The following is a 67,976-nucleotide window of genomic DNA, read 5'->3' as shown; positions in this document are numbered from 1 at the left end:
CATGCAAAACCTTAAATTAAAGTGAATAAATGAAGACTCGGCACACCACTTCTAAAAGGTTGCCAACCCCTGGGCTAGACAATAGGAGCTGATCACTCTTGGCTATAGGTAGTGTTTTCTTCCAGGGAGCTCACAATGCAACTAGGCTGCTTCAGTATTTTGGATATCAATCAAGGATTTATTACTAGAATTGGTCTGATAATTGCTGAGCTGGGTGTGTGCAGGCATAGGTTCATTACCATCTGGAGCAGAGATTCCCATGATGCAGTGCATCCCTGCTTTTCTGATCCCAGAGTTCAGTGCGGTTCTCTGTTCTCCATTCTTTATGCTAATGGAGATGTCTTAATCTTGTCACCCTTGTCAGGAGGGGTCTAGGTGTGTCTCCCAACACCCTTCACTGCTTTCTGCAAGCCTTTTCTCTGATCGGTTTTGGTTCAAGAAGAGACTGGTGGTGGTGGGGTGTCTTTCATGAGTCAGACAGGCTAGATACTGCACCCTGGTTCCCCAAAAACTGGTGTCAGTATCCTGACTGGTATCAGTATCCTGTTTACAGACAGTGGCCAATGCCAGGTGCCCCAGAGGGAGTGAACCTAATAGGTAATGATCAAGTGATCTCTCTCCTGCCATCCATCTCCACCCTCTGACAAACAGAGGCTAGGGACACCATTCCTTACCCATCTTGGCTAATAACCATTAATGGACTTAACCTCCATGAATTTATCCAGTTCTCTTTTAAACCCTGTTACAGTCCTAGCCTTCACAACCTCCTCAGGCAGGGAATTCCACAGGTTGACTGTGAGCTGTGTGAAGAAGTACTTCCTTTTATTTGTTTTAAACCTGCTGCCCATTAATTTCATTTGGTGGCCCCTAGTTCTTATATCATGAGAACAAGTAAATAACTTTTCCTTATTCACTTTCTCCACATCACTCATGATTTTATATACCTCTATCATATCCCCTCTTAGTCTCCTCTTTTGCAAGCTGAAAAGACCTAGCCTCTTTAATCTCTCCTCATATGGGACCCGTTCCAAACCCCTAATCATTTTAGTTTCCCTTCTCTGAACCTTTTCTAATGCCAGTATATCTTTTTTGAGATGAGGAGACCACATCTGTACGCAGTATTCAAGATTTGGGTGTACCATGGATTTACATAAGGGCAACAAGATATTCTCTGTCTTATTCTCTATCCCTTTTTAAATGATTCCTAACATCCTGTTTGCTTTTTTGACTTCTGCTGCACACTGCGTGGACGTCTTCAGAGAACTCTCCACGATGACTCCGAGATCTCTTTCCTGATTAGTTGTAGCTAAATTAGCCCCCATTATATTGTATGTATAGTTGGGGTTATTTTTTCCAATGTGCATTACTTTACATTTATCCACATTAAATTTCATTTGCCATTTTGTTGCCCAGTCACTTAGTTTTGTGAGATCTTTTTGAAGTTCTTCACAGTCTGCTTTGGTCTTTACTATCTTGAGCAGTTTAGTATCATCTGCAAACTTTGCCACCTCACTGTCTACCCCTTTTCCACCCCTGTTTACCACTCTGTCTAGTCTCACATTTCTGACTCTGTTTCTCAAATCTTCTCCTGGGGTATCTTGCTTTTCACATGATCTCTTTATCAATTTATCCTCCATGTATGTGTTGATCATCAGTGCAATACCATTACCAATCCCTGAGCCTCTTAGTTCCCTAGGTAATCCTTTTTACTGGACTAACTAAAAACACAGGGCCAGATCCCCAGCTAGTGTAAATAGGCATAGCTCCATTGACTTCAGTGAAACCACACCAGTTTACACCAGCTGAAGATTTAGCCCACAGTTTTAAAACTTAGCTTTCAGAAATCAGTCTCCTGTCAGTCAGTCAGTGTCATTCTAGAAAGCTTGCCCTTTTGTTTTATTTATAGCTAGGCCAGTAAATGGGATCGTCTACAACTTTGTTATTTATTTTTGTTGTGTTCATTGTTTATCTACTGCACTAACATGATCATCGCTTCCATCTTCTGCTTTGAAGACATATATGGTAAAAAGACAAACACAGGATACATTCTGGCAGGATAAGTCATTGAAGTTTAATGAAAGTATGTAATGGTTGTCCCCAGAAGAATAATTTGATCCTGCTCTCTACAGATGTTCCAACTATTTAATCAAGGTTTAAGTACCTCTGAATGAAGATATCACCTATTATGGATAGCACAGGCATTTAGGACCTGTGGTAATTTATATCAGCAATAGTCTCATTTTATACTTCTGTTAGTCTGCTAATACATAAATATATCCTGCAACCTTGTGCACCCCTTCTGTTGGAGGCACTCCACATTTGTGGCGATATTATTAATTTTAACATTTGCCCTCTCCCCTAGGTATCCACTTTACTTCTGTTGTGCCTTCTTGTCTCTGGTATCTAGTTTGAGGCTGTTTTTTGTCCATTTATATTCCTGCTGTGCCTCTTCAATTTTCTCAGGTTCAATGCTGGTTCCACTATTATCTGTCAACTCCTCTAGTTCACATGCATGGTCTGTCAGCAAGACAATATGAACTGAGATCAGAAGCAGTTTAGCGGCTATTCATTTATTTTGAATCCTTTCATGCCCAATCAGTCATGTCCATGAAAGACACTTCTTAGACAAATACTGGAGAGTTTTGAAGTGATGGTGTTTCCTTTTTACTCCTCTGTGATTTTGGACTTTTAATATATTATACTCATTTGGATACTGGATACTGGCCGTACCCTTAGAATCAGATACACCAAAACTGATAGCAGGGAGCCTGTCACTCTAGTGACTCTATGTCCCTTCTGCTGAGCCCATGCAAAATGGAGGAGGAAGCCATCTGATTCGAATACAGAGGGGACAATAGCCCAACATGGGGCGGGGGAGAGAGGGAAAGGAGTAGACTGGGGCAAGGAGTCAGATAAGACTGGGATTGGAGGTGGATAGAAACACTGTGACTGGGAGGCATGGGGAAAGGTAGGATGGGAGTTGGGTTAATGTGTCAAGCATGGCTGGAAAGGGCGCAAAGAGGCCTGGACTATGAACCAGTGTGGGGGAACAGGGCCAGAGGGAAGGGAGGCAGCTCTGACAAGGAGCTGGGATGTGTCTGGAGAACTGGGATGGGATGGGAAAAGACAAGACAACAACAAGGGTGGGAGGTAAGGTGAAGAGTGAGCCAGATTGGATAAGGAGCCCAAGGAGGGAGACTGGGGACCAGCAGGATTGGGGTAGTGAGGAAGTAGAGACATATTGGATGAGGAGCTGAGAGGGGGAAACTGAGACTGGCTAGGCAAGGAGATTATGACTGGGTGTGGGAAAAGGGAGAGATTGTATGTGGAAAAAAAAGAATGTGGTCATGTAATTAAAAACTGTATCATAACATAGTGCCAAGGGCCCAAAATTAAATATGTACAGGCAGCCTTGCTTCTGGCATTTCCTCACTTCTGAATGTTTGAGTTTGCAGCCTTAGGAAAGTTATTTTAATGTAGTCTTTTTGTGTGTAATATTTTATATATAAGAGCACTTAGAATAAATTTTTCAAAAGCACCGAAGTGACTTAGGAGCCCAAGTCCCATTTTCAAAAGAGACTTAGACACTTAGGACCCTAAGTCCCATTTGAAAATGGGATTTGGGCTCCTGAGTGACTGGTGCCTTTGAAACTTTTACCCATATTCTCTGACAAGTACTCTGACACTTCAAATAGCTGCATTTATCTAAACACAGCAACACAAACAGATTCCAAAATACAAGAGACAAGGTGATTCAAGAGTTCTTCCAGAGCAGTGGATTTGAACTCAAGTTCTATTAGACATAATGGTCCCAATTTCAAAGTCCCAACAATTCTGATTATGGAAGGTCCTGAGTCAAGTCCACGAGAGTCTTACCCCTGGGAGCTTTTCTTCCAAAGTACATTTGCCACTACTTTATCTCCCCAAATGTATGCATTTTCTCAGTGTATATGAAATCTTTTAAAATCCCTTTATTTTGCTTTGTGAATCAAGCTCACACCTAAAAACCAATTAGGATCTTAGCACCTTTTGAAAACACCTTTCTATTTTTTGACCACCTAGAAAGACTACCTCTCTTGTAGGAATCAGAAAATGTTAGAATCCAGGTTTGCTGTCAGCAGGCATGACCTTGAATGGCTTTTCATTATATTTTTCTGCATAAACTGGATCCTCTTTAGAATCTAGTGACAAAAGTTAAGATGATTTTTTTTAAGTGGGTTTTTGTGTTTGTGAAAGGTGCCAGATTAACAGGTTGGGAAAGTGAAATTCCCCTTTTAGCTGTAAAAAAAGGTATAGTACGACAAGCAGCAGCAGTATCAGCTACGTGGAGAGGATAGTTCATCCATTATATCGAGGCAGTTTCTAGGCCTCTTCATTGAGACTGCTAGCAAGGAAGGCAGTGCCAAATGTGATGGTGATACCTTTCCACTAGAACCTGGACTGAGACAATCAGTCCATTTCACATGGGCCATTAAGCAGCTTTCATTCACTTCCAAATTGGGTGGGATTTGAACCATTGGATACATTACTGGAATGTGTCCTGAGTCAGCCACTCCCTTCCTGTTGGACTGGAGCCTCCCTTAACTGTAGGTCTGATTGCTTCTGCTGCACTCTGGTTTTCAAACAGAAAGGAAGTGATACTATAATGATTACTAGGTCTTTGTGGATGGATATAGTTATCCTCAATACACTGCACTGTATTGAATATAGTTATCCTCAATACACTGCATTTCAAATGCCTCTGAGCTCCCCACCAGTACATCCCTTCTCTCTCTTATATCGTTTCCTCCCTCTTCTTCCTCAGTAAGAGTCCTTACCTTAGCCCTTCACTCTGGCCTCTTGAACTATGTTACTCATTAGTACCAGGTGGCCATCTTTACTTTCCTCATTCACTTGGTCAGCAGCTGCCCGTTTCTTCAGCAGTTACACTGGGCTCGATATCTGAAAATTCCCTGGGCAGAGGGAAACAGCTCTCACTGAGTGGACTGGTTAAGGGAGAGAATGTGCTTCCCCCTGGTGGAGGCTGAACAGGTGAATACTAACTGCAAGGAGAAATCCTGAGCCCCCCTCCCTCTGCCCTATAGCAGCAATTCAGTGGTCCTTTGGGTATATCCACCTGGGAAGTGGCTAACTCCCTAAGGATTAAGATTGAGCTATTGTATGTACAACTGATCCCACCGACTCTTTCTCTTGTGACCCTACGAATAAAGATGATGTAATAAGAATCAGAACATTTCAGTACAGAATAGAGCACAGGCTCAATAGTTTGCCTTTGCTTGTTTTAAGAAAATGCCATTATAATTTAATTTAGAGTTCTGAAAAAATGAATGCTGTTTTCCCAGAAGCATCAGACTCCTCTTGTCAAGACAGTTTGCCAGTTTCTCACTGTCCTCCTGCCGCATTATTTTCCCCCAATAATATTTTTGATGCAGTTAAAAAATGCAATTACTTATTAGAGAAAGTATTTTGTCTAGCGGCTCAGACAGGCACAATTGAAAGGGGTACTAAGGAAAGGTGTACTACATTTAGACTCTAATCAGTACTATAAAAACCCTAAATACACAGGCAATAGTTTTGTCAGGAGAAAAATTGGGGCATTCAGTCTACTTTATGATACAGTGTAATTTGTCAAGGTTAACTAGGTATTGTCAGCAGATATGATGTATGAATATCTTTTCTGAGGCTACATTCATTTTTCATTGATGGGGTACTCCGGATTCTGAAAGCTGTTTGCTCATCTCTGAGACATATTAGGTTTTCCATTCAGCTGCTATGACTATACTAGGGACTAAGCTCTTTGGGGTGGGGACCGTGACATCTTGTATGTGGAAACAATGCCTAGCACCTTGTAAGCTCTAATAGAATATAAAGAAGAACAGGAGAAAAACAAACTAGAGAACACAATGGACAGCAGTCTAGGGGTCAGTTCCTAGTAGAATAAGTTAATTTATAGGGGTTGAGAGAAGCAGCTCTCACAGACAGCATAGAGTCAGCAGCTGGGAACAAGAAACTTACTATGTGACCTCTATATTTGAGGCCCACACAGCAATGGAGGCTGGGGCAGAGAAGAGGAGGTGTTACTTGGCTATGAGTTTGACATGGTTGGACCCCCAACCCACACTCAGGATCGCCTGCACATGGTCAGGACAGACCAATACATGCATCTTTCCCCGCCCCCCCCACCCCCCACACACGCATTGTTTGTGGGGAGGTAAGGGAGCGGGGTTCTAGCAGCAGATGGAGATGAAGCTCCATAATTATTCTCTGCAGAGTAGGAGAAAGAACTTCATTTTGTTTCTGAACAAGAGGAACCCAGCAGACCAGAAGCTCCCAGCTTCACAGGAGCTTTCATCCCACAGCTAGCTCTCTCCAAAACTACGTTGGGAAGGGGGAGAAGCTAGTCTCTTCACACAACCACCAGCCACAGGAGAGAGAGAGAGAAGAGCCAGCCTGGCCAGCTTACCTCTCTCCCGAGGCTTCAGAGCCCAAGCTCCATCCCAAGCCACAAGATCTGCACAACTATTTTTAGCACCCCATAATGGAAGCCCACGCTAGTGAACCCAGGCTCTGAGACTTGCTGTGTAGCTGTACCCATTGGGTAATACAAACGGATATGTTATTAATCTGCTTGTGAGTTTTGTTCCAAGCTTTTTCAGCACCAGTTAATTTCAAGTAACTTTGCTTTACAGAGCTATACAAATTCATGGCTGGAGAGAGGCTAGATAATAGGGCTGTCAATTAATTGCAGTTAACTCACGCAATTAACTAAAAAAATTAATTGTGATTAAAAAAACGAATAGTGATTAATCACAGTTTTAATCGCTCTGTTAAACAATACAATACCAATTGAAATTAATTAAATATTTTGGATGTTTTTCTACATTTTCATATATACTGTATTCTATGTTGTAATTGAAATCAAAGTATATATTATCTACACTGTAAAAATGATAAACAGAAGAAATAGTAAAAAGTAAAGGAGTACTAGTGGCACCTTAGAGACTAACCAATTTATTTGAGCATAAGCTTTCGTGAGCTACAGCTAGCTCACGAAAGCTTATGATCAAATAAATTGGTTAGTCTCTAAGGTGCCACTATTACTCCTTTTCTTTTTGCGAATACAGACTAACACGGCTGCTACTCTGAAACCTGTCATTATAGAAGAAATAGTATTTTTGAATTCACCTCATACAAGCACTACATACACAAACACCTTATAGTGCAATTTCTTTGTAGTGAAAGTGCAACTTACAAATCTAGATTTTTTTTGTTACATAACTGCTCTCAAAAACAAAACAGTGTAAAACTTCAGAGCCTGCAAGTCCACTCAGTCCTACTTCTTGTTCAGCCAATCACTAAGACAAACAAGTTTGTTTACATTTACAGGAGGTAATGCTGCCCTCTTCTTATTTACAATGTGAGCAGAAAGTAAGAACAGGCATTTGCATGGCACATTTGTAGCTGGCATTGCAAGGTATTTACTTGCCAGAAAAGCTAAACATTCGTATGCCCCTTCATGCTTCATGCCCCTTCATTCCAGAGGACAAGCTTCCATGCTGATGACGCTCATTAAAAAAATAATGCATTAATTAAATTTGTGACTGAACTCCTTGGGGGAGAATACTATGTCCCCTGCTCTGTTTTACCCACATTCTGCCATATATTTCATGTGATAGCAGTCTTGTATGATAACCCAGCACGTGTTCATTTTCACTGCAGATTTTACAAAACACAGAGAAGATACCAATGTGAGATTTCCAAAGATAGCTACAGCACTCGACCCGAGGTTTAAGAAACTTAAGTGCCTTCCAAAATCTGATCAGGACTGGGTGTGGAGCATGCTTTCAGAAGTCTTAAAAGAGCAACACTCCAAAGTGGAACAACAGAACCCAAACCAACAACAAAGAAAATCAATCTTCTGCTGGTGGCATCTGATTCAGATGATAAGAATGAACATGCGTTGATCTGCACTGCTTTGGATTGTTATCGAGCAGAACCCGTTATCAGCATGGATGCATGTCAACTTTCATGATAAAGAGACTGCACTACAGTATTATTGTTTAACAGTGCAATTAATCGCGCAATTAATCACGGTCGATTTTTTTAATCACTTGACAGTGCTACTAGATAGTATTAAATCAATGGAGCTATTTGGTTTACACCACTGGAGGATGTGGCCCTTAAGGTCAACCTTTCAAAGGTCTTTGCATGCCTGAAGATTCAGATAGGTGCCTAGTGGGATTTTCAAAAGCCCCTAACATAGGTCCCTAACTGCCATTGGAATTTCTAATACCTTTAGTAATCTAACTCTTAGCATTTATCCTTTGACCTATGGCAAACTTAATACACATACGATTCAGTTAGTGGTCTTAATAATCTTCCTAACAAGGCCCATAATGTTCTCAAGGTTGGGCAAGATAGCCCATGGCATGTAGCTGTGTGTGCAGAATACCCAAAGCCTGTGACTTTGGGTGAAGAAATTCCACCTTCGAGAATCCTTCCATTATCCTGTTGCTCTCAGCTTCCAAGCAGAAAGAAAAGAAACATGGAGAGGAGAAAAGCCAAAAGAGCTGGTTGAGGTGCTTCCTCGTGTAACCATGGGATGGCTCTCCTACGCCCTCTGACCCCCAGATTCCTCACAGCTGATGGATCCATTAATGATAAAGTGTAAGTTTTTCCAACTTCAATGGATGGGATGATTCTGACACACAATTAAAATGTATTTATTTCAATTTGTTATTTAACAGGGTGCACAGATGGTGTTAAAAGGCAGATAGAAGTGGTTAATCACCTGTGAATTTTAGGCTTTTTTCTATACCATGGAGAAATTTAATCATACTTTTACTGCATGGACTTCTCTACAATGATTTGCATTTCAATGGTAGTTTTCAATCAGTCACCCTAAAGAGCTTTGCATATCATTTCATTCCAAAGTCATGAAGTTCTGCCCATTTCCACATTCCTCGTGGAACAAATACTTTTGGACCTGAATTGTGGTATTCAGCATTCGTATTCATGCATGTCTCAACCTTTCTGCACCCTGAATTGTTTCATTTTACTGGACACCATCTGTTTCTTGTGCCCAAACCAATTTGTATTCCATTTCAAAAGTTGTCCACTGTACTCTGCTTCCTGACCTTGCAAACCAATCGCCTGTGCAGTCAGTAACAAATACTTTCCTGTAATCTGGATGAATTATGTCAACAATTTCATCGTTCTCAATTCAGTAATGCATTGAAATAACCCTAGTATGTTTTGTCATACACGATTTTCCTTTCCTACAGATCCATGCAGGCTGCCCCTTACTAAATCACATCTCTAACTGAATTGTAATCTTGTCTTTTATAAATGTTTCCATTATCTTTCTGACTATTAAAGTCAGACTTACAAGTCTGTATTTCCTTGGATCCTCCCAATGTCTCTTTCTGACAGCTATAGACGTCACTCACCAGTCAAGTGTGATTCATATGAATATTACTGATGTGCTACCCAAAGAAAAAAAAATAATTAGAAACCTTGGAGAGTGGATTCCAGATGTTCAATAATAGTTGAAAAAATTCATTGTGATGAGTGGGATGGAGGATTCCTTTATTGCTGGCAGCTAGTGGCATTGATGGATCAGGGCTTAGCCATCCTCAGTATGGTCAAATAATTTCACTATATGGGATTTTATATAGCTGCCGCTAAAATTCAATGAACTGATTCAGCGGACTCAGTATAAACTATAGCAATAACTTAAGATACCAAATCAATTTGGGGGCTTAAAAGCATAGGGAGAAGCAAGGTGCTTGCTCATGTCATCTTCCTTCATAGATGTGACTTTAACTGAGACTGTAAATCCAAAGCAATCAGAATGCCGGAGGATAAGGCTTTATAATGTGTGATTTAAGACTATTCTCAAAATCAGTGAGGATTTGAGTACGCCAACTCTAAAACATAATTGTAGTGTGATAAGAGTCCCTCTAAAAAGTTAGGAGGATATTTGTGAGAAGAATAAAAAGACATTTGATTTCTTAAAGGCTATTTTTGAAGAGTACTAGGCGAGAAAGCAACTGTAAAAAGAAGAAGCAGACCAAGAGACATACGTGGAGTGAGTAGCAGAGTTTGTGTTTGTCCATGACTTGAGGATGATCTCCTTCAACTATTTCTGAATATAGCTGTATTCAGCTTCCATTATGTTATCAATCTACTTAGGGTGTAAGACATTCAGAGCAGAGATCTGGTTTGTCTTTGTACTTGTTTGTGAAGTGCTGTACACACCAACAGAGGAGGAGGAGACAATGCTCTGGCTGGAGGAGAGAACCTCCTGACTGGAAGTCTTGTTTGAAGATTCCTGTTTTGTGGTAATCTCGGTGAAACCTTCATTCCCATGAATAATACAGAACACTGCTTTTTCACAGAATTAAACAAATTTTACACAAATCATGGGCAGTCTTCCCAGTAACTCTGGGGGAGTCACTCCCACACCTACTTACATTAGTGAATGTGGAAGATAAACTGTCTGCCAACTTTTTAGATATGACTCATGGTTTTCAAATCATAAAGTTGTTCATACTGAATAAGTTCCATATTTAAGTTCTGTTTTTTAATATATACTTAAGGTGAAATCCTGGCTCTGTTGAAGTTGATGGGAACTTTGCTATTGATTTCAATGGAGCTAGGATTTCACCCTCTATTATACAGCTTTTATGAGGATACTGTCATGTTGTGGTGTAGGCAGGAACACGCGTGGTTACTACAGAGGTCAGAGTTTTTTAGTGATAACCCAGAGGAGACTCAAGAAACATTACCCAGGTGTCGTTCGTGAGACCTACAATAAGCATCCTTTTAGTGCCTTTCAGTACATCTCCCTCTTTTAACTTCATGAGCATTGTTAATATTGAAAAGGCCAAACAAAGTCAAAACATAAACCTGAATTGAGGACAAGGTACAGTGGTTGACTTGAACATCTGAGCCTGCTGGAAGGACTATTCTGCCTTATATTCAACTGGCTCTGCATTAATCTATTGTGCTTAACTCTCTTAACTTTTGGTTTACCCTTTCTTTCTTTGAACTGGCCCATTTCCTTTACTCTCTCTCTCTGCCTCTGTGTTTTTTTTTGAAGATTTATTCTTGGCTTCTGTCTTCCCTTTGGCTTCACACTGACTCTTTTACTATTTGACTTTATTTTGTTTGTCTGTCTTTGAGCTGCTTTCCAGCTCTGGGCTCCCCAGTGGGACTACTTCACAATTAAAGATCTCTATACCAGACAGACTTCCCTCTTTTGTATTTTCAGATTTGTCAATGGCACGTCTGTAGCCTTCATTACAACCTCGTACTACGCCAGTGTGGGGACCAATATTTGTGATGGATAATGCCAGTTTACATTCAGCCAGTTAATCAACTTTGTTTTCCTTTACCACAAGTTCAAAGCTGGAGATTAGCAGGGGAGGGGAACAACTAGGGATAGCAAAAGTGATCCTCTAGGCAATAGGTTAGGAGATGGTAAGTGGAGTCCCATTCTGACCAACTGAGGAGAAGCCTGCTTTTCTGTGGGTGCATTTTAAGGTTGAATTTTCAACCTAAAATTATGCGCACACACAAAATGGAGGTCCAAGGCTCCACCCATCTTTTAAAGTTTTAAAAATCAGAAGGCAGGGAAAAAACAAAAAACCCAACAACAACAAAAACAAACAAACAGACAAACAAAAACCACAAGTAATCTTATGTCTATATAAAATGGCAGGAGTTTTAAACAAATATGATTTTTGAGAGATCTCAGGGTTGGTGATAATATGTAGATTCCATATTTAAATTCTTATCTTAAGAGTCAACTTTTATACACTGTATTTTTTACTGAACTTTACAATAATTATACGGTATTCAAGGCAGTCCATCTAACAAGTCCTGTAGTCTATCCCGGATCTGGTACTGTTTAATATTTTCACTGAAGACTTGGATAATGGAGTGGGGACTATGCTTATAAAATATGCAGATGACATCAAGCTGGAAGGAGTTGCCAGCACTTTGGAGGACAGGATTAGAATTCAAATGGACTGATAAACTGGAGAATTGATCTTAAATCAACAAGATGAAATTCAGTAAAGACACATACAAAGTACAACATATATGAAGGAAAAATCAAACGCACAAACACAAAATGGGGAATAACTGGGTAAGCAGCAGTATTGCAGAAAAAGATCTGGGGGTTATAGCGGATCATAAATTGAATATGAGCCAACAACGTGACACAGTTGCAAAAAAGGCTAATATTCTGGGGTATATTAACAGGAATATCATATCTAAGACTCGGGAGGTAATTGTTATACTGCTCGGCACCGGTAAAGCCTCAGATGGAGTGTTGTGTCCAGTTCTAAATATAGTAATAAAGATGTGGACAAATACAATCCAGAAGAGCGCTTTTAAAACGATAAAAGGTTTAGAAAACATGACTTATGAAGAAAGGTTAAAAAAATTGGACATGTTTAGTCTTTAGAAACGAAGAGTGACTGAGGACCTGATCAGTCTTCAAATATATTAAGGGATGTTATAAAGAGGTTGTTTATCAGTTATTCTCCATGTCCACTGACAGTAGAGCAAGAAGTAATTGGCTTAATCTTCAGCAAGAGAGATTTAGGTTAGATATTAGGAAAAGTTTTATAACTATAAGGATAATTAAGTACTGGAATAAGCTTATAAGACAAGTTGTGGAATCCCTCTCACTGGAGGTTTTTAAGAACAAGTTAGGCAAATACCTGACAGGGACGGTCTAGGTTTACTTTGTCCTGCCTCAGCACGGGGGTTGGATTTGATGACTTCTCAAGGTCCTGTCCAGCCCTATATTTTTATGATTCGATATCGGCAAACGATGTAGGACAAGTGATTGGTAACACATATAAGAAAAACCAGAAGATATAGCAATCCATAGGAAAGCATTTGACCAACGGTAAACAATTCCCTCTCATAGACAATAACCTTTTTACATTCCTATTACAACTGAAGCGTTTCTCTCCTGTCAGGACAAGCTTTTAGAGAAGGAGCTAAATTCATCTTTAGAGTAACTTCTTTTAAGATAGTGGAGTTTCATCAAGGATGAATTCTCCAGGGAGAAGGAGGCACTAAATAGAAACTAACCATAAATAAAAATTAAAGTGGTTCCACCTCTATAATAAACCATGGATTTCAACCCTCAGGGCTTACTCATAAATGAATCCAATACATACTGTGTCAAATAATAGTAAATAAATAGGGAATAAAAATAGACTCCCTTAAAACCAGAAATGGGCTCAAGCAACAAAATTTGGACTCAGATGTAGATGTCATACTCAGTGATATGTGGGTGTTCAGACTAGGGTTTTTAGTAAGACCATTTTAAAGATAGAGTCCATTTGCAAAATGGGGATCTGGATCTGGATTTGGGTGAAAATTTCAAACAATCCTGGCCCTCAAAGTCTGGGGATGTTTGGATCAAGGTTTTTGATTCAGGTGCATCTCCATTTAAAATATAAGCTTCCCCAAGTACAATTCTTACAGGGAAGAAACAACATGACTGATTCTAGGTCATTCATTGGTATATCGTCCTGCCAATCAGGCCCTTTTGTGAGGGGGCAGAAGTCCAGTGATTAGCACTTCTAATAAAATGCTGGAATCATTCCCAGATAAATTTTATATTATTTAATTATGAACCTGAAAAACATTTCTAAGTGAACTGGTAGAGAAAATGCACAAAAATAAATTAAACACTGTACAGAGAAAAATACTCTGAAACACTGAAAACATAAAAAATACTGTACAGTGATATGTCAAAGTGTCAGGAATATCAGAAATAATGATAATAAAGCTACTCTATATAAAAGCAGTATTACCAACCCCAAACATTCTAAAATCATGAGATTTTAAAGAATAGCTTGGGCTCTTTTGATTTGCCTTCTGGTTTCTGAGAATTTAGCTTTCACTCATGGCAAAGGTTTCTCTGCTGCCATGAAGGCTAGAAATTATTATTTTTTTCTTTTAAAGCTGAGATTTTAATAAAATTGCTTGACTCCAGGAGCTGGGGCTTTAAGAAAAAATACCACCTATCCTAAGACTCATGATAGAAATCATGAGACTTAGCAACACTGTAAAAGAAGTTCTAGTTCAGGACAAGCGTACAAGGGGCACTCTTTGTGACATGGGTTCCCTACAGATACAACCCACCCACATCTGCGTTACCCAGATACCTCACTCTGCTTGCTGTCTACAAAGGCATCTGTTTGCTAGAACAAAAGGCATTTTATTTGTTTGTAGATTGTAAATGGTTTGCAAACCTACCCAGACTGTCACTGAAAATATTTGTTTTCTAAGGAGATACACAACATGCTGTTATACTTTACAGCAAGATAACTCATGCTAAGAGATATCGTGCATGCACTGATTTGTTTACTGTGATTCTTTCACAGCAAGTTGAACATGTGCTATTTTTTTACATATTTTAAAGTCAAAATAGATCATTTGGCAAAAAAACCCAAAACAAATATGTGGAAAGAATGCTGAAGGAAAAAACTTCAATATGGGACCAACTGTTTAAATTAAATCAGTTTTTATGCGCTACAATTTTAACAGTGCCTTCTTAAAGCAACTTACTTCATTTTACGAAGTATATTTGGAATTGTAGGACTTTCCCCAGAATGGCCCAAACAACAAGGTTGAGAAGGGCATACAGCACACATAACTGATTTAAAATTTATCCTGTTACTCACCCCACTCAACATGTATACAATAATTTGAGCCCACACCCTTATTAACACTGACTGGTGCCTAACTCTGCAAGTAGTCCCGGTTAAGAAGTAAGTTGGGATCACTTTTAGAGTAACATAATATTAAATGAGCAGAAGTGTGGTAGAATCTGTCCTCTTATTTGTTTTTTTGAAACCCATTATATGATAATAAACTAGTGACCCTGCACAGGCATGAAATAGAGAGTCCCAGAAATTTCAGAAGACCACTGGAGAACAGTTCTGTATATACTACATGACTTCTCAGCTGGTTATAGATATGCCCAACTGCAGTATTTAATTACCTACAGAGTGTATTACAGCCAATTAATATCCAAAAATGCATGGCCAATTTATCAAAATCCCCTAATTGTCTCACACCTAGGCTCACCTTTTATCACTGTTGTGGGACTACCCTCCCACAAACTGATTCCCAAAATTGATTGTGATACTGATTTTGATTCACAGTACTGGGGAATCAGATTGATTCACAATATCTGGGACCAAATGCAGAAATTTCATTTGGATATGACCAGAAATTCCATTTTTGAAAACGTGGATGATTAACAATAGGAAAGGTTTAGAAACAATTACTGTCTCTTTATTAATTGCCAAGATGCAATATTGAATTTGTGAATACTAAATGTAAAACAGGTATTGTAAAATTGGAAGCAAAGGTTTATTAGCTACTTGAAAGTAGATGATATATCAATAAATGTACGTAAACAACTAAGTGTTATGATACTTGGCTTCTGTATATGGAATACTGAGATTTGGAATAAAACGTAATTTTTAATTGGAGAAACTATTTACAATAAGGAACCTCAAATTTGTACAACATATTTGTTGTTAACTATATGGACACCATATACTCCATAGGGCCCAATCCTTCTCCCATACAGGTTAATTGGAAATTTGCCATTGGTTTTCATGGGCACAGGATGGGACTCCAAATGAAATGTTCTGCAGTTAATAACTGGACATCTTTCAATAACAAGCACCACTGGATCTCAGATGGACAAGGACTACAATGATCCTGTTGTGCAAACTGCAAGGATTTTCACAAGTCAAAGAAACCCAAATATATCCACTGCCTCACGTATGTTGTGTTGATCCACTGTGCCTCACTCAGGTCCACACTTTATCGTTCTGACCTGTCAATCTGTGTCAGTCCCCATTATGAGTCCCTCCATCACATCATTTACAAGTCTCCTAACCTCACCTTCAAGGTCCTTCTCAACTTAACCCCTCCCTACCTCTCCATGCTCATACTTTGTCATGTCACCTCTGCCTCTTTCACTCTGCTAATGTTGTCAGCTTCTCTTCCCCCATTTATCCCAAAAACACCTTCATTCTTACTTTGATGCCACCCATCATGCATGGGACACCGTCCCCAAACCAGTCTGTAAAGCTACTGCCCTGGCCTCTTTCAAATCTCCCCTCAAGGTTATTTTTACCATGAGGCCTGTGGGAAGCTTCCAACTGATAACAAATGGATGCCAATAGCAGTTTTGATATCTGTTTTTAAAATATTTTGAAACTTATAGTTGAAAATATTGACTTGGCTCCAACTAGGAGTGCACGTAGCTAGTCTAGATAACCACATGATTCACTGTTACAAGAGAGGTTTCAGAGTAACAGCCGTGTTAGTCTGTATTCGCAAAAAGAAAAGGAGTACTTGTGGCACCTTAGAGACTAACCAATTTATTTGAGCATAAGCTTTCGTGAGCTACAGCTCACTTCATCGGATGCATACTGTGGAAAATACAGAAGATGTTTTTATACACACAGACCATGAAAAAATGGGTGTTTATCACTACAAAAGGTTTTCTCTTCCCCCACCCCACTCTCCTGCTGGTAATAGCTTATCTAAAATGATCACTCTCCTTACAATGTGTATGATAATCAAGGTGGGCCATTTCCAGCACAAATCCAGGTTTTCTTCCCCCCCCCCCCCCCGCCCAAACCCACTCTCCTGTTGGTAATAGCTTATCTAAAGTGATCACTCTCCTTGCAATGTGTATGATAATCAAGGTGGGCCATTTCCAGCACAAATCCAGGGTTTAACAAGAACGTCTGAGGAATTGGGGGGGAAGGAATAAACAAGGGGAAATAGGTTACTTTTTATAATGAATCAACCATTCCCAGTCTCTATTCAAGCCTAAGTTAATTGTATCCAATTTGCAAATTAATTCCAATTCAGCAGTCTCTCGTTGGAGTCTGTTTTCGAAGTTTTTTTGTTGAAGGATAGTCACTTTGAGATCAGAAATCGAGTGACCAGAGAGATGGAAGTGTTCTCCGACTGGTTTATGAATGTTATAATTCTTGACATCTGATTTGTGTCCATTTATTCTTTTATGTAGAGACTGTCCAGTTTGCCCAATGTACATGGCAGAGGGGCATTGCTGGCACATGATAGCATATATCACATTGGTAGATGTGCAGGTGAACGAGCCTCTGATAGTGTGGCTGATGTTATTAGGCCCTGTGATGGTGTCCCCTGAATAGATATGTGGGCATATTTGGCAACGGGCTTTGTTGCAAGGCAACAGAACCACTAACCCAGGAACCTGTCCTTGCAACAAAGCCCGTTGCCAACTGCCAATCAAATTGCTTGCCAATCAAAACTGTAGGCTTTTAGGGCTTGAGTTTGCTTCCATTCAACTCCGTGGCAAAATTTACATTGGCTTGAAGCTAGGGTTAGGAACTTAGATTGTAAAACCCTGAGCCTCAGAGGTATTTGAGGATCTGGGCCTAATTTCTTTGGTGCAGGAACTGTCTTCATCCTGCAGCTTGGGCAGCACCAAACACGTTGTCAGCACTTACACACAATAATAATGTATTCTACTGTTTCTACAGTCTGATTAACACTGATGAAGGTGCCCTGAGGAAACATACATTTCAGAACATGCACTTCTTTCTTCATACCATTAGCATTGTTTAGTTCACTCTAAAAACAAACAAGGAGGTTATGCCTGCACTTGGAGCTGCGGTGTGTTTCCCAGCTCTAGGAAACAGACTCATGCCAGCTGTCATGGAGCTAGTGTACTAATAATAGAGTGTAGTTGCAGCAGCATGAGCAGCAGGTATTGTAGCCACCCTGAGAATACCCATCCAAAACCACAGGCACGTACCCGGGGCAGCTAGCCCATCTCACCATTCTCACTGCCGCAGCTACCATCTATTTTTAGCATGGTAGCTCGATTAGAGCTAGTGCAAGTATGTCTCTGTGAGCCAATCGCAACTCCAGTGCCAAGTGTAGACAGACCCTCAGCTTACTTGTTCTGCTCTTCATGGCATACAGAACTTAATGTTTTTTCACTGATACTGTTCATTGGCTTTCAGATCTGCAAGCGGCCACTGTTCCTGTTTGCTTTGTGCCCTTCATGTAAACTGGGGTGTGAAAAGGCATCATAAATATTTTTTTATGATGTGGACAACCTGGATTTCTCATTATGTTTGGCTCTATGAGGCAAAAGCTTAGGCATCTAGGGAATTTTTACTTTGAAAAACTTAGGTGCCAAGGGAGTTTAGGTGTCTACACTGCTTGGTGGGAGTTTTGTAGATCACAGTCGGGCACTTAGACACTTAAAGCTGAGTTTAGGCACCTAAGGAACTTTGTGGATATCCTTGCTCCTGCCCATGGGACTTGCCCAAGGTCACACAAGAAGTATGGGAAGGATTAAGGAATTGAAATCAGGTCTCTGGCATCCCCATCGAGTACCTTAACTACTGGACTCTGTGGGCACTTTTACTGAGCTCACATCCACACCACCATTGAAATCCTGTTTTCTATGCCAAAGTTAACTAGCTATTTACCTGGGTTTCACAGTTTTGGTGCAGAAGAATATTCAATTATTCATGTAACCACCAGAGGGAGCTCAGAGGGTCCTATGAGTGTAAAAGAGACACTGACACTGGCAGAAAGAACCAGATTTAAAGACAGTAATTAACAGAATTGTACTTTTTGCAACTTACCAAAGGCCACCCCTAATGTTAGTCACTATTACTTATTTCTGTCCCTTTCTACATTTGGGAGTCTATTCTATAGTTTTTGCAGGTAGTAAGTGTGACTTTTGTAGCCGTTTATCTTAGGAATATCTTAAATTTCACAAATTCAAGACTCTGCAAGACTGAAGACAAACTGAGTGTATGAAGCAGTTTGTTATGAAGCCCGTGGGCCTGGTCAATTTATATTGGCATTTTCATTCCATTTGGCCCAAAACAGTCACACAATGTACTGATCCTCATTTAACAAGCATTTCCCAGGACCAGACCAACCAAAACAGGCCCTTCGGATGAAGATATATGATTGAGCCCCTGCATGACACAAGAGTCAGGGCCTGATTCTCATTTACAGTAAGACCCTTTTCACCACTCTTCCAGACTGGTGTAAAGGGCCCTCAGTTTAAATGAGACTCAGTACTTCAAATGTATCACCTCCTCTACCGTGCCTGCCCAAGAGGCCTAGGTCATGCCAGTTAGGGGTGAAGGGTTCACTCCCATGGGTCTGAAGGAGAGCAGGAAACATGCCCAGAACTGCTGCAAGTGTTCTGGAAGGGAGTTGGGGAACTGCGGAGGGAGGTTTCCTGTTGAACGGAAGGGCATAAGGAACTTGCTGTGTGCTCCAGCCAGGGCCCTAATCAAGGAAAGATGTCTCGATTCCCAGGGGGCTGGTGAATATCCTCACTGAACTCTCAGAAGCAGCTTGTACTCTGCACCACATGGCAAGACAGCATGAGCAATAGCCATCTACCCATCACTGGTGGTCAGGATCTCCATGAACATAGTGCTCCCTGTGGTTGCAGGTTGGTCAGCACCAGGTGAATCTGCCCTGAGGTTTTCTAAGGGGTACCGTTAAGCACTGCATTTCACTGGGCACTTGTTACTCATTCGTTTCCTGTCTGAATCGGCTCATTTAATTTTGCTGACAACTTTGTGTTAAGATAAGGCCCTGTGTGTAATGGCAAACTAAAATTAAGCTTCAAACAAATTATCTTTTAGGATTTAGAAGAATCTTATCTCGTTAGGGATTAAGCCACACTGCTTGTTTTAGGGCTTTAGTAGGCAGTAGGGGATTTGCAAAAGGAAACTTCTTCAGGATGGTGCACAGCTATAATGCACAGTAACTGGGGCTATGTGCATAATTCTCTGACTGCTAAAAAAAAACAACCCAAAAGGCACTTAAACATCTAAAGTATAGCTTGAACTGATTACAGACCCAGTGCAGCTGCTGCATGTCATCAGCAGCTGCTGTTAAAGCCGCAATCTCATTGTGATTAACATATTTCTTCTCTGCTTGCTGCATCTTTGCTTATCAGTACAATGCTTAAACTACCTGGTGAGCCTAGTGCTCCCCCTTATGCTAGTGAGAAACTAGCCACTGCACCCATGTGGAGCTTGGGGGTGATGCTTTGTTAAATGTTACTCCACTGCAAAGAGGACTCTACTAGATATTCCTCTTGAGCAAGGTTGTGAGAGAAAAGCAGCAGCAGCATTCCCGTGGGAGTCCCCTTGCTAAATAATGGGAACCTAGCCCAGAGCTGTTAGCATGGGAAGAAACCTCTGAAGAAATGTGTTGACCTAAAAGGGGCTGGCAGCTAATGGGCTAAAGTGTGGCTAGTCTGAAGCACTGACTAAATCCTATGGGCCTGCTTCACTTCTTCCTTTGAATGGTACTTACTCAGGTAAGGCTTCTCGCTGCAGTTAATGGGACTACTTATGTAAGTATTACTTAGTGCCAGGAATGGTGGCAAAATAGAGCTCCAAAGCAATACTTTGCATTGGCCGGCAACTAGTGCCTCTATCTGAACATAAGGACAAGCAAGGAATAAGGAGGGTCCCCCAAACTGTCTTGTTCCCACCCACCTGAACTTTTAGCAGTGGTACCTGAGAGTCCACTAACACTACCTGCAAACAGAGATGTTTCGGCAGCATATGTTGGCGTAACCACACTAGCTTTGATCTCTCCAGCATGGCTAACGAAAGCTATGAAGCGATGGCAACACGGGCTTCAGTGTAAACTGTACAGGCACTCTGGAGACCCTGGGTACGTCCATGCAGTGCGAGTCTCTGCTGAAGGTGGTGCTGCCACATCTTTACTGCTGTTTAGATGAAAGCTAGGGCAGGTATGCCTACCCATACTGCAGTCACACCTCTGACTGCAGTGTAGACACAGCCTAAACGAGTTTACGGATGGACCTCCTCTTTATCTTTCCCTCCTGTCCATTTCCCTCCTCCCCACTTAACTAGCTGTTCATGCTGGCGGATGAAACGAGTGGGAAGAAAGAACAAGCAGAAGCAGCCAGAGAAGCTATAACTCGTAGCAAGGGACAAATATGTGAGTGCCCACCAGTAGTGTAAATTAAACTGGTAGCCAAGAGCTCAAGGCCAGAGAGTCACAGGGAAGCACCTCCCAGATTTACTTGATTTTATGACTTTTAAAAATGTTTTTCCTTGCAATTCTTGTTGTGCAGCTAATGCAGAGATCTGTGTAAAAATCTTCTTCACGGTCCTCACCAGACCTATGGAACAAATGAAGCACATAAAGCCTGTAAACACTCCATCTTAGATTTTCCATAAACCCCAGTGTTTGGTGGGATAGGGCACTAGTCTTAGTAGGTTATTGACTACCTATGCCAGGGCCACATATTTATCAATAAGCCTGATCATTATGTACTCCAATACTGTCTTGGGAACATATGATCACGTAACCCTTCTGTCAGGTGTTAGCAGCAACAAAAAGGGCCAGATTTAATATTTCTAGGGTCCCTTAACCAGCTTGAGCTCCCACCCAGAAACCTTGGAAAATTAAACATACCCTCTGTGGGCAGCTGGCACTAGGCAGAACCAGCCTACTCTCAAGCACTCCGAAATAGTGTAAAAACAAGGCAATCTGTATTAGGAGAAAGGGAATGCAGTCATAAGCTTGGGGAAGCACAGCAACAGAATATAGAAGCAAATAAAGAGTAAAGGACCCACCCCATCTCCTTTCAATAGCTTTGGCAACAGCCCATCTAACTCCCTTTCCACCCACTAGTGAGACTGTCCCACAGGTAATGGCCTCTTGGCTACATGCCTCACCCATCCACCAAACTCTACTCACAGTATGGATCAGCAAGCAGCAATAGTCCGAGTGTCTCTTTGCAGAACTGTCTCTAGTCCCAAGAGAACAACATGCCTGCTCCCTGGGAGGTGCCACAGGCTGGGCCCAGCGTTATTAAAGTTGCAGTTAGGCAAGGACTCACCAAAGCCCACTTTGCTCTGCTGATATCTTCTGCATCATCTCTCTCACTGGAAAGGATCCTTGAGCAGAGTTCTAGCTGCTTGAAAATGAGCTCTTTCCTCTCTCTGAGAGCCCACTACTCCCCAAAATCCAAGCTCATTGATAGCTATGTGACTCCCAAAGTGTTACTAGAGGAATCATGAGTAAATAGACTATGTAAATGAATCTCTTAGGGCAACACTTTTCCCTTTTCATCAATAGAAGGAGTAAAGAGCTCTTTTCCCTCTGGAGCTTCTGGCAAGGGGGCTAACAACCATGTAAATTAGAACTGGGAAAGTAACCCTAGATTCATATACCTGCAAGCGGAGGGTATAAGTCTCTGGTAGGTTAAAGGCTTCCAATAATTTGGAACACAAATACTTCATAATGCTGGTTTCACTTTCTGATAAGGTCAGTGTTACAGGCTGCTATAGATGCAAGGAAATTGAGAATGCAAGGAAATTGAGAATAAAATCAAGTAAATGCTCGTTGACCCTATACAGCTGATGTTCCCTACGCTGAATCTAGATTAAGCTCAGAAGACATCTGAAAGTCTATGGAAGATCAACATATATATAATGCCTTATATTTTGTATGAGCCCTTCCATGAGAGGGGGTATAGAGCATTTTGTATACTAGACTTTTGTATGATAGACTTTCCAAAAACTGTACTTCAAACTAAGAACAACAAGAGGGAGTGAATGACTCTGGTGAATCACAGTGAAATACAGAAACTTTCACCAATAATAATAATTCTTTGCACTTCTCTAGCACCTTTCATCTAATAGGATCTAATGCCACTTGATAATGACTCAGGCTGGTAATGACTGAATCACACCAACACGTATGGAGACTGATCTAGCTTCTCAGTTCTACAGCTGGTTTCTTTAGGTCAGGTCAGGGCTGAAGCACAGTGCTGGGAAATTTACACTGTTGCTGCTCACAGTGGACCTGTTCTGTGGGTAATCTGAGGGCTTCTTTCTTCAGATCTGCTAATTGACCACCTTTTACAAGCACTAAATTCACACAAAAAGATCTAAGAACGATAAATCTTGCTTTAAATTAGCTAACGATCAGGACTAAAGCCTTGTACTGACCCCGGAAGCAGACTGTGAGCCAGTGGAAGGAACAGAGGATGGGGCAATATGATCACAGTGGCCTGTCCCTTTGAGGCGTTAGGTGGCTGTATGCGGCACAGGCTGGGAGTCCCTGGACTGTTTTACGTTCATCTTCAAGTGCACTGCACTCAAATGGGCTGCACAGCCTCCTTCTAAAGGGAAGAAAAAGTGGGTTACTTGAAGAGTGTCAACTCTACGTAGTCCCACATGTGGGATCAAGGCATCTGCACCTGGAATCTTCTAGAAAGTGGAGCAGCTCACTCGCTCCCACTCACTCCCCTCCCTTGTGCGGGTTTCTGAGGGCATTAATGGGGGGACAGCCCCAACTCTCTATCAGTTCCTTCTAACCACCAAAAGCGGAGCGAGTTTGGACTGATTACACACAGGGTCCTTGATGCTTCCTCTATCATTTTCTCTTTTCTTCTGCCTTTTGGGGGGTATTACTGTTTGCAGTTAGATTGTCAGTTTCTGAGTAGCTTTTATGTATTGAAGAATAAAGCGTGTCCGTATGGCGTGGGCATCATCTGGGCCTCCAGGAATTGAAGGCCACCTCAGACCCTGGCTGACAGGGAGGCTGTTTGGGTCCCGTCAAACTTAGTTTGACAATGTGTATAGGCAGCAGTGACTCTGGACGAGACTGTCCCTAGCAGGCGCGGACCCCAGGACAAATCAGCCTTCCCACTAATCTCCTCGCCTGATGCGCACACTCACCCAACCGCCTCTCGCCTCCTTGGTGTCTGCCCGCCAGCCACTCGCCTCCTCACCCACCTGCTCACCACTTGCCTCCCTGCTAGTTTCCTCGCCGTCTGTCTGGGGCACCTGCCTGCCTCCTCACCCACTCCCACCTGCCACTCGCATCCGCGTTCGCCTCCTCTCCCCACCCGCCTCCTCACCTGAATATTGGAACAAATGGCATCTCCATCGTACATCGGTCAGGACAAAGGGCTAAATAACAGGACAGTCCCGATTTTATCGAAGTGCAGGCCTTCCCAAAGCGTGGGGCCCAGGGTGGTCGCCCCAATTCACCCTATCCAAAGGTCATTCTGGAGACTGACCTGTAGCTAGGTAGCCTCTGCAGTGAGAGCAGAACAGCAAGACAGAGTATCCTGCACCAGTTGAAACATAATTTCCTGACAGGGCACGTCATTGATCCATTGGTAACCACCAGCCCACTGTCTCTTTCAGTGTTCAGCCAAGCAGGAGTGGAAAGGCCTCCCTCTGCAGACAGTCAATGTCTTCTTCAAGCAGAGAGCTCACTGTTGAGCAATATAAGACCTATTCTACCCCTACCCAGCCCAAGGTGAATATGTTATTTCAGCTATACTGCAAAGGTTTTCTGACCTGAAGTGTGAAAGACCAGGAACACCTGAACAGTTGTTTGGTGTGCGCAGCAGAGCACATATTGTGTGAATTCTCCTTTTTACCTCTCTTGAATTTCCATCTCTTTTCCTGTACTGTTATAACAATAATTTCTTACATTTGATTGCAATGAATATTACTGGAGAAAATCCAAATGTATTTACACAGGGATTTGAATTCATTGTCATGGGAGGAAATGCAAATATTTTGGTGGTAAATGTCAAAAGACAAAATAGATCTCTCTTGTAAAAGATGTAAATACAATCAAATGCTTTGTAGTCAGTTTATGAACTTGAGTGTTATTTTGCTATTTCTGTAAGTTGTAAATGCCAGTATGTTCCGCATAACCTTGCATGTTATTGAAAAGAGCTTCAGTTTGCTTTGCTTCTGTCTTTTGCCATGACCCTCAATACTGTATTTCACTGCACCTGCAGAAATGGATCTCATTTTATGTGCGTGCTTGATAAAACTTTAACATCTTTGTATGCGTATGTGTGAAAGTGTGTGTGGGTGTTAGGAAAGAGAAGGAGAAGCAGTAACAAAGGTAGGGAGAGAAAAATCTTTACAAAACCTTTTATCCCCCTGATTTTTGCAGTGTTTTAGTAGGGATACAGCATCCAACATTGAATGTTTTAAACAATTTTAAAAAGAGTGTTTTTAGTTTGGGGTTTGATTTGTTTGATGCCAGAGAACAAGCTTAAGCAGCAAAATATGTTGTCTAAAAGAAGAAAGCAACACAGCCCACAACCAAAACTATGCACTCCACTTGAGGAGTGGGAAATGCACTAACTGGTCAGCAATGGGAGGGTACGTAGCCTTTTGCAGAGGCTAGTATATGATAGTATGTACATAAGTGTGTCTATGTAATACCCTTGATCATGGGGGGTATCAGCAAAGACAAAAGCACAGAAGGTACATTTAGACCATTTGCTCCTTCCTAGTACCCAAATTCAGCTCACAGAGAGAAGTGAATGCCTTTAGCAGAACTGTGTGGTTGTTAGGTCTGCTACCTATTTGGCCTTTATACCTAACGTGGTTTTCAAATTTGTGCTTATTAAACAATTGATTTTAAAACATTTTGGCACCATGAAAAATATGAGAGTGTAACGTTACCTGCATATTTAGGTGAGGAAATGAGAAGCACTGGACTCAGTGATCAGGGAATGACTGGCTTTCTACTTGTACTACATTACCTTTTCATATTGCAAATATTATTTACTTTTGGCATGTGTTCTGGGACTTGTTTTGACACCACCTTTGATCCATGGATTTCTAGCATCTGTCTATCCCCCACAACATGGGTGCTGAATCTAATATGGACTGAATAGAACAGGAGTTAGTAGATGCAATGAATACTTAGGCACAGTCAGGGAACTTGGAGAATGAGTCTAGAGGAGAACAATAGACAAAGAGAGCAGAGGAATTAATCCCTAGTGAAGGCTTGCTTCCTGCATGAATATGCAATATTTCTCATTATGAGGATTTCTTGGGTTTTTGGATATCTCACTTTGCAATCCTCATATGGAAAGTTGATTAAGATCAGCTCCTTCCTTTTTCCCATCTTAGCCCAGAACAGGATCTCAAACCCCCAAAGGCCAAAAGTCATGGGACTGGCTCAAATAATTTTTTTAAACATTATCTTTTGGTTTTTGTCTGTGCTTTGGTTTATTTGAACTCCCTGGCCACTCCTAGAGTTTCTATCCGAGAGAGACAGTTACTGCTGTGGAATCCTATGGGGAGAATGGCAGTTGCTCCAGGCCCTGTGGCCCAAATCATTTCAGGGTTCATAGCTTAACACAGTAATCTTCACTTTAAAAAAATCAACTAGTATCCAATACTGATTATGGATCACACATTTAGTACGTTCTTGGTGAGAAATACTGTGCAATAGTAGCCCACTGCATTAGGTACAAGCTCCAATTTCCGAACGCGATCAAGATGAAATGTTCTATATGGTAATCAAAGTCTCAGCCACTTACCCTCGTTCTATTAGATGGAATATATGGGCCAAAAGAATCAAAGGTGTTCACATGATCCTTTCACTGTCCATCATTAAACAGCATTAAACCAGGTCAGGGTTTGGTTTACAGAGATCTCAGCCTGCTTAGTACCATAGCAAACACCATTAAAAGTATTTTTAACTTTTTATTAAAGATACAGAAAAGAAGGGAGGGGAAAGGTTAAAGCATTTGAAATATAGAGTATTAAGAAAGGCTTTCAATTTTAACAACATTCCTTGCTTCCTTCCCTTTAGCTGGAGAGAGTTTTTAAAAGGACCCCCTCCACACACACACACACACTTAACCACTTATTCGGTGGTAATAATTGTTCTTTTTGGGGAGGAGAGAAGAAGTGGGTTGAGATGGGCTGGAGCTGTTATTGCAGAACTCCAATCCCATTTCCTAAAAGACAAAACCAGACAAACACACACAAGAGGGGAGAGAAAAGACCAGCAAAGAGAGAACATGAAGCTTCTGTCTCTCGTGTTTACTCCAATGTTTAATTTGTGCCAGGGCTTACCTCTAGGCTTGGCAATTCATAGCCCTAGCACCTCTGGGCTTGCTGCCTGAGTTATGTAAAAGAAAAAAAATTGCTTGCACCCCAGCACCTCTTTTATTACAAATTAAGCACTGGTTGCCTCTCATTTGCAGCCTCACTGTTGGAGTATAGTCTTGGCTGACTAAACAAAAGGCAAAAGGAGAGCGATAGGGAAAGAAAGAAAGAAAGAAAGAAAGCTGGGGTGGGGGGAAAGGACATACGAAGTGGGGTGTGTGTGTGTGACAAAATCTCACATCCCAGATGGTGTTTGGGATTTAGCTGAGGCTAGTCGGATGGAGGTGGCAATATCATCCAGGTTCCTCTCTCTGTTCTGCTCAGAACATCTCTTGGGATCAGGACAATGAAGGCCCAGTGGTTTTATGGTAGATCCTGGGGTCCCAGGAGATGGTGGGGGTGGCAGATATGATGGTAAAGCTCACTGCAGTGGTTGTTGGCAGGCAGCTTCTTTCTTCTACTTGATTTTTTTCCTTCAAAGTCTTTTCTTTTCAAAGAATCGTAGAAATGTAGGGCTGGAAAGGACCTCAAAAGGTCAACAAGTCTAGCCCCTTGCATTGAGGCAGGACCAAGTAAATCTAGACCATCCCTGACGGGTGTTTGTCCAAGCTGTTCTTAAAAACCTCCAACAACAGGGATTCCACAATCTGCCTTGGAAGCCTGTTCCAGAACTTAACTACCCTTAACTATTAGGCCATGTCTACACTATGAAAGTACTCTGATTTTACAGAAGTCGATTTTTGGGAACAGATTGTATAAAGTTGAGTGCATGCATCCACACTAAGCACATTAATTCAGTGGTGTGCGTCCACAGTACCGTGGCAAGCATCGACATTCCAAGCGGTGCACTGTGGGTAGCTATCCCACAGTTCCCACAGTCCCTGCTGCCCATTGAAATTCTGGGCTGAGCTCCCAATGCCTGATGGAGCCAAAAATTTGTTGCGGGTGGTTATGGGTAAATGTCGTCAGTCAACCCTCCCTCCCTCCATGAAAGCAACAGCAGACAATCATTTCGCGCCCTTTTCCCTGGATTGCCCGAGCAGACGCCATAGCACGGCAAGTATGGAGCCTGTTCAGCTCACCGCAGCAGTTATGACCATAGTAAACACCTCGCACATTATCGTGCAGTTTATGCAGAACCAGCACCTGAAAAAACAGGCGAGGAGGTGTGATAAGGACATGAACACAGATTTCTCTAAAACCGCGGTCCCCAGCAATTTGGAGATCATGGTGTTACTGGGGCAGGCTCATGCTGTGGAACACCAATTCTGGGCCTGGGAAACAAGCACAGACTGGTGGGACCGCATAGTGTTGCGGGTCTGGGATGATTCCCAGTGGCTCCGAAACTTTCGCATGCATAAGGGCACTTTCATGGAACTTTGTGACTTGCTTTCCCCTGCCCTGAAGTGCAAGAATACCAAGATGAGAGCAGGCCTCACAGTTCACAAGCGAGTGGCAATAGTCCTGTGGACGCTTCAACTCCAGACAGTTACCGGTCAGTCAGTAATCAATTTGGAGTGGGCAAATCTACTGGGGGGGTTGCTGTGATGCAAGTAGCCAACGCAATCATTGAGCTGCTGCTATCAAAGGTAGTGACTCTGGGAAATGTGCAGGTCATACTAGATGGGATTCCCAAACAGTGGTGGGACTATAGACAGAACGCATATCTAAATCTTGGGACCGGACCACCAAGGCAGCCAGTACATAAACCGCGAGGGATACTTTTCAATGGTGCTACAAGCACTGGTGGATCACAAGGGACGTTTCACCAACATCAACATGGGATGGCCAGGAAAGGTTCATAACGCTTGCGTCTTCAGGAACTCTTAAACAGCTGCAGAAAGGGATTTACTTCCTAGACCAGAAAATAACTGTTGGGGATGTTGAAATGCCTCTAGTTATCCTTGGGGACCCAGCCTACCTCTTAATGCCCTGGGTCATGAAGCCATACACAGGTACCCTGGACAGTAGTCAGGAGCTGTTCAACTATAGGCTGAGCAAGTGCAGAATGGTGGTAGAGTGTGCATTTAAAGGGTCACGGGCGCAGTTTACTGACTCGCTCAGACCTCAGCGAAACCAGCATTCCCAGTGTTATTGCTGCTTGCTGTGTGCTCTACAATCTCTGTGAGAGTAAGGGGGAGACGTTTATGGTGGGGTGGGAGGTTGAGGCAAATTGCCTGGCCGCTGAATACACGCAGCCAGACACTAGGGCGGTTAGAAGAGCACAGCAGGAAGCGGTGCACATCAGAGCAGCTTTGAAAACCAGTTTCATGACTGGCCAGGGTACTGTGTGACACTTCTGTTTGTTTCTTCTTGATGAAAACCCGCCCCCTTGGTTGGCTCTAAATTCCCTGTAAACCACCCGCCCTCTCCCCTTCGATCACAGCTTGCTTGCAAAGGAAATAAAGTCACTATTGTTTAAAAAACATTTATTCTTTATTAATTGATTATAAACATAGGGAGATAACTCACAAGGTAGCCCGAGTGGGGTGTGGGAGAAGGGTAGGAGGGAAGGAAAAGGCCATTTTAAAACTTGTTGAATGACAGCCTTCTGTTGCTTGGGCTGTCCATGGGGCGGAGTGGTTGGGTGCCCGGAGCCTCCCCCGACCCATGTTCTTGGGCGTCTGGGTGGGGAGGCTATGGAACTTGGGGAGGACGGAGGGCGGTTAAGGAGGGGCTGCAGCGGCAGTCTGTGATCCTGCTGCCGTTCATGAACCTCCACCAGATGCCGGAGCATGTCCGTTTGATCCCACAGTAGCCCCAGCGTTGCCTCATGCCTCCTCTGATCTTCCTGCCGCCACCTCTCCTCATGTTCGTCGGCCACTTTCCTGTACTCTGCTATTGTGTCCCTCCACACATTCTGCTGAGCTCTGTCAGTGCCAGACGACTGCATGAGCTCAGAGAACATTTCATCGCGCGTGCGTTTTTTTTGCCGCCTTATCTGAGATAGCCTTTGGGACGGAGGAGGGAGGCTTCTGGGATGATCGCTTTACCCCTCACCCCACCGCGTGGCTGGTATCAGGGAAGATCCCTGCTAGCCCCAAACGCGAACAGCTCAGCGCCAATGCCCTCCCCCCAACCACCGTGTGGCTAACTGCGGGGAGGATTTCTTTTCAGCCACAGGCAAACAGCCCAGTAGAAACGGCCACCTCTGAAAGTCCCCTTAATTAAATTCCCCTATTTCAACCAGGTTACCATGAACGATATCACTCTCCTGAGGATAACAGAGAGAGATAAAGAACGGATGTTGCTTGAATGCCAGCAAACACCGGGACCATACGCTGTCAGGCTTTGTCATGCAATGATACCAGATTACTTGCTCCTAGCATGGCGTGGTAAAGTGTCCTACCATGGAGGACGGAATAAGGTTGCTCTCCCCAGAAACCTTCTGCAAAGGCTTTTAGAGTACCTCCTGGAGGATTTCTACTCCAGACACGTTAACAGACTTTTTCAGTAGCTGTACTGGCCACGAATGCATCCCAAGTCCTCAAGGCTACTTAATCATTAAAAAAATGCTTGCTTTTATAACATGTATTACATTTAAAAAGGTACACTCACCAGAGGTCCCTTTTCTGGCTTCGTTGGGATGGGAGGGTATTTCAGTCAGGGTGATAAAAAGATCCTGGCTGTCAGGAAGAATGGTGTGCTGTATGCTCCCCTCAAGCTCATCTTCCTCCTCCTCCTCATCTTCCCCGTCCGCAAAATCCTCAGGCATGGCGGAGAGTACCCCATCATTGGAGTTCACAGACAAGGGTGGGGTAGTGGTGGCGGCCCCCCCCCCTAGAATTGCATGCAGCTCAGCATAGAAGCGGCATGTCTGGGGCTCTGTCCCGGAGCGTCCGTTTGATTCTTTGGTTTTCTGGTACGCTTGTCTGAGCTCGTTAAGTTTCACACAGCACTGTGTTGCGTCCCTGCTGTAGCCTCTGTCCTTCATGGCCTCGGAGATTTTTTTAAAATGTTTTGGCATTTCATCTTTTGGAACGTAGTTCTGATATCACAGATTCCTCTCCCCATACTGCGATCAGATCCAGTACCTCCCGTTCGGTCCATGCTGGAGCTCTTTTTCAATTCTGGGACTGCATGGTCACATGTGCTGATGAGCTCACCTGGCCAAACAGGAAATGAGATTCAAAAGTTCCCGGGGCTTTTCCTGTACACCTGGCCAGTGCATCCGAGTTGAGAGCGCTGTCCAGAGCGGTCACAATGGTGCACTGTGGGATAGCTCCCAGAGGCCAATACCTTCGAATTGAGTCCACACTAACCCTAATTTGAAACGACGATGTCGATTTCAGCGCTAATCCCCTCATTGGGGAGGAGTACAGAAATAGGTTTTAAGAGCCCTTTATGTTGAAAAAAATGGCTTCGTTGTGTGGACAGGTGCAGGGTTAATTCAATTTAACGCTGCTAAATTTGACATAAACTCGTAGTGTAGACTGGGCCTTAGAAAGCTTTCCTAATCACTAACCTAAACTCTCCCTTGCTGCAAATTAAACCCATTGCTTCTTGCCCTACCTTCAGTGGACTTGGAAAACAGTTAATCACAGTCCTTTGTAACAGCCCTTAACATATCTGAAGCGTGTTATCAGGTCCCCCTTCGGTCTTCTTTTCCGAAGACTAAACATACCTAGTTTTTTAACTTTTCCTCATAGGTCATGTTTTCTAAACCTATCATTTTTGTTGCTCTTCTCTGGACTCGCTTCTGTTTGTCCACATCTTTCCTAAAACACCCAGAACAGGACACCATGCTCCAACTGAGGCCTCCCCAGTGAGGAGTAAGAAGCCCAAAAAGGAGCTATGGGTGGAATTGCGCATTCCATCATTATTTTGTCCTCTAAGTAGGCCTAACTTCCAAAGCACCAAGTTTGGGCCATTAATTTTCAGTCCCACATCTCTTGTGTTCTTGGTGCAATTTTAACAATCCTTGAATTTTATCAGTAGGCCTTTTTATTTGAACTAATGCAATTTTTCTCTTTTGTACCTTTTCCCATCAACATTTGTTGTAATAAGTTCCTGTGATATCTTATGAACTTCCACTCACTTCTTACATTTGAGCTCACCATGAGGCTAAATTTGTAGGCTCAATTATTACAACAGCCCTCATTTACGTCCCACTATCCATCAACCTTTGGGCACACCACTTCACCATCCTGGCAGGAACAGAAGGGATGTATATGTAGGGCTTGCTGTCATTAGCATACAGCTGCCACTGCAGCCCATGCTTCCTCCAGGCTGTTTTCCATTAAACATGTGAAGTCTGGAACCATATACTTAACCAATAATGAATGGTAAATACTTTATTAACCACTGACCTTGCATTTACCAGAATGAATTAGAGAAATAATTGCAAGAGAACTCCTGCAGCTGGAGCATGATTCAACCCTTGATAGGACTGCTGAGTTAGTTAAAAGAATTGAAAAAGCCATTAAAGTTAGAAAATCATCACTTCTCACACAATCCAGCACTAATGTGCCAGCAGGAAATAGAAATGATATTCAGAGGGGAGAAAAAAGGCCACAATTGCAAATGAACAAAAATGCAGGCTTCATTACCAAAAGCAAAGCACAATTATTTTAGCATGGTGATGACAGTCTGCCCAAAATGCCCTTCAAAAATGCAAATTGCAAACAATGGACTGAAAAGGGCATTTTGCTAAAGTGTGGAGATCCTGCACAGATTAATTAAGTATCACTTCGGGTGACTCTGAAGAGTAAAGTGACGTAGATTTTGTTCTCTCTGTGACCTCAGGAATAAGCAGAGGCCCAACATGCACTGTAATTAGCAGCAAAAATATTTAATAGACTCAACCTGCATATTCTCTCATTCCTGAACTTTCAGCTTTATTTAAAAGCAAATAATGTAGGCTCCTGTCACAGGGTCGTTCACTGCTAGGGTGCCTCCTCCTGGCTGCTCTGGGAATCAGCTCCTTCCAGGTTTGACACTCCCTTTTGTCACTCATTTGTATGCCCCACAGCCTCTCTGTGCAACTCAGAGTGTTCACTCTTTGTGGCTTGGCCCCTCCAGACAGATTACTATGTGTTTTCCCCTTTCAAAGGGGGGTAATCAAAGTCTCTCCATACAAACAGTCTCAGGTAGCTTTCCTATTCAATGCCCTGACTGTGCCACTTCCCCCAGGGGATGGTAGAAGAACCAAGGTGGGCCCACCTGCCCACTACTCTAGATTCTAGCTCAGGGACCCTACAATCTGCAGTCAAGGTCTGCACTGTCCCAAACCTCACTGCTTTTCCCAGGTCTGCTTTGTATTTTGTCTCTATCAGGTTCCTTCTTCACCCTCCTCTGGGTATACCCTTCCATCAGGGCCAGGATCCCAGGGCTTCTATTAGCTTCCTGGTTTCTGCCTTTCCCTCTCTAAGCACAGAAAGTGACTACAGGCCTTCTGTTCTCAGCTTCGTACCAGCCCAGTCTACATCTGCCCAGCTGAGCTTTATCTTCCATTAGGGTTTGTATAGCCATCCTAATTCTCCCCCAGGTGTGGCCTACTAGGTTAATTTGCCCCTTCCAAGCAACCTTAACCCTTCAGGTGAGATGTGGAGTGGGCACCACATCACAGCTCCCCACACATCTAGCCTGTTACTAATTCTTGTTACTTTTTTCTCCACATTTCGAAAATCTGACCCTTCCTTTCCCTCCTATTGGCTGAAGCACTTCTCTACTGCCTGGTTATCTCTAGTCTTGTCTACTGTAGCCTCCTCCTCTCCAGTCTCCCTTCGGCCCTTATTGCTTCCTCTCAATCCATCGAAAACATTACAGAAAACTTATCTTTCTTGTCTACCAGTCAGACCACAGCACTCCCCCATCTTTGGATTATTCTGACAATATCAAGTCCATAAACATCCTTGTCTTCAAGGCCCTGCATAACATCTTGGCTCTCCTCTCCTATGATGTTGCCTCTGGTCGTTTTTCACTCTGAACAAGGATACCAACCTCAACAAGCCCTTTGGCTTCTTTTTACACTGCTGTCTTTGTACATTTTTCTGTGGAATGACCTCTAATTCCCCTGTGCACCAGGCCACCACTTTTCCTCATTTAGAGCCCTCTTGAAGACCCATTTCTTCAGTGGGGGAGGAGGGATTGAAAATATTAGATTTAAAAAAATTATCTAGGGCAGGAATTCTCCAAATATGTTAATAGTGTAGACCTCAACTTAAAAGAGAGGTGGTCTTCTGGACACCTCTCCTCCCTTTTGTTTTCTCATAGAACACCTCCTCCCATATTTATGATTCTTGATGATTTATATACCGTATGGTAATGACAGCAATTGGTTACATGGAAAAGTAATACTAGGAAAGTGTCTCAGGTATTCTTAGCTGTCTATTCATGTGCTGAAGCAGCTGGAAACAAGAAGGAGGAGCCAGCACCATGTGAGCAGTCAGTATTTTCATAGCTTTCAAGGACAGAAGAGAGCATTAAATAATCTAGCAAGACCTTTAACCTTTGCAGACCACAGGTGATCCATGGATTTGAGAGGCATTGATTAGTGACAATTCCTTCTTGTAGGTTTCTCAAGAGTGGGGCTTTACACATCAGGTAGATGAAAAGGCCCTAAAGCTATCTGCAGTGAGAAATAGGACTAGAAGCCTTAGAGAAAGACTTTAGGAAACACTAGGCAGCAGGATCTGATTTTTGGGAAAGAAATAGTGAGTCCACCAAAAGAATGTATAAACTGTGGGGAAAGACATGTTTTGATTTAAGCATATGTTCAAACTGTGATGTTATTTTAGTAAACAAGGCCCCAAGGAGTGGTGTTATTTGACTCGCAAGCCTCTGACAGCTTTTGAGAAGCCAAGAAGGGGAAACTGAGGCAACAGCACGGTCTGATAGTAGCTCAAGTAAAATCTTGTTTGATGCAAAAGACATTTGTGGTACTCTAAGTCTGATCATACATTATAAGGGACTAGGGCATAGACAGTCTGGCCTAGGAGTCACAGCTGGGCTGGAGTCCACAGTAGTCAGTGAGCAGGGGTCAGAGAAGTCTTTGGAGGCAGGTTTAATAAGCCAGAGTCAGTGTCAAAGTCAGGCCAGCATCAGAGACCAGAGGTTGTACCAAGCTGTAATCAGGAGGCAGGAATAAGGGTCAGAGTCAGAGACCAGTGGTAATACCTGGCTAGAATCAAACATCAGGCGTTTAGGTGTGGAATCACAGCAGACCCAAAGTCTGTATCATTGCCTAGACAACTTTCTGGGCCACCCTCAGAGTTAGATAGGGTGATTGGCCAATCAGTGGGCCGCAGAGTACTATCACACTAACTTTCTTGGGTGGTACTTCCTGTGGTTCCTGTTCTCCAAAGTGCTATCTGTTTATAGCACTATATGAGCTCCTGGGGGCACTGTGCAAATGTTAGCTGTCCCAGCCTCTACAGTGCTAGGTTCTAGTCCCCACATCCTTACCTACATAATCCTAAAGCGAATTGAGCTATGTTCGAAAAACAGAAGGGGGTGGTGGGAGACAGAGTGGCTCTAGAGTTGCCTCAGAAAAAGGGTCAGGTTTTTGGATATGATGTATTTAATGATGACATTTCAACATTTATTCTTGTTTTATCCAAATAATGTAAAAGAATTCAGCAAGTCATAAGGAAGAGTAAATTTCAGATACAAACACCCATAAGGTTATTTTAGAGTTTGGTTGCTACTATACCTCTTAATTATAAATGTAGGAAGTCTACTTAACTATTTTACAGTTTGAAAGTTCAGATTTTTTTTACTTTTATTTTTTTAAAGACAGAAGATGAGTTACATTTAATGCTAACTGAATTGATCAGGAAATAGTAGCTGCAGTATACATGTCATAACACTAGGGTGGGGTGAGGAAAGTGTGAAGAACTGAGATACCCGCAAGATGTTGGAGATCTGAGTTACTTAGAGAAAAGAAAGCACCTTAAGTCTACTCATTTTTCATTACTGCAGCCAAAATACAACACTGGGTCTTTCTGCACAGAGTGAATAATAGAAATCAGAGATGGAAAAGATTTGTTAGGTCAGCTAGCGAGTTCCCTTGATGGTACAAGATATATTGCTTTCTCCATTCTTGTTTTAAATATTTTAAGTGGTAGAGTTTCCACCATTACTTGTGGGAGCCATAGCTCACTACCTATCATCTGGTCAACATGCCTCCCTTAATAAGACTGTAATGCAGGGTCTGTCACATGCTTCTTAGCACCGTGCTTTCATGCAGACAAAAAGCAAGAAACAAATCTTTATTTAAAGAGCTACCGGCTTCTGGGTCCGTGTCAGTTTTTCAGCCCTTTCCCATGGTTCCTTTAGCCCACACTCAGTTTAGTCATTAGTACATTGTCATTGTGGGCCAGCTGCACATATGGACACAAGGGCTGGCTTGTCCTTAATGTTTGGTAGTAGTAGAGAAGAGACAAAAGATTCTTTGCTCCGCAGCTGACCTGAAGAGAGTTAAAGGTTACTGAATCACACATGAAGGATGTCACTCCCATGCTGTCCTTTGGAGCTCTGGTGTTTCTGCACTGGCGTAGATTGTGGATTCAGCAGACTTTGATGTTAATCATAAAGAAAGACCACAGGCTCAGTTCTGTGGCTAAGGCTTGGCCAGGTTTATTGTCAATAAGGCATGTTCTCAGTACCCCATCCAGCCAGTCACATGTACATTAACCCATGTATGTCGGTGACAAGGTATCAGCTCAATCAACACAAGTGTTGACCCCTAGGCCAATACAAAGCTGCCCCTCCTACCACTCTCCTTTTCTACATTGATACAAACAAGTTATGTATTACATTCCAGATGTTATCAGTTGCCATCCTTGTACCTTGTGTCTGATATTCAAACAAAACAGCCTCATCCATTATCCTATCATTCCATTTTTATCTTGCAAGGGGCTGTATGTTCCTGTACCATTCTCTTAGGAATATGTTTATGTTACTTAGCTGATTCCTAGTGGTTACTATTCTAACAAGGCCTACTTTGGTTCACAGCCTTACTGTGGTTCATACATTTAGCCATGCCAAGGGCTCCATCCAGGCCTACAACATGTAGGCTCTGTTATCACTGAATCCTGAAGAACTCCAGCGTTTTGTTGGAAATATTCCTTGGAAAATGGAGCTCGGATATCATTACCGCACCATCTCATATTGGGTGCTTCAACTTTCTGAGCAAAAACCCCATCATTTTAATATACAAAGTGCATCATTATTTGTCTCAGTAACTACTTTTTATTCATATAATTAAAGAGTACATATGTGTATTAGTCGCACAGATTAAGTCATTATCTCCTTACCAAAAAGAGCTAAATGTATATACAGCCTTAAAATGCTCTTCCATTGTAGCCTTCATACTGTAGTAAATGTATTTTATATAAATTACTGCATTTTACATACATTTTAAAATACATAAAAACTGTACCAAATGGTACGTTGTGTTATCCTTTGCCAGTGTCCTTTCTGATGTTTCTGATAGTTTCAGTGAAATGATGGGGTATGTGTAGTTTATTTACTACTCAAAACCAAAGTTATATAGGCAATGGAGATGATATAGTAGCTGTATTTGGATAGACAGAAGAAAATGTGTACTTTATTTTATTGAAGTTTTGCACTTTATGTTTTAGACTCTCGGTTACTTTCACAACAAAATCCAACCCCTCCTTTTATCCCCTTTTTTAATTTCAGTTTTCATGGTTGTGTTATAGATCAGCTCCTTGGAGCAGGAACAGTGGAGACTAGGAATTTCAAGGATCCTTCCCAGATACTACATTTATTTAACAATGGGAGGCTTACTGTAATCCCTTTTCTTCATCCACTTATTTCCCTTCAACCTCCCTCCTAGTTCCTTTGATCTCACTACACCTATTCAGCAGAAAAGATAGGCCACCTTCCAACTACACACTCACTGCAAAAGCTGTAAAAGGACGGATGATCTCAGCTCTCTGGGCAACCGACCTATTCAGCAGAAACATCAGTCTACCCAAAGAATCTGTTTTAATCAGTTCTTTGGGTCCCATGGGAATGAGCTAGCCTCTGTAAATCACTTTGTCTCTGTAGCCATGGTTGTAATAATAGGACAATGTTAATTTCACTGGCCCTGATAGTTGAGCCTGAAATCCTCTTCCTTACCCACAAGTGAGTACACCCCACTTCCCCCTCCCCCCTCTCCCCAAAAAAGATATAGTCTCTTGCCATGGGGGGTGTGGGGGGGGGCGGAATTCCGGACCACCATCATCTCTCTTGAAATCAGGTGCTCGGTTTCAGGATTCATTTTTATTGCCTGTAAGTTTTCTCATTTATGGTTCTTCCCAAATGAGTGATAAGGACCATGCTCAAAAAGGCCGGTTGTGTACATAACACTGGCAATGATCCCTGAAAGAAAGAGTTAGCACACTGGGATATGCTCCTCTTGGACAGAAAACGAAAATGTATTTACATTTTCATACTGGATACATATAGAAGAGCGGCTACACTGTGTACACTGTTTTCTGACAGCTCCTGAATTTAAAGAGCCATCTACATTGTGGCTGTACTAGTACAGGGGCATCCTTAATCGATAAGGCTTCATAAAGCAAGCTGGAATAATGGAAGAAATGTGGTTGGCTGTCAGCCATGTGGTTATCATATCTTAGTCACATAGGACCCATTAATTTAGTCTTAGAAGACCTATTAATACAACTACAAAACAACTGCCTTTAGCAACTAAGGGCCCAATCATACAATCCTCAGCTCTGACTGAAATCAACAGGAATTGAGGGCCATTAGCACTATGAAGTAGCAGTGCAGGATCACTTAGCGCCTCCCCACAGCTTTTATATTTAGATAAAATAAAACCTGGGATTATCAGCTAAGTGGAAAATATTCTTAAATGAAATTTACAAATGTCAATAATATGAACTATGTTTCTGGCAGGCCAGTAATGTTTTGATTTCATATGATCTAGAACATTTTCAATGAAAGCAATGATGCTTCAGGTCATAGGTGGATTATTATTTCAAGGAGAGGAGCTGTCATATCCTAATCCGCTCATGCAGTATTGCTTACATGCTGGGGCATCTTTAAACCAGAAGTCAGCAAGAGACATTTACATTTGTAATAACTGGGCATGTTGCTACTTATCCGTGATGAGAAATGTTAGGCTCAGTCAGAGCAGCAAGGCTGTGATAACCTTGCCTGGGGAAGGATATTGACCTGTTTCATTTGTTCAGCTTCCTTTACAAAGCCTTATAAATTCCATAGCATGCAGCAAAAAGTCTCATGATAAAGTAGAAAATTTAATATGTGAATCCAAGATGAAAATGTAAAGTGACATTTGTAGTGGTGAGTCAGAGAAGGACTCTGCTATAATAAAACTGTCTCAAAAGCATGTAGAGAGACATGGCTTCCACCATAAGGCTCTGTTCATGTGACTGAATGCACAACCCCTCTCTGTCATCTTGGAAGAGTGACTATGCATGGTGACTATGCCACGACTGACCTATTTGTGATGATGAATAAACACTATAGCCTGCATTCACCCAAAAATGAGTTTAAAAGACTGCTAAATATGATTTGGTTCTGTATCCAATAGAGCTTCTGTAGCTTGGCATTCCCAGAGCCATTTGTCAGTTGGATAGCGTGGGGTGATCTAAGTGAAAATTCTTAGCTAGCACTGTACTTTTATTGCTAACATTAGCACTAATCTGAGGCAGCTACAACTCCATTGACTTCAGTGGACTTGGTTATACCAGAGGAGAGTATGGCTTTCATATGGTGGGAGGATCACTCAAAATACAGCTTGCAGTTTTCAGAAATCTAGTTTAGGAGATGAGAAACTTTATGGAATGAAATGCTCTCTTTATGTACGGAACAGCTCCAGCACAGGCAACACTAACACAGGCTTCCCTGCACTGACCCATAAGTAAGCTTCAATCTAGATTAAGCAGAACCTCCTCTAAGGGTATGACTACACTTACCGGTGATCAATGTTGCGGTGATTGATCCACCAGGGGTCGATTTAGTGGTTCTAGTGAAGACCTGCTAAATCGACCACAAATCACTCTCCTGTTGACTCCAGTACTCCACCGAAACGAGAAGCATAAGGTAAGTCAATGGGAGAGTTTCTCCTGTCGACCCAGTGCAGTGGTGTAGACACCGCAATAAGTCGACCTAAACTACATCGACTCCAGCTACATTATTCACGTAGCTGGAGTTGCGTAACTTAGGTCGACGTAACCCTGTAGTGTAGACCAGGCCTAAGAGTGACAGAGTAGTTCAGTTTCCATACTCATTAAAATCCTTGGCACACTATTGAGACTATCAGTAGGGGTGTGAGTTAGTGCCAGTTAGAGAGTTTGTATTTGTGAAACAGAGACTTATGAGCTACAAATTGAACTAAGACCAGCTGAGTTCAGATATGCCAGCAAACAACTATCAGCCACTTCCAGTCACTATTGACCTGAAGCTGAAGGGAACCCATTATCTAGAAGTGAAAGGCCCTATATTTCATTGCCATCCCATCACCCACAGTGATTTTTTTGTATCCATGCTTTCTCTCTGAAATCAACAGGAAGAGGTCAAAGAATTTTTAACCTTCCCTCTCATCTAGTATCAATATGAATTAAAACAATGACCTTTGTTTTATTATAAAGAACAAAGAGATGCTGCCCATCAACTGCAAGGAACCAAGATGACCAAAAAATGTTATTGAAGGTTGATGTCAATTTATACAATTCATCAACAAATATGTGCAGTTGACTTTACTTTTAAGTATCATTACTGAAACGTTAGGTTTAGAGGAAAGAATAGTTTCCATGTTTGACACTGTTTTCTCTCCTCTCTTGTTTCTACGAGGTGTCCAATCTAATTCAATTTCTTAGGTAAAATTCACATAGCTGTCTTAGATATCAGAATTAATCCTTATGCATTGCACACTCCTCTGAATAATTACAGGTTTTAAAATGTCTTTAAAAATGGTAAAATGGACATGTCATGCAGTTAACCAAGTCATTGCAATTCCTGGTTAATATGCAAATTCTAAAAGTTCAGAAAACTTCTTACTAGTTCCACAAGTACACCCTATTTTTGGAGATGAATAATCTTTTTGTTGCTGTTTCTGATAAGTGAAAATGTCTCATTGTACATGAGCTTCACTCCAACAGCCCTCATAAACTCAAGTCAACAATTATATGTTCAAATATCTGTGTGTTTCCTTTAAAACTAGAAACAAAGAAAAAATCTCTTCTATCAGTTGACACAGCTGTGAAAGAGCGAGGTGCCTGCACGTAGATTTCTTTAAATAGTCTAAAGAGGTTCTTCTCGTTATCCCACTGGTATATCTGGGAGAAGGTGTAGTCACTTCCTAGAGCTAGGTAGTGATTATTCTTAAAGGAGAAAGGCTGCAGTGTCATTGCCCCTCGAGACGGGAGAGCCTGTATCTCCACAAACTGCTTGCTATTCCACTTCATGACTCTGGAGTCACCAATAAACCTTGTGAGCGTTATGTAGAGGCTATTTTGCATCCTGAAGCTCTTCACAGCCAAGACATCCTCCATGTTGGGGATTTCACTGTGTGGGACAAACTTTTTTGAATTTTTGTTCCACTGAAGTATAATGGGAACTTGTGAGCGGCTCGAGAGGATTAAATGAGATTTTCCATCTATATCAACAAACTCAGCATCTGTGTCCCTGAACCACTCATGCAGGGACTGGTAAGAGTAGAATCCTTTGTTATTCCATTTATAAACTGTTGACAGACCAGCTTTAGAGCTATCTGCTATGACAAAAAACTTTTCGCTGTCTATCTGAAACAGCTCTATATCATTTGGCTTGGAAATGCGAGAGACTTCTATGTCCTGGAATTTGACAAACTTTGTCCAGCTTTCATCATACTTGTAGATATGTGAGCCACCGAAGAGCTGTGCCACCACCACAAAGACCTGGTCATCGATCAGGATTGCTTTGCATCCCACAATGGACTGACCTGTTGCTCAAACAAAAAGCAAAAAATACTAGTACCGTACAATTCAACCATTCAAACAAAGAGAGAGATTTACTAAGTTCCCTCTTTCTTTATCCCTCATTTTGTTGTCTTAACTGCTGCCAGTTTCTTTTCATGTTCTACATGGCAGCATGAGGCAGTGCTTTCATTCATACTGCATGAGGCGTATCACATTTTTTGATCCAGCAACAAGTGAGGAAAGGCGACTTCAGATATTAAGGAACAACAGGGTTCTCAAGCAGTGAAACCCTTGGCTCCAGCAGCTAAGATATTGGTTGCTGGCTATGTGTATTGGAGGGGGCAAGCTAGTTGAAGGAATTGTGACAGTGACCCTGAGAGGAAGCATAAAGATAGTTTGGGCACAGAATTCGCTGAAGTGGCAGACTTGGGGATTTCTTAGCAAGGAAACTGCCTGCTGCTGTTTGTTTCCTCTGTGTTCAAGGAAACCACTCTACGTACACTTTTTGTGAATCAACAAAAGTACAACAAGAACACACCTGACACATATTGCTGAATCACCCTGGCAAGACCTTGAATTCTGACTAGCCGTTCAGGCCAAATGGGGCAATCCTAAATTCTTAAAGCAGCTTTCCATTCTTCTTGGGTTACGAGTCACTTGTAATGTGCCAAATCTGCATTCCTGAAACAGCGCTGTTGTTTCAAGGCCTGTCAGTTCAGCACAATGAAGCCAGTTGGTCCAATGACATGAAGTCTTTGAAATGTGCAGATTTGGAGTGTGAGCATATGTATTCTGAAGCCCTATTTTAATATTGTGACATTGAGGTAGGTAGGAACACTGCTTTGTGATAGGCTAATACATGCCCTTCGTACCCTGTCTCCTTATGCCACTACTCCTAATCCAGTTTTTTCTTGTGAAATCCCTTATTCCCCCAAAACTGTCAAGTCAGCAAAACATAATCACTTATATTCGACCTCGATATCTTTCTGTACATATTGTATAAAGCTATAAGATAACTTTGAAGAGAATTCCCCCACATCCTCGCTAAAGGGAAATATTTTACTTCTGCAACAGCAACATTTTCTCCGGGGGGAATTCTGCGCAAAATATTTGAAAAATTATGCGCCAAAAAATTAAAAATTCTGTGCACAATATTTTAATTCTGCATATTTTATTTGTCAAAATAACACAATAGAATCACACCAGTTTCAATTATTTTGGTAATTTATTTCAAAATACCTGTCAGCAAGTATGTCTGTAACAATACAGACTACAAAAAAGACTCAGGAAATGTTTTTTGACAAATAGATTCCTTACAGAACTCTGAGTAATAATTAATTTAAACTACAGAACCGAATCATATTTCCCGCACCCCTCAGAAGCAGTGCAGGGGGAGTCAGGGGTAATGGAGGAAGACGGAAGTAATTGCTGGGAAGGAGCCTGGGTGTGAACTTGGAGGGTTGTTGGGTATGGGTGGGAAAAGTATGGAACAGGTTTTTTGGGGGTGGGCAAGGAGGGATTGTTAGGGAGCTTCCAATGTGCAGACCCTGGTTGACCCCTAGTCTCTCCCACTCAATCAGGCACATCTGCCCCTGTCCTCATGTGTCTCTGTGCCCCCACCCAGGCACCTCCCTGTCCCTATGTGGCCCTGCACTCCCTCCCCCTGCCCCTGCACCTCCACTCCCATTCAGCCCCTGCCCCAGTCTGTCCTCCTCTACATTCCCTAATGAGCCCGTCTGGCCCCCCAGCGACTCAACGCTGTCTGTCTCCCCATATCTTCTGTCTCCTGACCTGGCCCAACAGGTGCTGTGAAGGAGTCACTACAGCAGGGGTGAGCAAACTATGGTCTGTGGGCCATGTCCAGCCCTGCAGACCTTTTAATCTAGCCTTCGAGCTCCAGGGAAGCAGGATTGGGGGTGCTGCGTGTGCCATGGCTCAGCGCGGCTCCCTGAAGCAGCAGCATGTCCCACCTCTGGCTCCTACACATAGGGGCAGCCAGGGGGTTCTCCATGCTGCCCCCGCCCCAAGCACCAGCTCTGCAGTTCCAATTGGCCAGGAACTGCAGCCAATGGGAGCTGCAGGGGTGGCGCCTGCGGACAGGGAAGCGTGCAGAGCCACCTGGTCAGCGCCACACCTCTGCATAGGAGCCAGAGGGGAGACATGTCACTGCTTCTGGGAGCTGCTTGAGGTAAGTTGCAACCGGACCCTGCACCCCTACCTCCTCTTGCGCCTCAACCCCCTGTTCCAACCCTGATCCCCCTCCTGCCATCTGAACCCCTCGGTCCCAGCCCAGAGCACCCTCTTGAACCCTAAAGCCCCTCATCCCCAACCCCACCCCAGAGCCCGCACCCCCAGCTGGAGCCCTCACCCCAACCCCAACCCCCTGCCCCAGCCCCCCGAACCCTTCAATCCCAGCCCAGAGCCCCCCCCACCCCAACCTCCTGCCCCCTCCCACACCCTGAATCCCTCATTTCTGACCCCACAATGGAACCCGCACCCCCAGCTCAGAGCCTGTACCTCCTCCCACACCACAGCCCCCTGCCAGCCCAGAGCCCCCTCCCATACTCTGAACCCCTCTGCTCCACCCCCGGCCTGCAGCCCCCTCCTGCACCCCAAACCCTTCATCCCTCATCCCACCTCAGAGCCCGCACCTCCAGCCGGAGCCCTCATTGCCTCCTGAATCCCAACCCCCAGCCAGGAGCTCCTCCCACCGCACCGTGACCTCCTCATTTCTGGCCCCACCCCAGAGCCCGCACTCCCAGCCGGTGCCCTCACCCCCACCACCAATTTCATGAGCATTCATGGCCCGCCATACAATTTCCATAGCCAGTTGTGGCCCTCAGGCCAAAAAGTTTGCCCATCCCTGCACTATAGGCTCTTTCTCTTCCCTAGTTGGTCAGGAGCGGCTGCTCTGTTCTAGCGCCACAGAGCCCTCTGGTGGGCAAAAGGCAGAACTGCAGCAACTTGATGGCAGAAGCTAATTTCTGCAAAAAAAAAATTAAAATATGCACGGCCCATGAATTATGTGCACACACAGTGGCGCAAAATTTCCCCAGGAGTAAACAAAGAAAACTCATTCAAATCTGTCAAAATACTGCTCTCCCTTACACCTGTACAGTCCCATTGATTGTACAGTGCTTATATACGAATGCACAAAGCCTTGGAAACAAGCAGGGAGAACTGGAGGTCCTGGTGATGTCAGGGAATTATGACGTGATTGGAATAACAGAGACTTGGTGGGATAACTCACATGACTGGAGTACTGTCATGGATGGTTATAAACTGTTCAGGAAGGACAGGCAGGGCAGAAAAGGTGGGGGAGTAGCACTGTATGTAAGGGAGCAGTATGACTGCTCAGAGCTCCGGTACGAAACTGCAGAAAAACCTGAGTGTCTCTGGATTAAGTTTAGAAGTGTGAGTAACAAGAGTGATGTAGTGGTGGGAGTCTGCTATAGACCACCGGACCAGGGGGATGAGGTGGATGAGGCTTTCTTCTGGCAACTCGCAGAAGCTACTAGATCGCACGCCCTGGTTCTCATGGGTGACTTTAATTTTCCTGATATTTGCTGGGAGAGCAATACAGCGGTGCATAGACAATCCAGGAAGTTTTTGGAAAGCGTAGGGGACAATTTCCTGGTGCAAGTGCTAGACGAGCCAACTGGGGGGGGGGGGGGGGAGCTTTTCTTGACCTGCTGCTCACAAACAGGGAAGAATTAGTGGGGGAAGCAAAAGTGGATGGGAATCTGGGAGGCAGTGACCATGAGATGGTCGAGTTCAGGATCCTGACACAGGGAAGAAAGGAGAGCAGCAGGATACGGACCCTGGACTTCAGGAAAGCAGACTTCGACTCCCTCAGGGAGCGGATGGGTAGGATCCCCTGGGGGATTAACATGAAGGGGAAAGGAGTCCAGGAGAGCTGGCTGTATTTCAAGGAATCCCTGTTGAGGTTACAGGGACAAACCATCCCGATGAGTCGAAAGAATAGTAAATATGGCAGGCGACCAGCTTGGCTTAATGGTGAAATCCTAGCGGATCTTAAACATAAAAAAGAAGCTTACAAGAAGTGGAAGGTTGGACATATGACCAGGGAAGAGTATAAAAATATTGCTCGGGCATGTAGGAAAGATATCAGGAGGGCCAAATCGCACCTGGAGCTGCAGCTAGCAAGAGATGTCAAGAGTAACAAGAAGGGTTTCTTCAGGTATGTTGGCAACAAGAAGAAAGCCAAGGAAAGTGTGGGCCCCTTACTGAATGAGGGAGGCAACCTAGTGACAGAGGATGTGGAAAAAGCTAATGTGCTCAATGCTTTTTTTGCCTCTGTCTTCACTAACAAGGACAGCTCCCAGACTGCTGCGCTGGGCATCGCAACATGGGGAGTAGATGGCCAGCCCTCTGTGGAGAAAGAGGTGGTTAGGGACTATATAGAAAAGCTGGACGTGCACAAGTCCATGGGGCCGGACGAGTTGCATCCAAGAGTGCTAAAGGAATTGGCGGATGTGATTGCAGAGCCATTGGCCATTATCTTTGAAAACTCGTGGCGAACGGGGGAAGTCCCAGATGACTGGAAAAAGGCTAATGTAGTGCCAATCTTTAAAAAAGGGAAGAAGGAGGATCCTGGGAACTACAGGCCAGTCAGCCTCACCTCAGTCCCCGGAAAAATCATGGAGCAGGTCCTCAAGGAATCAATCCTGAAGCACTTACACGAGAGTAAAGTGATCAGGAACAGTCAGCATGGATTCACCAAGGGAAGGTCATGCCTGACTAATCTAATCGCCCTTCTATGATGAGATTACTGATTCTGTGGATGAAGGGAAAGCAGTGGATGTATTGTTTCCTGACTTTAGCAAAGCTTTTGACACAGTCTCCCGCAGTATTCTTGTCAGCAAGTTAAAGAAGTATGGGCTGGATGAATGTACTATAAGGTGGGTAGAAAGTTGGCTAGATTGTCGGGCTCAACGGGTAGTGATCAATAGCTCCATGTCTAGTTGGCAGCCGGTGTCAAGTGGAGTGCCCCAGGGGTCGGTCCTGGGGCCGGTTTTGTTCAATATCTTCATAAATGATCTGGAGGATGGTGTGGATTGCACTCTCAGCAAATTTGCGGATGATACTATACTGGGAGGAGTGGTAGATATGCTGGAGGGCAGAGATAGGATACAGAGGGACCTAGACAAATTGGAGGATTGGGCCAAAAGAAACCTGATGAGGTTCAATAAGGATAAGTGCAGGACCCTTATGAAGAACCCAATGCACAGCTACAGACTAGGGACCGAATGGCTAGGCAGCAGTTCTGCGGAAAAGGACCTAGGGGTTACAGTGGACGAGAAGCTGGATATGAGTCAGCAGTGTGCCCTTGTTGCCAAGAAGGCCAATGGCATTTTGGGATGTATAAGTAGGGGCATAGCGAGCAGATCGAGGGACGTGATTGTTCCCCTCTATTCGACATTGGTGAGGCCTCATCTGGAGTACTGTGTCCAGTTTTGGGCCCCACACTACAAGAAGGATGTGGATAAATTGGAGAGAGTCCAGCGAAGGGCAACAAAAATGATTAGGGGTCTGGAACACATGAGTTATGAGGAGAGGCTGAGGGAACTGGGATTGTTTAGTCTGCAGAAGAGAAGAATGAGGGGGGATTTGATAGCTGCTTTCAACTACCTGAGAGGTGGTTCCAGAGAGGATGGTTCTAGACTATTCTCAGTGGTAGAAGAGGACAGGACAAGGAGTAATGGTCTCAAGTTGCAGTGGGGGAGGTTTAGGTTGGATATTAGGAAAAAACTTTTTCACTAGGAGGGTGGTGAAACACTGGAATGCGTTACCTAGGGAGGTGGTAGAATCTCCTTCCTTGGAAGTTTTTAAGGTCAGGCTTGACAAAGCCTTGGCTGGGATGATTTGATTGGGGATTGGTCCTGCTTTGAGCAGGGGGTTGGACTAGATGACCTCCTGAGGTCCCTTCCAACCCTGATATTCTATGATTCTATGATTTCAGTGGTGTTGCACAGGTATAACAGAACAGAGTTTGGTGCACTGCATTTATTTTGCCATGTAGTAGTTTGTACATTTGAAGGTCAATATGAAGGCACGATGAACTTCCTTGAGCACATGATGTCAAGTGAACCCTAATAGTTAATCTTCTAGATCAGTGTTTCCCAAAGTTGGGACACCACTTATTCAGGGAAAGCTGCTCCAGGCCAATGGGGGCTACAGGAAGTGACGGCCAGTACGTCCCTCGGCCCGCGCCACTTCCCGCAGCCCCCATTGCCCAGGCACAGCGAACCGCGGCCAGTGGGAGCCACGATCGGCTGAACCTGCTGACGCGGCAGGTAAACAAACCGGCCGGACCCGACAGGGGCTTTCCCTGAACAAGTGGCGTCCCAAGTTTGGGAAACACTGGTCTAGATGAACTGTATGTGGAAAAGCCAGATAGTTCGTCAAGAGATCAGTTTGGGATTTCACACACTCTGGATAAAATTAATTCTATTAGAATGGATACTATTTCAAATGTTATACTAATATTGTGCCTACATAATCTGCCTACTGCAGGGCCCTTATAGCATCCTCTGAAGCATTTAGTGCTGGCCACTGTCCAAGACATGATACTAGACTAGATGGACCTCAGGTCTGATTGAACATGGCAGTTCCCATATTCCTGTAGACAAGGCCCCGACCTTGCAAGCTGTTCCACAAGGGCAACCCCTGTGTGGAGGCCCAGCTAAATTCAGAGGGGCTTGTGGGGATATAAGGGTCCACTCATGAAGAAAAATTTACAGGAGCAGAACCCACCCATGTCTACCCTGTCCTTTGCTGAAGACTAAATATCACAGAGACAAATGCCAAGCTTGTGTTCTGGTAAGAGCTGTCTCCTACAAGAACGATATGGCTCTCTGAGCCATCTAGTCCACATTATGGCCTTGATCCATTGCCTTCAATGTGGGGGTTTCACAAAGGTGGAATGATAACAGGATATAGCATCAAGTGGCCACTCCATGATGTATCAGTGAATTCCATATTCCAACTCTTCCCTTCCCCCATTACACACTGATTATACCACCACTTCATGTATAAATCCGATATATTCATGTGTGTACCTGTGATGTTGTCATAACTTCTGAAATTCATTTCAATGTGATCCCATTCCAGTACCATGCAGTTCTCCATGCTAGGCTGTGCAATGGCTACGTACACATCGTTCTTAGAGTTGAATGTATCCACTGAAACTGACTGGTATGGCAAAATCTGATGAACAACAAAATCTAGAAACAGACGTTTAAAAAAATTACAATAAATCCCACGTTGTAAACACAAAATAGTTGACACATGGTTCCTATTTTCTAATCAGTACTATTGGACACTATTTTAGGAACAAGAACTCTGATTTAGGATTAAGCTTGTAACAGCCCTAACACAGGGAGTGTCACTGAGTGACAATTAGGTATGCAGCAATAGGGAGAATAGTTTGCTGCTCTGTGCAGTGTAAATTTCCCTTCCAAAATTCAATTCACAAGAAGATCAAGACATGTGATTGGTGTTAGCTGCAAAATCTGCATTCTATCTTGCCTGATATCTGTGAAATCAGACCACTGACTTCCCTAGAAAGAAAGCTAGAAATTGTACTATGTAAAGTGTGAAATCCTGGCACACTGAAGTCATGGGAATTTTGCCATACATTTCAACAGAGTCAGGATTTTACCCCAAAAAACCAAGACTCCAACTTCAACAGTAACTTTTGGTCACTTATTGCTATGTACCGTGTCTTCAAAAATCTCGCTATTGCACATGTGTATCTGAAGTTGGAATTGAGCCCATAGTCTGCATTTGCAACCTGTTATTTATTCAGCACAGACACTTCTGCACATTTCCAATTAAAGCAGATGAAGTGAATTCCTTGGGATAACCCCATCCCAGCTACCCCACACCTGCAATGACAGAAATGTATGGCAGGAAGGGGTCTCAAAAGGTCATCTGTGCTGAGGCAGGACCAAGTATACATAGGAGAACATTTAATTAAAAAAAACTGAATAAAAGTATAATTTAAAGGAACACTGTCAAGTATTTTAGGTTTAAAATTTGACCTGTCTTACTGTTATCATCTAGTGGAAAACCTAGGATGGCAGCTGAGGCTTCCAAAGAACCTAAGAGAGTTGAGAGTCCAACTTCCAAATGCTTCCCTAAGTCTCTTTTGAAAATCCCAGCCTGTGTGTCAATTTTATTCTAAAATTCACTTGAGCCAAGAGCTCATTTTATATCTTGCGCAGCAGGATCTCATACTTGTTCTGTTGCAACAGTAGCTTGGCAGGTCAGAGCAGGGGACTATTATGAGGGAAAGAGACTTAGGGTGACACCTTTTGGTCAATAAAGAGCAGCATTAACAGAGTTCAGGTCTAGTTTGGGTGACACAAACCCTGTCTACAAGGAGGGGAAAATATATTTGTGGGAGAAGATGAGTCTTTCATTAAGATGAAGATTCATCTCAGACCCACAGACACGCTTACATACTAGGAGCTCTGTGCCATGCTGTGCATGCTAACTTTTCATATTCAGGAAGGGCCTGATGGCCCATGAATTTTAGCAACATTTTAATCATGTCCTCACTCTTACCCTTTAAAAACTCTTGCCCAGTTCTGTGCACTTCAGTGGTGGTTAAAAGGCATGTCCTTATTTCCTCTCCAAAGTAAATATTAATTGCTTCCAAATGTTGGATTTTACATCTACGCATACTTGAAAGGCCCACCCTTGTGGAGTCATACTGCAGGAGGTAAGACTAGATAGCTACAATTAAACAAACAGAAAATCTACCACTCCACAGCTAAAAAAGAGAACTGCCACCATTTTTCTGGTGACTACCAAAAGCAAAGCATGAGGTTTTGTGGCAAGCTCTCCTGCATCACTGAAATAGCAGATCCTATTTCCAAAACCGTGTGTATTTGTGCTGATAATATCAGTGATGCTGGTGTGAAAGCAAGTACATTTAGAAAGTAAGGGTGTTCTTATCATCAATTCCTTTGGAAAAATTAAAGGACTGGAGAAAACTGGAAGGTAAAATATATGGAGCGTAAAAATAAATGAAAGCATAAAAATGTAGTTAAGGATGGAACAGTGACTCTAGCTGTTACTGATAAACATGTATTTAAAGGGTGTGTGTCACAGCATGGCACTGGCCCTTTAAGAAGGAAGAGGCCATTGTACCTGTGTCTCATCAGCTGCTTCCCAAATGGTGTTAAGAGAAGGCACCTGGGCCATGTATATGGGGAGAGACTGACAAGTGAGAGTTGCCAAAGATCAGGAGACTGGAGGAGGTCTCTGAGAAAGCAGAAAGCTATATAGGCCTTCCCTGGAAAGAGGGAGGAATTGCCAGGAAGCCAGTGCAGGGGCCAGAGAGCCATGGCCAGTGAGGGCTGAAGGCTGAATCTGAAGTTGGAATTGAGCCTGTAGTCTGCGTTTTCAGCTTGTTATTTATTCAACATAGGCATGGAGAAGCCTGGCTCTCTGAGCTGGAGAGCTGCAGCTGGAGGGGCAGAGAGGGAAGGCTGCAATGAGGCGTAGTGAGAGATGCAGGCGCAACACTTACGAGGTGAACCCAGTGAGAGATGCTGAAGCTGCAGAGAGCCTGAGTGTGGTGATAGGCGTGGGGGCTGCATTTTGATGGACTGCTGGACACTTGATTTGTTATGTTTTATAAGTATGGGACGTTATCTGTAATAAATTAGCCTTGCAGGCACATTGGTCATGCTGCGGGAGCTCCAAGTGAGGCCGCTTTATCACAATGTGATACAAAAAAGGGGGGGGGGTGTAATTAAAAACTAAATAAATCTGTCAGGACATCACAACAGTTTTGAAACAGTCTTAGGGCAAGTGTATGAAGTTTGTGAATTAAAACAAACCTGCCCACTGGCATCATATGGTTCACAGCTTGTTCAGAAGTGATACCATATCAACAAAGCTATTTTGACTCACACCTGACACTGGGTTTATTATATCACTGGATCAGTAACAATGGAAGAATTACTGATCAAACTCTCACTGAATCAACTGATAAATAGTTCACAGTAACTGGTGAAAGCCACTAAAAATTTACACAATATTTTTACTACATATTTAAAAAAGTCTGTCCATTGTAGTTGGTATGGAGTTACACAGTAGAGAGGTGCTGTCATCTGTTCTCTGACTTAAACTTTATGGGCCTGATTTGCATTTTCACTAAGACCCCTTTATGCCACTCTAGCAGTAGAGAGGCCATAAGTGGACACATGGGCTTATCTAGATAGGGACACTCAGGGCTCATCTAGGGCAAAGTGCATTTGAAGGGTGTGATTTGTAAAGCGCTCTACCGTTGCTCTCTAAAAGGTACATAAAGATGCTGCTGACCTGCTCAAGAAAGCTATATACATTAACGTGAACCGTGTACATTTTAGAGTGTGCCAGTAGGGTCTACATGGGGCAGTTAGAGTGCAATACAGTAAAGTGCTTTATCGATCTCACCCCTCAGGAAAATTAATCCAAATGAACTAAAGATGTGAATTTAAAGTGGATTAGTTAAAATGACTTAAACCTCTGTGTGGACAACCTCATTCAGAATTAAAGTGACCATAATTTGGTTTCTTTTAAATTAATTACATTATGCTAAACTGAATAAAGTTTAATTCTGAATGAGAACATCCACACAGGAGTTTAATATAGTTTAATTAATCCACTTTAATTTAGCACCTTTAGTTAATTTAGATTAGTTTTCCAGATTATTCCCATGTAAACTGGCCCACTTTAAGGTCTTTTTACATTGCCAGATGTGCATCCACTTTAAGCCCCTTTTGTGGTGCCAGAGCAATGTAAAGGGGCCTTAGAGTCAAAGAGAAGCAGGCCTTATAAAAATAAGATTTAACGAAACCTGGAAAGAGTTTTTAAAAATAAACAAACATTGCTTTGCTGTGTTTGCAACCAAGCCCCTGCAGCCCTGTGCCATTGTAGGAGAATGTGAAAGTATAATGGACTAGAAACAAAAGTGAAATAGATTAATCTATGTTCATTGTCCAAACTGTGAGACATGCAAAAACTAAACAATAGATTGTTAAAATTCTTTCAGTTTTAATAATCGATTGTGTTAAAAAGTGTTTCAATTTTATAGCATCCCTGTGATTCATTACTGTTCTTCAGTTCACCAGGTCTGGTATGTCAATGGAGCCACTGAGATGGAAATCTTACTAAACAAATTCCTATTGAAATCAAAGGTATTTTGATAATTACCCGGATTATCCACGTAATACTTGATGTGGATCACTGAAGAGTATAATACATTGAAAGGTCTGTTAAACCATGCATGATAAGGGAAGGAAAGATGATATTGAAGATTAATGTGAACAACTATATGAAAGTGATTTATACTGAGAGATAGGAACAAAAAGCAGAATAACCATCTGTCCTTCAGTGAGTAGGAGAATACATTTAGCACTTACAGTATATATTGCTTTACAGCTTCAAATCACTGTACTAACATTAACTCACAAATTAATTAATCTTCACAGACCAAATGAGGGGAAATGGAACAGAAGAGCTATGATGGAACAAGCTATTCTGCAACAGCTCCCTGTGAGGACACACTTATTCTGGCAGACGAATGCCTTTTCCTGATCTTGTTTAACACACTTTGGAAATGGATTAAGAAACTAGAAAAGGGCACTTTTATTCCAGAATAAGAGTGTCCATACAGGGAGCTATTCCATGCCTTTTTAAATTCCCACTCTGCCTTATTTTGGAATAACTTTCCACTGTAGACAAGCCCCAATTTCCACTTTACAGCTAGGAAAAGTAAGAGCAGACAAGCTATGTGATTTGCCTGATGCCACAGACAGAGTCAAGGGCAGAGTAGGGATTAGAGCTCAGAAGTGGGTAGTTTTTAATTCCACACTTGGGGTACTATGCTGCCTTGGTGATGGTGCACTCCCTGAAGATTTTTTTCTCTATTCCAGAAACTGTTTCTTCATAAAGACTGCGAGGAATCTGGTGGCACCTTAAAGACTAACAGATTTACTTGGGCATAAGCCTTCATGGGTAAAAAACCCACTTCTTCTGGAGTATCGTCAGCCATAAAAATGTTGGTATACTGTGGGGCCATGTGAGTACCCATAGCAGTGCCACTGACTTGAAGGTATAAGCTGTCCCCAAATCTGAAATGGTTGTGGGTGAGGACAAAGTCACAAAGCTCAGTCACCAGGTGTGCCATGGCCTCAAAGTCTGTTCCCCCCGCAAACACCTGTTAAGGAGGTCCTATGTCACAGCTCCAACTTTTCTACAATTTGCTCTCATGCTGTTCTTAAAAAAACTGGAAGGCATGCTGCTGACTACGCCATTGTTGGTGAGGTGCATGCTCTTCTTTGTTCAGATCAGCTAGCAACTGACTGGCTGTGGGGTTTGAAAATATCCTATACTACCCTGTCTCAACGCTTCTCTGACTGCAGTGGCACAAGTATTCAAGCAGTCAGTCATTACACCACATAAAACCCTAATTTCTGACATAATCCCTAGAGCGTATGGGGTCAGATTTATCCCGACTGTAACCTCATGTACACCAGGCCAGTGAAGTAACAGCAGGACAGAATTTTGCCTATGACAACTGCACAATCACACATATACTGTCTTACATTTACAGAGACAGTAGATCTAAATCAAATCCTTAGCTGCTGTAAATCAGGGCAGCTCTGAGGATCTGGCTGCCAAGGCTTACACAGCACTAAGCCAGTGCTTGTGCAACAGTCACCTTTAATGAATGCAGACTGAAGTAAATTAAACTTTGTGTTTTTGCATCATTGTGGATCAGCGGACACAATAATGGAAATTTCTGGTACGGTTCGCAGGAATTTCTGTCTTCTGTTTTTGACATCAATTTGTCTACACAAGGAATTATCATCCTTCACCTCTGATGCTTCTCCTGACATACGTTGGGGCTTTAACTTAGAGTTTATTCTTTTTACTTTTTATATATGGTGCTTGGGTTATATTTCATACCTTGGCTTGGAAGTTTATCTTTACAATACTGGCAATTAACTTTTATGTTGTCTCTTACACAAGCTTTTAAGAGCTCTATCTCATTCTTGACAGCTTGCTTTCGCAGAGACGAGTACTCAACTACCATTAATATGACTGCCATACCTTCAGGTGACAGATATAAGGCAGGTGAGGTAATATCTTTTATTGGACCAACTTCTTTCAGGTGCAATTTGCTCTCATCATATATAAGAACAACTTAACATTAGTGGCTAATGTTCTTAATATAGTACGATTGTATTCAAACACAGATAACTGATTGTTATGTTTGGTCTGTAATCATCTTCTGACAATCAGAACTTCATGCAAGTTTGTCTCCACATCTTAGAGAATGCTTTTTACTATCTAATATAAAACAAATACCAGGTTCCTAAGCCATGCAGCACTAGTATTATCCAGTATTTCTCTCCTTTATTATGGGTCTGCATAATTAATTGCTGGAAACACTGCTGACACATACTTATTACAGTGCTACTAAGCTGTGGCCTACTGAACGAAGACAACAGACACAGTGGTATTATGTAGCATTCTGTGAAATGGAGATTGATTTCAGGAAATTCTTCTGACATAGATATACAGCCTTATTCCAGACAACAGCAAAAGATCTGTGACTGAAAATTGAGTCACAGAGTCATGATGAAACCTTATGGAATTTGAAAATCATAGCTCTTGTCCCTTTTATCACTTAATCCAAATAAAATCTCATCTACTTCCTTTGGCTTTTAAATTTAATCTTCTCAATAGTTAGACTTGTTCTGTTATTCTAAAGTGCTTTATATAGAACCCTTTTCTCCCTCCTCCCAAATCATGCTGATACAGTAATATGGGATTAATCTAAATTTCTAATCTTTAATCATTTGTAGTGTGCTTAGAAATACATATTCTGAATACCTGTAGTGGTGCATTCATAATCAAAACTTGTGACATCATTTAACTTCTTATCCTGGTATTCTGCTGGACCAATACACAGGACATCAGAAACAGTGGAATTTGTCATCTTTAACCACACAAACAACCACTTGGCTTTGCAGTCACACTCAAATTTATTTCCCCTTAAATCTCTAAAAAAAACACACAGAAATAAACATATTTCAAATGTTTGGTAGTGATACGAAAACTGCAGAATTGTTAGCACGTTGACATACTTAATTCAAAAGTAGCTGAATTGTTTTAAATTGATTCTGAACAGAGGATGGAAAATATTTTCTCTCTCTTATCCTAACTGTATTGTTCTTTACATTTCACTGAAACGTTGTTTATAACAAATACAGGCCCCAATTCTGGAAACACGCACATGTGTATCTTTATGCATGGAACAGGTCTATTCAGGTGTTTCACGTTCATAAGCATTAGCAGGATTGGAACTATAATTCACTAAAAATCCTCACAAGACGGCTCCCTCCCACTCCGCTGCTTTTCCATTGTCTCAGAGTTCCACTGAAATTCATAGATTCCTTTGCTTCACTCTACCACTCCAGTTCATAGGCGGCTGACAGTAACAGCCTTATCAGTGAAGTTTCTATGTTACATTGAAACAGAGCATACAGAGACTAATTCCACAAACATCTGAAATGTTCACAGTGTGTTTAAATTCTTAAAAGGGTCACCATCAATGTGAAGTTGAGTCAATTCCAAAAAATAAGGTATCTGTAGTTCCAGGTACAATTCCTGTCTCTGAGCCTCTTGACAAAGTTTGTGGCTTTACAATCACATTTTCCAACTTTAAAAAAAAAAAAAAAAGTTTTGCTCTCCCTTGTTGCTGTGTGACAGACTCTGGCAAATAATAGGGGAAAGTGACTAACCACTAGAAAAATATTGACACAGCCTGAGCAAAGTGCTGTCAAATACAAAATGAAAAAATGGGGGGGGGAATCTTTTTTTAAAAATCTAATCTCTTTCAGTAACAGTAATTTTAGGGGTTACTTGTAGCAACAGTAGATTAAAAAAATTTTCACACAAACTGTGATTTTAAAGTTGATGTCCCTTCAACTCAAGACTTTTCATGAAAGATCAGAAAATAAGTAATAATGCTGGTCATGTGCACGATTGTGATAAACAAGTAGTGAAGTCTAATTTAATCCTACTGAGCAAACAATATTAAAATGAGAATGCTAATACAACACAATAAGCATTTATTTTTAGCATGGATTTCAGCTACAACACCAAAAAAACGGAACTTAAAGCACAGATTAATAGTGTCACAATGATAGGCAACCAATAAAAAGATTTTCATTACTTACAATTCAATCAGAGAATCTAAATCACTGAAGACATCCCTTGGCAGAGCTTTAATGTGGTTATTAGCCAAAGAACTAGAAAAGAAAGTTAGATCTTATTATCTTGACTCCTACCAAGTCTAACGTCACTTAAATAATGCTAATGATTTGATGTTGTCTAAGTCCTAGTACTGACCATGACTAATGGGATCATGAATGAATTAAACACTGTGCTTCCACCTTGTGAATCTTTGCTAATGTGTGAGAACAGAAAGTGAAGATGACTAGAAACAAAAGTGAAATTGGTCAATTGGTTTTTATTGCCCAAGAGGAATGAAATACACAAAAATACAAGCAGTAAAATGCTGAAAAGTAAATGGAATTTTAACTATACTTTAATATGCTGTATCTAAGGTATTAGTCATAAGAACTGCTTGCAAAGTAAAGGTTGCATGTTCAGGTTTTGAGTGTGTGTAACTCAGGTGAAAACCCTGGAGTATCGTCAGAACAGTGAATATTTTTAAACTTACTGGAAGCCACATTGTAACAGTCTGAATTAGCCGAGGTGCAGGGATTAAGATGGAAATGTCCTACACAGCACAAAAACTAGTTTTCTTTAAAGGAGAAAGAGCCTCCACCATTAACAGTAAAAACAATTACAGAAGTGCTTAAGGCATGAGTTTTGGAACATCTGGCAATGTATAAACAACTTCTAATAAGTGTTAAAGGACTTACAGGTGAGTCAGATCGCGAAGGCCACGGAATGCATTTCTTGAAATGGTTTCTATTTTGTTTCCTTCAATAAATCTATACAGAAAAAATAATAAATATATATTTTAAATACAGTATTAGTATGTATGTTTTAACCTATCGCCTCCTAACTTAGTATCTACATAGGCTCCTTCGTATATGATGCTGAAGAAATATCAGTAGAGGTACTTACATTCCCTTTTCCTTTCTCTTATGGCCAAAGCACAAGAGAAGGAAAAGGTGACAGTCTGAACAAGAGAGAGAGAGAATGTAAGGGAAAGAGCTGAAAAGAGAAGAAGGAAAAGCATGGACAGTGTGGATAACCCTATTCCCCATTTCACAACTAGTTAATCATCCCCTGAGGAGTTCTACTGACAGACCTGAGAGGGGGAGTTGGCCAGGGTTCCACAGCGCTTAGCAATGCTATTTGATATGTGTGGTGGTGTGAAGACAAACTGTAAGCTCCTCTGGACAAAGTAAGTTAAGAACAAAACAAAGAGAGCCAATAGCAGCAGAGAGGAAAGTGGTGGGACAAAAGTGAGGACAATAAAATGAACCTACCTACAGTTCAGCATCTGGACTGAAATCTGTATGGTCTCCTTGGGGGCTACACTTTGTGGGGTCACCACCAGGACTGGCCAAGGAAATTGCAGAATGACTCCCTACATTTCTAGGAACTAAGGTGTTGGAGAAAATGTTGTGTTGGGGGTTAGAGAGCAAAGTCAGCTGCTGTGAACAGTTACACTGTCCTTGGCTCTTCACTATCTGTCTAGGTTCATATATTGGTACCCAGCTCTGTAGTAACTGTTCATCTTCATGAAGTGACAGGGACCCCTCTTCACATCAAGAGCACAGATAAGGACATGAGAAAGGAGTCAGTCTACTCCGTCAGAAGGTTGCTTTGAGTCATGAATTCTATCTGCACTCCAGAAGGCCAGATTGTCCCCATACACCATACCCAAGGAAGCTGGAGCTATTTTCTCATCCTCTCAGGAGACAGAAGGTTTTTTCTGCCTTACCAAGATTGGTTGCCTCCTCAGTTGGTGTAAATAAACATATCTCCATCAAACTCAATGTTTCAAGATGGGGAAGTCTGGACTGGGACTCAGTGACTGCATGGCCCAGTAAATATAGATTCCTGCATCACTGAATCTTCTGAAGGGACTCTTCAGTGAGAATGCACCTATTAGTGTCACTCTCTGACTGACAGTATATTAGCCCAGTCCTTTTTCAGAGCTCCTAGGCATATATATTCAGACACTATTAACATAGCCCATTAGTCTTGGCAGTATTTATATATATGTTGTTCTTAATGGTGTAGACATGATGTAGTTATTTTTGGCAACATTACCTGTTATGCATACTCCCTGGCCTGCCCTCCTCCTTGATCCCTTATTTTGTACACAAAGAAACTTTCTCATTTGCCAGAGAGGTTTCTTTTCCCCCTATTCTGGGTGACCAATGCCTGGAAGAAATTGAATACTGGAGTATTAATGCTGCTTAGCATTCATGTGGAGGAAATATCACTGCTTAGCTTCAATTTACAAAAGGTGGAGGTAAGGTCTCTTGGGAGGAGGAAACATTTTGAAGAATTGGCAGAGATGTTGATCATAGCCTCAGCTGAGATCATCTGTCTGGCATTGGTTAAAGGGGGTTGCAGTCTTGGGGTCTTGTTAGATTTGTCTCTGTTTCTTGATAGAATGCTACATTTGATCAAATGACTAAGACACTCCATAATTTTCTTTCAAATGTGGGCCTGCCCACTGCATCCGTCACCACAAACACAGGCTATTGTAACATGCTCTATCTTGGGCTCCTCATGAGCACCACTTGGAAGCTGAAGCCAGCCCACAACAGACCCAGATTTGAAAGTTTGTTTGGGTTTTTTTTGCCTTCCACAAGCTTTTTACATTTTGATGCCTCCACCTGTAAAACTGATTACTGCTGTCACTGAAAAATCCAGATGCTGTAGAATCATGGATTACAGCATATGCCGTTTGCCATATTCCACTATTTCCGGGTCTGTTACTTCTATTGCTGGCTGCTCCTCGATACCATAATATTAGTTCTGAATGCAGCATGTTTAGCAATAACTGCCTATAGATGTATAAAGGCATTAGCAGAGGTTAGCGTTCATGACACTCCTCCAGGCAGCAATATAATGGTGAGAATCTATAGAAGGGGAAGCTTCTTTCAACACTGAAAAGTTATTGGAGGGATGTATCTTGTACCCAGAATGTGTTCAGACTCTAAAAACCTACCTCCTGATTTGAGATACGAAAGCAGCTGAGTCTTTGGAAAGCCCTTTGAATGTGAAGTGAGGATAACCAGATAATACGGTTAGTATACTTTTTAAAAAAAGAGAAAGAAAGGGTGGTAAGAAGAGGAAATGAAGCAGAAATAAAGGGAAGGAGTAAACTGAGCTAAGAAGAAAGAGGATGAAGTATAAATGAAATACTGGGATGGCAAAGATATTGCAGAGAGAGAGTGGGAGGGGAGAATGAAGAAAAAGGGGATCATGGCTACAAAAGAGAGTGACTCTGATACTCTGCACCTCACCTGCTGGGACTTGTCAGCAAGCCATTATCTACTGACTGACATTTCAAACTCCTCTATTACATATAACAGATGGAATTGGCCTGCAAATCTAGCACCAGTTCTAGATCACTAACCCCATTTCAGCGAATTGTGTCTACACAGAGTCACCCCAGCATATATGGCATATTTTAAAAATACTCTGCAACATCTGAAAAATGGTAGGCAGCTGCATGAGACATTTGGACAGAAAATGGAACATAAATCCCTCCATTTTCCTTGGCCCCAGTAACCACAGGGAAAATGGTTTCTCCAAGGCAGGAGTTTTGGCAACTCATCAAAACATCTTGGTTTATAAAAGACTGGCAAATATGTAAAATATAGAACTTACAGGTACTCTAGATGGAAGAGACCAGCAAAGGCATCATCTCGTATGATAGTAAACGAGTTAGAGTTCAGCAAGCTGAAAATGGAGAGCAGCCATTAGGAAAGCCGATGAAAACCTGACACAGAGGATTATGCCAGTTACGTTTATTGACTATCATCAGCCTAATCTTACTGACTCAGGCCCATATTATCCCATCAATACAGCATGTGGAAAATATTTTGGAGTGCTGCTTTAAAAAAATCAATGGCATAATCTGACCTGCTATTAATATCTTCCATGCTATAGAAAGTATACTCCATGACATTATCACCCACCTTGGTGGAAAGGCACAGAGAGCTAGATTTTCTGGTGCACTAAGGCCATCTTGTGCCACATCAGTGGTGCAAAGTGGCCATAGATAGTCTGCAGAGAATTCCCCCAATATCCTCTGCCAGCAGAGGCAGCTCTGCCCCACCCACAGACTTAGGTCAGTAATGTAAGTTAGACAGTGCTGGACAGGAGCAACTCTAACTTGTGCCATGGCTGTGAGGCTGAGGATCAGGGAACTACAGCCAGCCACAGCTCTGCTCAACGTGGGGTAGAGAATCTGCCCTGTAATGCTTGTATATGCAAGTATCTGATCAAAAATATGCTCTTTCTTCATCCTGTTAGTCTATGAAAAGGAAACCCCACTCAAATGAAAGACTACTTCTAAAATCTCACGAGGGCTGCTGGAACTCCCAGCAGCTACAAGTGAGCATGTCTGCATTTATCACTTATTATAACCACTTAGTAATCCTTTTTTTGCATAGTTTTAGGTATTTTACTAAAATTAATTTGGAAAGATAATGAATATTAAATGCAAACTTGCTCTATGATCCTAGGTCAGTATGCTAATTCTAGACAAATACTCTTTAAATTAACCCAAAGAATCTGAGAAAGATTGAGATGGCAATTAAAATAAATCCTGGTATTGCTATTTTACCAGGGTTACTAACAAATAAGAACCAGTACCAAAGATTGCAAAGAGCAATGGTTATTTCAGTTCACACCTTAAGCTACTTCCTTCATATCTTGAATCATTCAAATTCCTGCGTTTGAAGGCAAAACTATAAAATACATTAGTCAGCAAAAATTGTTGCGGGGGCGACAAGATAAGTGGTTGGTATGGCACTTAGACACCCTCCCCAATAACATGAACAAACTAACCATGCTGGGGCTCTTCCTCCTCCCCCACTGAACAATCTGATACCCCCACTTCGCAGTATCCTCTGCTGGTAATCTCACCACTCTACCCCAACTTCTGAAAAAAATAAACAGGCAGCCCCTTCCACATTGCCCTCCCCTCAAGATACAGGCCTCTACCTGCCATCTCCTTCAAATCACTGGCAGGCCAGGTCTTCACTCCCTTTGCATTGACCTTCCCCTCTTTGGACTCCCCACACTGCTTCTGAAGGGTATGGGATGGAGCTCGGCACTGGGGCTGAGCTTGTGTAACAGCGACAACCCCAGTTGTCAGTGGGCAGGATCGAACCTGGGACATCAGTGCATGAACCTCTAATGCATGAGCTAAAAGCTACATGGCCATTAGCTAAGGCTGTAGAGCAGATTCATTAATTTCTCTCTCTAAGTGGTCTCAGTGCCACTAGATGGGACTGAACACCACATCCAGGTGGTGTGTGGGTTATACTTGCACTCCAGCTCTTTTGGGCAAATCTTCTGTAGCCCCAAAGAGGCCAAGAAAGTTCCCTCTGAGCATGTTCTGATCTCCGCCCTGCTCTACACTTTCAATGAAGGGAAGAGTTCAGGTCTTAAGGGCTGGAGGCCGCCAGACTTTCCTTCCCCTGTGTGCCCTCTATGGCCTTGTCTATAGTGAGAAAAAGCATCATATTAGCAAACACGTTAACTAGCACCATGTTAAACATGTTTTTTCCCTTACCGCACACACAAGTGTTTTCAAATGTGGCAGCTGGTTAGTTAATACATTTTTCTAACCCAATGCATTTTCCCACTAAACACAAAGGCCAGGGGGTTGCTGTACTGAAGATGCGAGGTTCTGCCAGTCCCTCCATTTCCTAGCTGCGCTCCGTGGTGCTGCACTGAAGGGGATGAAGGCCTCTCCTCGTCCTGTCTTCCCTTCACTCCCCAGTGTTCTCTCCACTGTGCTGCTGGAAAGAAGGAAACGAAGGAATTTGGCACAATTGTATTTGTTTGTTTTTGTTTATTCAAAGAAATAAAGGCGAGAGGATTGAACTGGTGGGGCTTCGCCCCATTCGCCCCTCATTACGAGACGCCACCGGGGGCTATTCTGTCTCAGCAGACCCCGGTTTTAAATGATCTGTCTATGGTACTTACATGTCTCCCATTTCTGTAGTGCCTTGCAATCTTTTAATGTATTTATCTTCACAACACCCTCTAACACAGGGAAATGCTATTATCCACATGTTTACTGACGTGGCACTGAGGCACTGTCAAGGGGATTTAGGCTTCTAAGTACCTACATCCCTTTTGAAAATGAGATGTAGGCTCCTAAATCAGTTCGCCATGGCAGCACAAAACACAGCAGAGACTAAGCAGCTTGTCCAAGGTCACCCAGGAAGTCTGCAGCAGAGCAGAGAATTGAACACAGGGCTCCCATATCCCAACTTAACACCCTAACCACTGCACTGTCCTTCCTACAGAATAGTCACCACTTCCTAGACAGGTTCGGTGGGACTGGAACCTGTGACCTCAAAGCCCAAAACTTTCCATTAAGCCACATTCAACCCAACACAATTTGCTTAAGAGACTTTGAACTCTTACAGGTAGCACAAAATTCTCCTCTCAAATGTACTGGAATAATCTGGACTCTGACAGTCCACTCTCCCTAGAAGAGCAAATCACCACTGATATCAATACCACCCCCACCCACACGGTTAATGTCAGATTCATTAGCATAGAATGAACATGATGTTGGAGTTAGATCAATCGTGTGACTCCAAGAGGCGAATTCAATCCTAAGTGTGTTTAGTATGGGCCTTAAAAAAGAATTTAAAACAGCAGAGAAACATATTGTCTTCATTTAGTAAATTAGCAATAATTTCCTAAATGGTTTTACACCATATTGTCAATGAAGCAAATTCATCCCTGGCGTCTTGTTACACCACTGAAGTCAATGGAGTTACCCCAGCGATTAACTTATCCATTATCTTCTTTCTGAAGATACCATGGTGGGGTATATCTAGGGGGATATTGGCAAAAGTTTTAGTTAGAGCTGTGTTTTGTTGGGAAGTGCAGTACTTACAGCAGCTGCAGGCAGGGCAGATGGGCAAACATTCTGTCCTTGATTTCAGAAAAGGTTCCATTTACCAGGCTCCTGAGAGGAAAAAAACAGGAAAATCCAAGAACTAAATAAGGCTCATTATCATCACCTTCGCTAGCAGCATCCCAATATCTGCCCCATTGGTTGGCCTGGCCCCTTTTTATAATATCCCAGCAAATGGGGTCAATATTCAGGTTTAAAGGGTGTTTAATTCTGCTCCTGTCCCTGTTTCCCCCCACTAAGCTAGGAAAGTTCCCTTTTCACCGTATCCTCACATTAATCTTTAATACCATGCACTTTTAGCCTCTTGGCAACCTCTCTCCACGGGGTGGGGAGGATTGTTTTGTCTTCCCACTTGTATTTTTGGATTTTTATAAAGAAAGAAAGAAAGAATAAAAGAGAGAGGGAGAGAGAAAAGAAAATTAGTATGTGTGTTAAACAGGATTAACAGCAAAAGCACATGAGGTTTAAAAGTGGTGCAAGTTAAAAACACCATCATTTCCAGTTCTACTCACATTAAAAATGCATCTAACTAACTCTCAAGTTCCTGAAGTCTGTGTAGTCTTTTCCCCACGGTAATAATGCCATCTAAGATAATTACCAGGGAGTAAATCTTTCTTTAAGTCTACAGCACTTTAATATGGCCACTTGCCATCTCCTCATGTCCATAAGATTTACACATGGTAAGTATATATATATATACACACACACACATACATGCATTTTCCTTCCCTTACATATGTGGTGTAGAAATGGTGCAGTCAAGATTTCTCATTTGAAAAGGTGTTTCAGATATAGAAATCAAACTCCTTTGCAGCTGCAAGGCAGTGCAATATTTCAGCACGGAAAGCACAGACACTGCCATACGCTAATTACACTGCACATTACTGGGATCTTAGCATCCCGCAAGAAGCCAGCATCCAGCAGGGAAACTAAAACCCCAACTTACAGAAAAGAAGCCCAAACCACAAAGAAGGAATAGGGGTGAGGGGCACCCGGCCGCTGCCCAGGAGAACTCTGGTGTAGGAAGGTTTAACTTACAAGGAGCTGATGTCGCTGAGGATGATGCGCGGCACACCAGGAGACCCCACACAAATGATGGATTCTTTGGTGCAGCTGCATGTGGCAGGGCATCGGACTGGCTTCTTCACCTGGGCACGCTGCAGTAGGCATGCCACCGCCAGAACCAGGAGACAGAGAGAACCACCGCTGCAGCCACTGCTTCGGAGGAGAGCCATACCGTTCCCCCCTCCTCTTCCTCGCGGTCCCCTTTTGGCCCTGCACCCTTGGCCCGAGCCCTGCTGCCGCTGCTGCTACTGCACAAGAGGCTGGAGCAGGAGTAGGAGCCAGGCAGCATGCTGCACCCTTACGCTCAGGCTGAGTGTCTCTCTGCAGCAGAAGCAGCAGCAGCAGCACCAGGGCTGCTGCACTAGACTCCTTCCTCCTGACATCAGCACTTCAGCGGCAGCCTTTTCTGTCCAATGAATAATTTATCAAAGGCTCCATTGCAAGGGAGAGTTTAAAAATAATCCCCCAAATAGCCGGGGCTCAAAGGACTCTGTTTCACTTTCCCCTCCCCCTCCCCTTGGTTTCTCCTTGAACACTAGTGAGGAGAGGAGGCAGCTGGGTGACCTTGCTGGGGGGGAGGGGGGGTATATCTGCCACACACATGACTAGGGCCAAATGTTCATTTCCTGTGCAAGAAGGGGTGCGGAGCACCCCAGGGCTGCTGCTCCCAGTGACCTGGGACAGAAGGGGGATTCCAGGCCTAACACACAGCATGTTAGTGCCTTTGTGCAGAAGTGGGGCGGGCTGGGGGGGGGAACAATGTTAGTTTAAATAATTTAAAGACACCCCACCCCCCGCCCTCCAAATCACCATGTGGTAGAAACAGCATTTTAGGAGATTGGAAAACCTGTGACATTCTTTCATCATTTCCTCTTCTTTGTAACATGTTTAGTGCTGACAAAGTTCTCAGTGCTGCGCAATGCACAGATCTGAAGGCAGACCCTGCCCCAAAGCCCTTACAGTCTACATGACAGGCGCACAGAAGACAGGGCACATCGGGATACTCAGAGATGGGAATAATTTAGCGAGTTATTTTTTCCCCACTTCATAATTAATTGCAAGCTCCTATCTGGTGGGCATCAGGGAAGAAGTGAATTTATAGGAGGTTTAGGAGCAAGATGGTAACAGGTAAAATCAGTGCACTAGGAAGGGCAGTGTGGGAAAGTGCACAGAGATAGGAATGGGAAAAGAAAACAGAGGAGGCATTAACGAACCATTGGATAATACAATAGGAGACAAGGTCTGAGCTGCAGGGTAGGGCAGGTTTGCGCAGGGCCTTTAGAGTGAGGAAAAGGAGTTTAAACTTGATTATACAAGGCCTGTGGCAAAGCTGGGAACTCAATACAGATCCAATTTGCAGTCCACAATGCCATCCTTCCTCGCTATAGCACTACTACTTTAGTCCTTTTCATCTGTAGACCTCAAAAGAACTCTGTGAAGGAAGGAAAATACCATAACCCCATTCTACAGAGGGGGAAGGGCAGAAAGGGGATGTCTTGCCTAAAGTTACTCAGTAGGTCAGTGGCAGAGACACAAACAGAACCCAAATCCTTGACTCCCAGATAATTGCCTTGTCCGCTGGCCCACGTTGCTTGCTATGATTTGTAAGGTGTCCATTCCCTTACTAACTAGGTGCCCACCAGATAGGAGCTTGCAATGATTATGAAGTAAAAAAAATAACCCTCTAAGTTATTCCCATATCTGAGTACACCAATGTTGTAGCCATGTAGGTCCCAGGATATTAGAGAGACAAGGTGTGTTTGGTTATATCTTTTATTGGACCAAATTCTGTTGGTGAGAGAGACAACCTGTTCCATCTTGCATTTTGCTGTGATGCTGGGAGTTCCTTTCCCAGACCTGAAGAAGAGAGAGCTCTCTGTTGCTTGAAAGCTTGTTTCTCTCACCAACAGATGTTGGTTAATAAAAGATATTACCTCCCCCACCTTGTCTCTCTAGGTGCCATATACACAAGTTAAAATGTTCTTAATCCTATTTTCATTAGAACCACTTTGTTGTGTGGGTTGTTCTTGCCCTGTCTTCAGGAGAGATGCTATGGATTGTTCTGCCGCTACTATTGTTTAGGGAAGGCTTGTGCTAGTCCCAATACAAGATAGTCTGGCTCTTAAAGCTATAACCCTTCTGCCAGGTAGAGCCAGCAAGAACCAGGGCCGGGTTCAATATCTAGGCGTTCCTTTCCATTGATACAATACAGAACTGGCTCGAGCCCCCACCTGGTAACCTGGGATATTTACACACCACCCCTGGGTGCCTCTGAGAGACAATACTTCCCCACTCGCAAGCACAGAGTTTGAGCGTAGAAAAGAAACTTTTAATAAAAGGAGGGAAGTAACAGCGTTAATTTTGGAAAACACTGCAAACACTGTTCATAAATATAAATCATGAGTAAAAGACCCGCCCCCAAGTAGGTTGGGCAGTGTCCTTTTCCCCTCAGGTTCTTAAGTCTAGCAACCCAAAAGTCCCTTTCATGTGCCCGACCCTTCTCCGCACCCCACTCACAGCTGCTGTCCTCGATCAGTGCAGACCCAAAGTTCAGAGGTGCATCTGGAGAGTTCACCTCCCACCCTGGGTGGAGTAAAGAAGCATTTTATTCACTCTGCTGCTCAGGCTCTCGCTCACTGACCCTCTCTGTCAGCCGCTCAACAGACACGCCTGCCAGCTGCCTGCTCTTGCCGTGCCTCTCATCATACCTCTCTGCTGCACCAGCCACTCATTCACCAGCTGACTGTCAGTCACTTTCTGCTTCCACCTGCTTCTCTGCTGTGA

The 67,976-nt window shown here is 42.7% G+C and overlaps 1 protein-coding gene across 2 annotated transcripts; it reads right to left on the bottom strand.

The window, feature by feature from the left end:
- Positions 1-36,647: 36,647 nt before the first annotated feature.
- On the bottom strand, positions 36,648-67,772 carry LGI2 (leucine rich repeat LGI family member 2). 2 transcript variants are annotated; one of them, XM_074951593.1, is made up of 8 exons: positions 67,710-67,772; positions 64,107-64,178; positions 60,848-60,919; positions 57,907-57,978; positions 57,196-57,267; positions 55,847-56,016; positions 49,009-49,173; positions 36,648-41,949 (listed from the first exon to the last, which is right to left on the bottom strand). In XM_074951593.1, exons 2-8 carry the CDS (start codon positions 64,136-64,138, stop codon positions 41,132-41,134), a joined length of 1,401 nt encoding a protein of 466 aa, XP_074807694.1. In that variant the 5' UTR covers positions 64,139-64,178; positions 67,710-67,772; the 3' UTR covers positions 36,648-41,131. The 2 variants fall into 2 exon arrangements, with proteins under 2 accessions (XP_074807694.1, XP_074807693.1); XM_074951592.1 differs by lacking the exon at positions 67,710-67,772 and adding an exon at positions 65,166-65,529.
- Between the last annotated feature and the right edge of the window lie 204 nt (positions 67,773-67,976).

Source organism: Natator depressus, chromosome 4 (genome assembly GCF_965152275.1).
Source record: "Natator depressus isolate rNatDep1 chromosome 4, rNatDep2.hap1, whole genome shotgun sequence".
NCBI lineage: Eukaryota > Metazoa > Chordata > Testudines > Cheloniidae > Natator > Natator depressus.
The sequence above is the reverse complement of the archived record's forward strand: the minus strand, read 5'-3'. Positions and strand labels throughout refer to the sequence as shown.

Coding starts and splice junctions, on each gene's coding strand:
- LGI2 (XM_074951592.1), bottom strand. CDS start 65,362: ATGGCTCTCCTCCGAAGCAGTGGCTGCAGCGGTGGTTCTCTCTGTCTC. Junction 64,179..65,165: donor CTCAGCGACATCAGCTCCTT/GTAAGTTAAACC, acceptor TTTTCCTCTCAG/GAGCCTGGTAAATGGAACCT. Junction 56,017..57,195: donor TTAGATTCTCTGATTGAATT/GTAAGTAATGAA, acceptor TGTTTTTTTTAG/AGATTTAAGGGGAAATAAAT.